Source organism: Gossypium hirsutum, chromosome D11, assembly GCF_007990345.1.
Source record: "Gossypium hirsutum isolate 1008001.06 chromosome D11, Gossypium_hirsutum_v2.1, whole genome shotgun sequence".
Taxonomy (NCBI): domain Eukaryota; kingdom Viridiplantae; phylum Streptophyta; class Magnoliopsida; order Malvales; family Malvaceae; genus Gossypium; species Gossypium hirsutum.
In genome coordinates this window covers 32,635,927-32,708,015 of record NC_053447.1, presented here as the reverse complement: position 1 = coordinate 32,708,015, position 72,089 = coordinate 32,635,927, and the positions used below count along the sequence as shown (strand labels likewise).

At 33.8% G+C, this 72,089-nt stretch overlaps 1 protein-coding gene and 2 non-coding genes across 3 annotated transcripts; 2 read left to right on the top strand and 1 right to left on the bottom strand.

Moving 5' to 3' along the window:
• Window positions 1-23,356: 23,356 nt before the first annotated feature.
• LOC107913378 (GLABRA2 expression modulator) lies at window positions 23,357-25,642 on the top strand. Its single transcript, XM_016841946.2, has 4 exons — window positions 23,357-23,931; window positions 24,018-24,119; window positions 24,605-24,876; window positions 25,200-25,642. Exons 1-4 carry the CDS (start codon window positions 23,592-23,594, stop codon window positions 25,386-25,388), a joined length of 903 nt encoding a protein of 300 aa, XP_016697435.1. The 5' UTR covers window positions 23,357-23,591; the 3' UTR covers window positions 25,389-25,642.
• A 15,314-nt stretch (window positions 25,643-40,956) lies between these two features.
• On the bottom strand, window positions 40,957-41,063 carry LOC121223843 (small nucleolar RNA R71). The gene has a single exon (XR_005921309.1). It is a non-coding gene; the product is annotated as a small nucleolar RNA R71 (small nucleolar RNA).
• Window positions 41,064-56,951: 15,888 nt separating this feature from the next.
• On the top strand, window positions 56,952-57,058 carry LOC121224032 (small nucleolar RNA R71). The gene has a single exon (XR_005921496.1). It is a non-coding gene; the product is annotated as a small nucleolar RNA R71 (small nucleolar RNA).
• The last annotated feature ends 15,031 nt before the right edge of the window (window positions 57,059-72,089 follow it).

Below are 72,089 nucleotides of genomic sequence, written 5' to 3'. Positions count from 1 at the left end.
CTTATAAACATGGTTCCCTTTAAGATGAAGGGTGCGGAAGTGAGGAAAAAAAAGAGAAGAAAGAAAGAAGAAAAGGTATGTATTATTTTAGTAAATGGATTTTTTTTAATTTAAAGGGTTTAGTTATATTTTTTATGTTGTGAAATTTTTTTTGTTATTAATTATTATAAATTGTTTGTGTTTAGTGTTTATGGTTTAATGTTTTTTATGAATGTAATTTTTTTTATAATTATTTTAAAATTGTTTTGTTAGTAATTTATGATTATGTTATAATTTGTTTGTTGTTTTAGTTTAGTGTTTTGTGAATTTTTATTAATGTAAATTTTTGTTTTTTTAAAATTATTTTATAGTTATTTTGTTAATAATTTTTTATTAGCTTATAAATGGTTGCGTTTGGTTTAGTGTTTTCTTGATTTTTGATTTTTGATTAATTTAAAATTATTTTATAGTTATTTTGTTAGTAATTTATGATTAGGTTATAAATTGTTAGTGTTTAGTTTAGTGCTTTGTGATTTTTTATTAATGTAAACTTTTTATAATGTAATATTATTTTATTTTTATTTATTTTACAATTTTTATTGATTTATTGAAATGTTGATTAAATTTTTTTATATAATTTTATAGGTTGTTTGAAAGAAACTAAACAGGTATGTTTCTAATTTTATTTTTTTATTCGTACTTTTTTATGTTTAGATTGTTTATATTTATTTTAATTATATTATTATTGTAAACTAATATAAATTTTTTATTGTAGGTAATGAGAGATTTTTTATTTTTTTACTGTATTTTTTGTTACCATGTATTTACCGTGTTTTTCTGTTTCTCAAATTCCAAATTATTTACTGTGTTTTTTGCAACAAATTAAATGAATTCATTTTTTTAATTGCAGATTTACAACAAATGGATTTTTTTATTAATAATGATAATCACATATCAAGTACTATTAATAAGATGGTAATGAAATTGTTATTTGTTACTCACGTCATTTGCAGAACTAAATTAGATTATATTAACTATTTTGCTAATTTAATAATGTCAGGGCTCGTACCGTGCATTGAGGGGTCGTGTTAATAGTGTAGGGTTTCTGTCAGATGAACACCTAATGCCATAATTGGAGTTAGCCGGATTCGAATCAACGACATTGGTTTGGACCTTTGGTTTGCGATACAACTTAATATTCGCTTTAGTCGAGTAATGGCGTCCGGAAACCCATATATTTCATTTTCCGTGCAGGGAGTGCACATCACTTTATAGGATATTGCACTGCAGCTCAGGCTCCCCATCGACGAGAATGCGATCACGAGCGTAAGTTCTATCTCTAAGCTGACCGCCCTTTGCTATGACTTACTTGGATGCTTGCCCAGTGAGGGAAAATTTACGGGTTTGAGGTTTACATGGCTAAAGGCCAATTTCGAGCATTTGTCGAGTACTGCCAGTGAATGGGAGGTGATGCACGTCGTTCAAGCTTACATTATGCACCTTATAGGGGGTGTACTCATGCTGGATGCAAATGGCAACAGGGTCTACTTGATGTACTTGCCCCTATAATCTAATTTGCATAACATCCGTTCGTACAGTTGGGGGTCTGCAGTGTTAGCCATGTTGTATCGCGAACTTTGTCAGACGACAGATCTTTCTATAGTGGACATAGACAGATGCCTCATATTGCTACAGTCATGGGCGCTTTACCGGATGCCATTCTTGGCATCAATTAGTCACCAATCACATGTATTTCTACTCGTTAATAGGTGATGAATTGTTACTCATTATCAATTAGTTGAATTTTTTTCAGATTATATTATTCTAACAATTTGTTTTCATAGATGAAGCACTAATCCGGGTATCGGGAGGTCATACACGATTTTGATATACCGTCTGATGATCAAGAATCATGCTGGAGAGGGGGTAAGTTTTTCCAATATTCATGACATTTTATTATTTTATCTCATTCAACCCGCATTAATATAACCATGTTATTAACTGTGTAGTTCATTTGGATGTTGTATTCTGTCCCAAAAATTATGACGGTTATTCCATCGTCTGCCCACGTCCACTCAAACCTATGGTGCATTAGCGCACCCGTTATCAATTCCAGACAATGGAGTGGTATCATGGTGATTGAGTACTCCGGCAGTTCGGTTGCATACAGTATATCCTAACACTGCCAGTATGGCTAGGGGACATCCATGGGATTAACAAAAGGGGGAAACATGGAAATGATTGGGCAAAAGTGCATAAAGAATATATTGTAATGTGGAAAAACTGATTAGGGCGGGTACCTCAGATGGATCATGCTTTGGATCTGTAGCCCTCGTTAGAGTACATATAGTAGTACTCTGAGATGGGGAAACTATTTTTGTTTGGAGGGTGGTCGATGGTAGTCCCCTCGCGCATGACACAACTTGGAAAACCCTCTCATCCCCTTCCACATCCGGAGCTACACTCTGGGGATAGTTTTTATCATCCAGACTTGGGGACGATGACTATTTCCCAGGCTCATCAGGCCATAGATATTATTCAGAGTTTGATATCTTCAGCCCACTACCACCGCAGTACTCCACTTCTCCCGGCCCATATCTACCTTAGTACTCTACTCTTCCCGGCCCATATCCACTGCAGTACTTCACTCCTCCCGGTCCGTATCCATCGTAGCACTCCACTTCTCTCGGCTCAAGTTCATCGATGGTGTTTGAGGCATATGATTTTTCATCTATGTTTCGCACACCTCTACATGCAGGTGAAGAGAACGTTGATCGCCACAATCACTCGCAACGTGAACATCGACCTCCACAAAAATATACCCCTAGGACCACACTATCAAACCATCAATTTTAGGGGTTTTCGTAATTTAAATAGTCAAGTTTGTATTTATTTAATGACCTTTTTTTCATTTTAGTTATTAATTTAAGGGGGTTTTTTGTATTATTTACGTAAAAACATATTATTTAATTCAATAAAATTTTAAATGCAACAATCTTTAGACTAACTTTGTAATTCAAATTAGATTAATTGTAACAAATTTTATACAAATTTTAGATCCAATCATCTCTACATGTAGTAAATGTAATTAATAGAGGTTGAACAACATCTCAATTCCTACTCGATCGCGACGATTGTCCAATATGGTAGTTTCGGTTTGGGCTTTTACTCCGATTATGACCCGCTAATCTGCATATGCCACACAGCTTCCCGTCAGATTTCTCCCTAATGTCCATTTCATTATGAAATCTAGATGTTTACGGACGACCTTTTAGATTCCTACGCAGCCCTTTGTCTGGGACAAGCTCGAAAGTCGTCGGAGACACCTCCATGTAGACAGGTCAGGCAGGACAGGGAACTCGATCTCCCATACACGCAATGTGTGCTCAAGGGTGTACACCTCATCAGTAAATTGTTCAACATTGAATGAGACTTTAGCACAAGCTGACATGACATGTGCATAGGGATAATAAAGAGTTTGGAATCTACTACAATCGCATCATCTATTTCGAAGATCAACTCCGTAGGACCTAGGTGGTATACCGGATCGATGACCAATGGTCTCTATAACTCGAAATGTTTCATTACGTCATGAATATACTTTGACATTCGTCGACCTCGCCATCCAACGATTTGTAACTATTGCATCTCTGACATCTTTGACAAACATGTGTCCCGCCTCCATCTAATTTACTTGTTGCTACCCCATTCTTGGCATCAAGGTAGCCAACCTATAGAATGTAGCCGAGAAGACAGATGAAATCAAAAGATGTCTTGTTTTCACTAATATGGAGTTAAAACCCCCGCCAGATTAGTGGTCATATGACCATAGCGAAAGCCCTTCGAAACTTTGAGCCCATTGCCACGGCTCTATAGTACCTAACCATTATCGGAAAGGTGTGTTCATGTGACCCTCCATGTCACTCCCAAGTTGAGTCATCCTTTGTTGGAAAATGTGTGGATCTAGCTCGTACGCTATGTATGTATTAAGAAAATATAAGTTACAGTCTCACCGTAAAACATTAGGTTATATATTGAAAAGATAAGATTATCCTTTACCCATTTTCACAACTTGTCTCCGCCAGCCTGCATTCTTATAATCTCAGTGGAAGTTAGCTGCAATGTGCCGGATGCAGTAAATGGATCTCCATGGCACACTGGAAAGCCTAATAGCGGCAATTAATCATTTCCCTCTATCGGATATGATGCAAATATTATCGTTACTAATAACATACCTCCACAAGTTCATAAGGAAGAATTCCCACGATTTCATGTTCTCTTTATCTATTATGGCAAATGTTATCGGGAGCACGTTCTTGTTCCCGTCTTGAGCAACCGTAGGAAGCAAGACCTATGTATATTTTTTGTATAATCATGTTTCATCAACTTGCAGTAAGGAAATGCACGCACGCATGGATCAAACATCCAGAACATTCGTTAGAAAATTCTTTTTCCTAATTGTAGTTGGTCATCCAGGTCGTAATAAGGTCGTGTCTGCAACTCAATAACAGTCCCCTGCACGTACTACCACATAGCGACTATATATCCCTATAGCGTATTGTACGATGCATCGAAATCTCTATACAATTGCTCAATTTCCATTTGTTCAACTATCCATGCCTTTTGGTATGAAACTCGATACTGGAATCGTGCTTGCATTTTGGCAATCAGTACCGAAACTTTAATGGTCGGCATATCTTTCGATGCACGTACAGATAGTTTTGGAATCAAGTTTTCGATAATCTTCTATTATACATGTTGAAGTGCATGTGTGAGGCCTAACAAATTTTTGTATCTCCCACATTTGTGACTTTTGGATAAATGTGTCTCGTACCCACCAATTGCAGCCTTCCGCCGACCTCCAACACTCCCCAATATATAATTTCGATTTAGACACAACGAATTTGTAGTCTACTGATATATTCATGCTATACCGTTTAATGGCAAATACGCACTCTTCCTTACTTTCAAATCTCTGGCCCACGAACAACTCCTTAGGATCAGAATCTACGGCCAGTCGGTGAACAGGTAGTATTTTAGGATACTCTGTGAACTCGGTTGCGTGTGTTGTATCGGGGTCTATCAACGACATGTGTGCCCGGGGATTATTGTGTATCACAATACGATGAATTTAGTTCCCGACTGAAGACGCGTTCACGTTTCCATTGTCATTCATGCCTTTGTCGTCAATATCATCTAGGACCTCGTACACATCGAGATCACTATCACTATCGACCTCGTTATTAGAAGGATCACTACTATTGTATACATCATCACCAACCACATTAGTCTCTAGCGCAGCATTAAGATCGATGTCAATCTCGCGTGCAGTTGGTTGACTATTAATGTACGATATTAAAAACACCATACATGGTGCTTGAGCTCCATGTTCTTCACCTAATGGTGTGGGATCTTCAATTGGCTCCACACCAGCTAACTCAGTAAATAACTAAATCAGTACATTTTGATTGCTCCGATTCCCACAATAAAGAGTGACCATTGTCTCCACGTTTTTATCGTCTACAAGTTCCATTTTGGTGAATTTTATTGGATCATTCGAAACTGGAAACTAGTAGAAAAGTTTCGAGATCCTTCTCCCACAACGTCTATCAATTTTTTCACTAATCCTTTCCTTCATATCATCAAATGAGATATTTCTATTAAATCTCATTATTATTTATTGGCGACATTCAAATATAAATCCCACAATTGTTGTCAAAACTACTCCATCAAAATAAACGCATACGAAAAACTGATTATCCATCTTCAATACTAAATCTATTAAAAAACAAATCAAAATTCTCAAAGCAATTTCGAACATAAAAAAATACTTACATAAAAATTTTAATGAATAAAAAGATACCAAAATTATAACAATATGCAAAATTTTTCATTCATAGCTAACAAAATTAATAACCTAACAAAATTACTTTCAAATAACAAAATAACAAAATTACTAACAAAACTCTCCATTCTATTTTAAAAAGAAATTAACAAAAGTACATTATCCTTCGTTTTTTGTTCTCATTTCTTTCTTTCTTCTCCATATCTTCTTCCTTCTCTTCTGCTAATTTTTTTAAAACTCTCCTATTCATCTCATCTTCACCTGCGATTAAATAGGCCAAAAATTGACCACTGATGCCGAGATAGGGGTCACCGGTGGAGCCTACTAGATAGGCACTGCCCCTCTTATACCATTCCAGTATTTGTATGCGGGCCATGTACCAAAACTGGAAAAATTGTACAAAGTGGTGTCGCCCATGTACATGACACCACTAATAAAATAATATATTAAAAAAATAAAAAAAAATTATTAAAAAAATGGTGGTGCCGCTTATGAGAAAGGCTCCGCCCGCCTAAAATACCAATTCCGTAAATAATCTTGCTAACAACCCATTTAAGAAAATAATTTTTTTATATTATTAGGGTAAATTAGCCTATTTTGAACAAAAAATAATCAAAAAGCCATCATGTGACTTTATGTAATTGATGGAATTTTTTTCTAATGTCTGTTAAGGGTGAGTAAAACTCGATTTTATTCAAAAATATCGAAAAAACTCAAAATTTGAGTTAGTTGAATTGAGTTATTTGAGTAAACTCAAATAATTAATTTGAGTTTCAAGTTCAAGTCAAGTTGAATTTTAAAATTTGAATAACTCGAATAATTCGAATAACAGATTGGTGGAAATACCCTTTTAATCTCTATAAATTTTAAAAATAAGTAAATTTGTCTCTCTCAACAAAAATTATAAAAAAGAATTCAAAATAATTTTCAAAAAATCAAAATAATTTTTAAAATTTAAATATTTATAAATTTTTCAAAAATTATATTTAAAAAAAATATAAATTTTTAAAAAAATTCTAAAAAATCTATAAAGAAAGTTAAAAATTTTAAAATTTTCAAAAATAATAATTTTGGGACCGAAATAAGTTAATTAATGATTCAAGTTTATAATACTAAAGTATCTATTTTTTTTTGAAAAAGTTTTGAAATATATATGGTTTCGAATTTATGTGCTCTAACATGGAATTAGGTTGATAACATTGCCATGGGTTTCGTTGACCTTGACAACATTCAAACCGATTCCTACCATATTACTCTATTAGATATTCCAAGTAACTTTGATGCTCAAGATGTTTATTGTGCTTTAACTCATTCTAGAAATCGACTTTATAATCTAAAGACCTCTAAGGACTTATTGGTGCATGAACCCGCTTTGAGATATATTCATGGATTTTTAGCTTTTAGTTTTTTAGGTCGAAATGATTCGTCATCTGTTTCAACTAAAACTGAATTTTCTTTGTGTGAATGTGGTGTATGCATTCTGGTTTTAAAGTTAATTTAGGATATTGGTTTGCACGAAACTTTTATGTTGATTTACGTTCTAATCGACCACTAATACTTGGGCCGTATATTACAAACTTAACCTCTCAAAATTTTCCCTCTGAAGTCGACTTCTAGCCCTTAACATGTGCATATACTATGGATAATCTAGATGAATATTATTTGGATTCTATGGGTTTGCTTGTCGGCACCCCTACTGCTGTAACAGCTTGATTTTGACCCTAATTGGAATAGTGATTTCGGGATCACAAATCTGAGTCTAAAAAATATTTTAATATTATTTTCTATGTTAATTATGTGTGAATTTACATGTGAAAGTTTCGTGAATTAATTTTATTGTTTGTGTGCTTAATTTGAGAAAAGGGCTTAATAGAGTAAAATGAAAATTTGATGGTTAAATAAAAAAGTGTCTAATTTTTGTTGTCTTTATAATTTGGAGGCTTTATGTTGTAAATTAACCATAAGTGAGAGTAGTGGACGGCATTATGTTAAATTATATAGCTTATTATATTAAGTATAATGGTTTAATAAATAATAATATAATATATTGTTAATATAATAAAACAAACATAAGTTAAAAAGCCATTATCATCTTTTTGTTTTTACCAACCGAATGTAATAGAAAAGAAAAAGAAAAGAACAAGCCTAGGGTTCGGCCATTTTTAAGTTTGATTAAGGCATGTAACTAGCTCGATTTTTTATAATTTTTACGTTTTTAAGATCGTTGCTAAGTTATCTTCAAAGCCCATGTCTTAATTTTTTATTTTGATGAAGATTTTGAAATGTGCCATTGATGAGTTTATGACTTTTATGGTGATAGTTGATGAATTATGAAATATATGTGTTAGATTAACATGTTTTGTCTTTGGATTTTTGGTGAATTTGAGTAATTAGGGCTAAATTGAAAAAATAATATTTTGAGGTATTAAAATGTGAAAAAATGAAATATGTGGACTTCTATGGAGCTTGTGACTATTCGGCCTACGCATGGTATATGTAAATTTTGTGTATTTTGTATTTTATGCAATAGGGACTAAATTGAAAAAAAGCGTGAAATATCAGGGGCAAAATGGTAATTTTTCTATTTATGTGTTTTTGGATTAAATTGAATGAATGTGTGTTTAATTTAGTTAAATTTGAATTTATTTAGATCAAGAACGGCAGAAAAGGGAATTTGATCGAGGGAAGTCGAAAGTAGTCGAATAGTCGATTATACAGTCCGTCGATATCCGAGGTAAGTCTATAAGCATTTAAATGTTGTTAAATTGAGAATATATAAATGTTATGTGATGAATTGAATTATTGAAATATATATATGTTTCTTTTGGCCAAATGTGATTATCAAATAGGGAACTATGTTTCGAGTTCAATTCGATCGAGATTTAACGTCTGAAAGTCCCGTACGAACCCTAGGAATAGATAGGATACATATGTCATGACATAGGATCTCCGATATGTGTTTTCGTGTAAGCCCACGTCTGGGATGTTGGCATTGAATTGTGTTTACGTGTAAGACCCTGTCTGGGACAGTGACATCGATATGTGATTACATGTAAGACCACATCTGGGACGTTGGCATTGTACGAGCTTTCTGATTATCCGCGTATCCTTTTTAATTCCGAACGGTTCAACAGGCAATGTTAAGTGAATATCGAATGTGAAATCGAATAAAAAGGTTCAGCTATGTGCTTATCCTAAGTTGTGAAAATAAGGTAAGTTGAATGTTTACTTGATTGCATAAATGTTTAAATTATAAATGTGAATTATGTTTATGCATATGTGATTGTGTATATTCGGCCAAATAAGGTATATGTGATATTAATAGTGAGATTTATATATGTTCATGTGTATTTATGCATTTAGCCAAATGATATATGTATGTATGATTAAAATGATAACTTTGTATTGGAGGATATGTATATTCTGCCTTATTAACTTAGTGTTAATATAAAATCGTTGATATATATATTTGCTTATGACTTACTAAGCTTAAATAGCTTACTGTATGTGTGTTCCTCTATATCTCTGTTTTATAGATTTTGGAGTCAAGTTACGAGCTTGGGGATCGTCAGCAAAGTATATCACACTATCGACTGTTTCTTTCGGTATTTTACTAAGTTGAATTTGGGCTTATGGCATGTATAGCATAGTTGAAATGTTTAATTTTGGAACAAGTATGTATATGTTTAAAGCCATGCGAAAATGGCTTATCTAGGATTAATATGGATAAGTACGGTTTTATATGTTTTTGAATGGGTGCTTGATGAATTTGACTATACTTGATCATGAATTGAGCTTGCATTCGAATGAGATATTCAAATCCCATGTATGTGATAAACTTGGTTTATGCTAGGTATTAGAGTCTCAAGATGTGAGTTGGATAAATTTAGGTGAAATGTTAATTATACTATAGATGGAATGATAGTTCATTTCGGTTATTCGTTATGAAATAATATATGTATATTAGGTCTTATGAGTTAGCACCAAAGTTGTTTATATTATTGATTAATGAATGGTAAACAATGGGTTTATGATGTATTTGATTGTATATTGGCTATATAGGTTCGGTTGCTATTGGTAAGTAATGAATATGTTTCATGATTGTTTTTGTACAAATCCAAATGGAAAATAAAATAGTATGGTTTAATTATGATATTTGATTCATTATGATATGCATATAATCTTGATAATGGTATGGCCCAATCAATGATTAGTTAATAGGATAAAATGTGAAGTTTAGGTAAACTAATATGCACATGCGAATTTGATGTACATAGAAATGTTATTTATGTGCAAATGTTAAATGTGACTTTTGTTTATTGGGCAAGTGCGCATTACAATTATATATCAACATCAATAGTATGTTCGGCCATGACGTAATGTTACTATGCTTGTATATACATTTGATTATTAAATGGTATAAAATGGTTCGATTGGTTTAATATGCACATGTATTGAAGTAATATGATTGATAATCAACTTATGTTATATTTGTTTTGATTTATGTTCGATATATACTATATAATGATATATGTTTAATAGGTTTTAAGTGTATAAATGCCATAAATGTTAAGTCATGTGGTTCGAATTTTATTTTATGTATTAAGTACTTGTAATATGATTTATTACACATTGTTAAATTGAATACGTGATTATTTAGATGATATTAATATGGTTAATTATTGAAGCATGATTTGTATGCGTGATATGACTAGAAAAAGTATAAATTGATTTTGGTTGACTATGTGATCCAAATATACATACGAGTTTGAATTGTAAGGAATTAATGTTTGTTCTGAATTGTGTTTTATTCGGTAATGCCTCATAACCCTAATCTGGTGACAGATACAGGTTAGCGGGTGTTACATTTGATTGGTATCAGAGCTACGATTAGTTGATTCTAGGACTAACGTAGTGCGTGTTAGTCTACCTATACATGCCATATTTTATGCTAAGATAATGTGATGACTTCTGACATCTGAAAATGTGTTTTTGTATAGTAATGGATCCCGATCGAGCATAGTTGATGATGTTGAGAGTATAGCGCCTACTCCCACGCAAAGGACAACGCCAGTAGATTCTAGATTGGCCTCGAGTAACCAGGAGGGAGAGGCTAAACAAGCCTTTTACCAATTGATGAACGACTTGTTTACTCAATATATCTGGACTAATCCGGCTGCATAACAACCTCCACCCCCAAAAAATCCATCTTCGATACATGTTATACCTTAAGTGAGTGATTCGTTAAGATTGCTTAAGCCTCCTGTTGATAAAATCAGAAAACATGGGGCTGAAGAGTTCAAAGCCACTGATGATGATGATGCTGAACGGGCTGAATTCTGGGTCGATAATACTATTTGAGTGTTTGACCAGTTATCTTCCACCCCTGACGAGTGCTTAAAATGTGCCATATCTTTGCTACGGGACACTGCATATCACTGGTGGAATACACTAGTATCGGTGGTTTCGAAAGAGCGAGTGACTTGGGAATTCTTTCAGATTGAGTTCCGTAAGAAATACATCAGCCATAGATTCATTGATCAGAAATGTAAGGAATTTCTTGAATTGAAACACGGTTGGATGAAAGTGACAGAGTATGAGCGAAAATTTGTGAGACTCGGTCGGTATGCCCGAGAGTGTATTTCGACCGAAGCTATAATGTGTAAAAGATTTGAAGATGGGCTGAACGAAGACATTAAATTGTTAGTTGGCATACTTGAGATAAAAGGTTTTCATAGTACTTGTTGAGCGAGCTTGCAAAGCTGAAGAGCTTGGGAAAGAAAAAATAAAAGCTGACTCTGAAGCTAGAGATTCACATAAGAGACCATTTAGTAAGTCATTCCAGTCGACATCAAAGAAGTTCCGAGATGATGCAAGCCGTTTAAAGGCTACTGCGGGGTATGTTAGACGTGATCGGGATAGACCACCTGTGAGTTTGAGAGCTACCTCAGTAGCTAGTGTGGGTAATGTTAGATCAAATCAACCCGATTGTAAATATTATGGTAAACAACATTCCAGTAGCTGTAGATTGCATGATCGGGCTTGCTTTAAATGTGGATCAATGGATCATTATGTTCGTGAGTGCCTAGAGTTGGCGGAGCAAAATTCGATATAGAATATGAGATTAGGTAACACTGTAGCTCAAGGTAAACCACCCAAAAATATGGGTAATGTGAGTGGCAGTTCGAGAGGGACCAAAGATACAATTAATAGATCCGAGGCTTCTGCACCTGCCAGAGCCTATACTATTCACATACGCAAGGAGGCCTCATCCCCAGATGTTATTACTGGTATTTTCACTCTCCATGACACTAGTGTTGTTGCATTGATTGATCCTAGTTCAACTCATTCTTATGTGTGTGAGACTTTAGTAACCAGTAAGACTTTGCCTGTAGAGTCTACTAAGTTTGTGATTAAAGTATCGAACCCCTTAGGCCGGTGTGTTTTGGTTGATAGAGTGTGAAAGAATTGTGCGTTGATGATTCGAGATTCATGTTTTTTGGCTGATTTGATGTTGTTGCCATTCAATGAGTTTGATATAATTCTAGGTATGGATTGGTTAACTCTGCATGATGCTATTGTGAACTACAAACGGAAGACTATTGATTTACGGTGCCAGAATGATGAGATTATTCAGATTGAATCTAATGATCTGAATGGTTTACCAACAGTGATACCTTCGATGTTAGCTCAAAAATACATAAGAAAAGGTTGCAAAGTTTACTTTGCATATGTGCTTGATAGTAAAGTAACCGAAAGAAAGATTGAACTAGTACCTGTTGTATGCGAGTATTTGGATGTGTTTCCTGAAGAATTACCGGGTTTGCCACCTATTCGAGAAGTTGAATTTGGTATTGAATTAGTGTTGGGGACGACTCTGATATCGATAGCTCTGTATAGAATGGCACCTACGGAATTAAAAAATTGAAAGCTTAACTGCAAGAGTTGATAGATAGAGGTTTTGTGCGACTAAGTTTCTCTCTCTAGGGCGCACCAGTTTTGTTTGTGAAAAAGAAAGACGGAACTATGAGAATGTGTATCGACTATAGACAGCTTAATAAAGTGACTATAAAGAATAAGTATCCTTTACCACAGATTGATGATTGGTCGATCAGTTGAAAGGGGCTACTGTGTTTTCGAAGATAGATCTGAGATTAGGCTACTATCAATTGTGAGTTAAAGACTCTGATGTGTCAAAGACTGCTTTCCGAACGAGGTACGGACACTATGAGTTTTTGGTTATTCTCTTTGGACTTACTAATGCACTTGTTGTTTTTATGAACTTAATGAATCAGATCTTTAGACAGTATTTGGATCGATTTGTGGTTGTGTTCATAGGTGACATTTTGATCTACTCTCGTGATGAAACCGAGCATGCCGAACATCTGGGACTTGTGTTACAGATTTTGTGAGATAAACAGTTGTATGCAAAGTTCAGTAAATGTGAGTTTTGATTACGTGAAGTTAGTTTTCTGGGTCATATTGTATCAGCATCGGGTATTCGAGTTGATCTGAATAAGATTTCAGCTATATTGGATTGGAAACCTCCAAAAAATGTATCTGAGGTTCGAAGCTTTCTGGGACTCGCTAGTTACTATAGACGGTTCATGAAATGATTCTCTATGATCGCAACACCGATGATGAAGTTGTTACAGAAAGATGTTAAGTTCGAGTGGTCAGAAAAGTGTCAGAAAAGTTTCGATCAGTTGAAAGCTCTTTTGACCGAAGCTCTAGTATTAGTTCAGCCAAAATCAAGTAAAGAATTTGTCATTTTTAGTGATGCGTCTCTGAGTGGTCTGGGTTGTGTTTCAATGCACAAAGGTAAAGTCATAGCTTATGCCTCGAGACAGTTAAAGCCGCAAGAAAAGAATTATCCGACGCACGATCTGGAATTGGCACTACCTGTTCAGTGAGAGATGTCATGTTTATTCTGATAAAAAAAAGCTTGAAATATCTGATGACTCAGAAAGATCTGAATTTGAGACAACGTCAATGGTTAGAGTTGTTAAAAGACTACGAGCTTGTAATTGACTATTATCCAGGAAAGGCTAATGTTGTTGCTGATGCTTTAAGTCGAAAATCATTGTTTGCTTTGCGAGCAATAAATATGCATATGGCTATGTCTAATGAGGGTTTGATAATAGCTGAATTAAAAGCAAGACAATTATTTGTTCAACAAAATTGTGATGCTCAAAAAGTTGATAATGATTTGTTAGCAAATCGAGCTCAATGTGAATCGAGTGTTGAAATAGAGTTTTGAGTTGATACCAATGATTGTTTGAGGTTTAGAAACTGAATATATGTTTCGAGGAATTCAGAGTTGATTCAAATGATTTTGAATGAATCTCATAGCAGTCGATTATTTGTTCACCCGGGTAGTACAAAAATGTATAATGATCTGAAATAGCTTTACTGGTGGCATGGTATGAAATGAGACATTTCTGACTTTGTTTTGAAATGTTTAGTCTGTCAACAAGTAAAAGCCGAGCATCAAGTACCTTCTGGGTTACTTCAGCTGATTATGATACTTGGGTGGAAGTGGGATAGAGTTACGATGGATTTTGTATCTGATTTACCGTTGACACCAAGCAAGAAAGGTGAAATCTGGGTTATTGTGGATAGATTGACTAAATCGGTACACTTTATTCTGGTCCGTACAGATTATTCGTTTGATAAGCTGGCTGAATTGTATGTTTCTCAGATTGTGAGGTTGCATGGTGTGCCTATTTCTATTATTTCGGACAGAGACCCGAGGTTCACATCGCGGTTTTGGAAGAAACTACAAGATGCTTTAGGTACAAAACTACACTTTAGCACAACTTTCCATCCGTAAACATATGGTCAATCTGAACGAATCATTCAGATACTTAAGGATATGTTGAGATGTTGCATTCTCGAGTTTGAAGGTACGTGGGAACGATACTTACCTTTGATTGAATTTGCATATAATAATAGCTTTCAATCTAGTATTAAAATGGCACCTTACGAGGCTTTTTACGATCGTAAATGTCATACACCATTGTATTGGACTTAGCTCAGTGAAAATAAGATACACGGGGTCGATTTGATCAAAGAGACCGAACAGAAAGTGAAAGTGATTTGTGATAGTCTGAAAATAGCATCGGATCGTCAGAAATCATATGCAGACTTGAAAAGAAAAGATATAGAGTTTCAAACTGGAGATAAAGTCTTTTTGAAAGTCTCATCGTAGGAGAAAATACTCAGATTCGGTCGTAAAGGCAAATTGAGTCTGAGATTTATTGGACCGTATGAGATTATAGAACTTATCGGGCCGGTTGCTTATAGACTATTGTTGCCACCTGAACTAGAAAAGATTCACAATATATTACATGTTTCAATGCTTCGTAGATACCGATCCAATCCTTCACATGTGATCAGTCCGACAGAGATTGAGATTAAGTCCGATATGACATATAAAGAAGAACCGATTTGTATTTTGGCTCGTGAGGTTAAAGAATTGCGAAATAAGAAAATTCCATTAGTTAAAATACTATAGCATAAACACGGAGTTGAGGAAGCAACTTGGGAACCAGAGGATACAATGAAAGAGTGTTATCCGAACCTATTCACCGGTAAGATTTTCGGGGACGAAAATCCTTAAGGGGGAGAGTTGTAACAGCCTAATTTTGACCCTAATCGGAATAGTGGTTTAGGACCACAAATTTGAGTCCAAAAAATATTTTAATATTATTTTTTATATTATTTTCTGTGTTAATTATGTGTGAATTTACATGTGTGAAATTTTCGTGAATTAATTTTTTGTGTGCTTAATTTGAGAAAAGGGCTTAATAACGTAAAATGAAAATTTGATGGTTAAATAAGAAAGTGCCTAATTTTTGTTGTCTTTATAATTTGGAGGCTTTATGTTGTAAATTAACCATAAGTGAGAGTAGTGGACGGCATTATGTTAAATTATATAGCTTATTATATTAAGTATAATGGTTTAATAAATAATAATATAATATATTGTTAATATAATAAAACAAACATAAGTTAAAAAGCCATTATCATCTTTTTGTTTTTACTAAACGAATGTAAAAGAAAAGAAAAAGAAAAGAACAAGCTTAGGGTTCGGCCATTTTTGAGTTTGATTAAGGTATGTAACTAGCTCGATTTTTGATAATTTTTACGTTTTTGATATCGTTCCTAAGTTATCTTCAAAGCCTATGTCTTAATTTTTTATTTTCATGAAGAGTTTGAAATGTGCCATTGATGAGTTTATGAGTTTTATGATGATAGTTGATGAATTATGAAATATATGTGTTAGATTAATATGTTTTGTCTTTGGATTTTTGGTGAATTTGAGTAATTAGGGCTAAATTGAAAAAAATAATATTTTGAGGGATTAAAATGTGAAAAAAATGAAATATGTGGACTTTTATGGAGCTTGTGAATATTCAGCCTACGCATGGTATATGCAAATTTTGTGTATTTTGTGTTCTATGCAATAGGGACTAAATTGAAAAAAGTGTGAAATATTAGGGGCAAAATGGTAATTTTCCCATTTATGTGTTGTTGGATTAAATTGAATGAATGTGTGTTTAAGTTAGTTAAATTTGAATTTATTTAGATCAAGAACGAAAGAAAATAGAATTAGATAGGGGGAACTCGAAAGTAGTCGCATAATCGATTAAACAGCCTGTCGATATCCGAGGTAAGTCTATAAGCATTTAAATGTTGTTAAATTGAGAATATATAAATGTTATGTGATGAATTGAATTATTCGAATATATATATGTTTCTTTTGGCCAAATGTGATTATCAAATAGGGAACTATGTTTCGAGTTCAATTCGATCGAGATTTAACGTCCGAAAGTCCCGTACGAACCCTAGGAATAGATAGGATACATATGTCATGATATAGGATCTCCGATATGTGTTTTCGTGTAAGACCACGTTTGGGACGTTGGCATTGAATTGTGTTTACGTGTAAGACCCTATCTGGGACAGTGACATCGATATGTGATTACATGTAAGACCACGTCTGGGACGTTGGCATTGTATCAGCTTTCTGATTATTAGCGTATCCTTTTTAATTCCGAATGGTTAAACAGGCAATGTTAAGTGAATATCGAATGTGAAATCGAATAAAAAGGTTTAGGTATGTGCTTATCCGAAGTTGTGAAAATAAGGTATGTTGGATGTTGAATTGAATGCATAAATGTTTAAATTATAAATGTGAATTATGTTTATGCATATGTGATTGTGTATATTCGGCCAAATGAGGTATATGTGATATTAAGAGTGAGATTTATATATGTTCATGTGTATTTATGCATTTAGCCATATGATATATGTATGTATGATTAAAATGATAACTTTGTATTGAAGGATATGTATATTCTGCCTTATTAACTTAGTGTTAATATAAAATCGTTGATATATATATTTGCTTATGACTTACTAAGCTTAAATAGCTTATTGTATGTGTGTTCCTCTATATCTCTGTTTTATAGATTTTGAAGTCAAGTTACGAGCTTAGGGATCGTCAGCAAAGTCTATCACACTATCGACTGTTTCTTTCGGTATTTTACTAAGTTGAATTTGGGCTTATGGCATGTATAGCATAGTTGAAATGTTTAATTTTGGAACAAGTATGTATATGTTTAAAGCCATGCGAAAATGGCTTGTCTATGATTAATATGGATAAGTACGGTTTTATATGTTTTTGAATGGGTGCTTGATGAATTTGACTATATATGAGCATGAGTTGAGCTTGCATTCGAATGAGATATTCAAATCCCATGTATGTGATAAACTTGTTTTATGCTAGGTATTAGAGTCTCAAGATGTGAGTTGGATAAATTTAGTTGAAATGTTAATTATACTATAGATGGAATGATAGTTCATTTCGGTTATTCGTTATGAAATAATATATGTATATTAGGTCTTATGAGTTAGCACCAAAGTTGTTTATATTATTGCTTAATGAATGGTAAACAATGGGTTTATGATGTATTTGATTGTATATTGGCTATATAGGTTCGGTTGCTATTGGTAAGTAATGAATATGTTTCATGATTGTTTTTGTACAAATCCAAATGGCAAATAAAATAGTATGGTTTGATTATGATATTTGATTCATTATGATATGCATATAATCTTGATAATGGTATGACCCAATCAATGATTAGTTAATAGGATAAAATGTGAAGTTTAGGTAAACTAATATGCACATGCGAATTTGATGTACATAGAAATGTTATTTATTTGCAAATGTTAGATGTGACTTTTGTTTCTAGGGCAAGTGCCCATTACAATTATATATCAACATCAATAGTATGTTCGGCCATGACGTTACTCTGCTTGTATATACATTTGATTATTAAATGGTATAAAATGGTTTGATTGGTTTAATATGCACATGTATTGAAGTAATGTGATTTATAATCAACTTATGTTATATTTGTTTTGATTTATGTTCGATATATACTATATAATGATATATGTTGAATAGGTTTTAAGTGTATAAATGCCATTAATGTTAAGTTATGTGGTTCGGACTTTTTTTTATGTATTAAGTACTTGTAATATGATTTATTACACATTGTTGAACTGAATACGTGATTATTTAGATGATATTAATATGGTTAATTATTGAAGCATGATTTGTATGTGTGATATGACTAGAAAAAGTATAAATTGATTTTGGTTGACTATGTGATCCAAATATATATACGAGTTTGAATCGTAAGGAATAAATGTCTGTTCTGAATTGTGTTTTGTTTGGTAATGCCTCATAACCCTAATCTGGCGACGGATACGGGTTAACGGGTGTTACAACTGCGTATTATTTTGTTCCTCCAAGTACACGAACTACTCGAGGAAATAAGGTCTTTCGCCAACGTCCACACTTCACTACTAGAGAGCAAGAAGAGTAGCCTCCTTCATCTGTAGAGGTACATTTAACTCGGATCGAAGCTCGACTTGAAACAGTGGAAACCCAAGTCTGCACAACCCTCGACATCCTGCAAAGTCATTACCCTCCAACACTGACAACATCGTTAAAAACACATGAGGAGTATTCTTAACCTTTCTCTTTACTTTTTATTTGGGTTACTGTACTTCGTTGCATATAAAACATGCTTGAGGACAAGCATAGATTAAGTGGGGGGTTTGAAATGGTAGTATGCATAATTGATCGAATTTTGCTACATGCTTCTCTTTTGCATATGTTGAATCTTATGCTAGATTTATTCGGTAGTTTATTTGACATTGAGCCTCTAATCTCATTACTTAGTTAATTTGGAAAAATGGGTAATTTTTGAATTAAAGTGTTCAAGTATCTAGATTAATCGACATGTGTGTTTTAAATTTGATATATGTAACTAGATTTTTCATAAAAAATTGATTGTTTGGAAAAAAATATTTGTTTGTACATAAATAAACAAAGGCTCAAGTTATGAGTGAAGGTTTTGAAAAAGTGACCGAAGTTATTAACTTGGATGAAGTGCTTGGTTTGTCATCTCATCTCGCGTAAAAAGGTTCGAGTGAAAAATCCAAAACTTACAAACATTCTGCTAACCAAGCCTTCCAAAAAAATGGAAGACTGTTTGAACTGAGTAACCCGGGTAGGGTGCTTGGGTTGTCATCCCAGTTCACGTAAAAAGGTTTGACTACGTCTGAAATAAAATAAAATAAATTAAATTATTACTACATGATTAATTGAGAATAAACATTGCAAATTTTGGTTCAAACTCAATTTAGTGAAATGATTTACTTCACATGTTTCAGTTTTATAACACTTGTTGATCAAACTAGGTATTTTAAGTATTTATTTATTTATTGCCTATATTGTTTACATTGATTATGAATGCGAAAAAGAGGCTTGATTTTTAATAAATTATTGAATAATTTCTTATGTATGAAAGTACAATATGCTTGAGGGTAAACATGAGCTAAGTAGGGGGATTTGATAACATGTTAAATTTGCATGATTTTTTGTGTTTAAATCGATTAATTCTTGAATTGATCCCTGCTAAATTAGTGATTTTATGTTTTAATCCTGTCAGGAATGCAATTGAGATGCTATGAGTTAAAAAACGAGCAGAAAATGACTAATTTGCAGCACAATTAATAAAGTGGGGCCGAACCAAAAACGTGAAAATAGTCAAAGACTCATCATATTTCTTTTGACTTTGTAAAAGCTAAAATTAAAAGAAAATCTAATTTTATTTTTATTTAATTTTAATTTTGTAGTCGGTAGTTAGACCAAATTTAGTAATTCATATGTATATAAATAGGGCCTTTATGGTAGCTTGAAAATACACTTGATTTCACTTGGAATTAAATAAGAATTATTTTATTTCCCTTCCAAATTCATGTGTAAGTAGTTTACTACTACCCCATTTCCATTTCCTTGTTTTTGCAAAATTTGTTTAAGTGCTTTCCAAGTCCCTTCCCTTTTCAACTTCCACCATTTTCATTCAAATCCACTCCATAGTCAACCAAAGCATGATTAAATCCATATTTCACTAAATACTAACTTAGCTTTAGGCCGATATTCTTTTTGGTTAAGAATCATGATATACGTATCCGTACTAAAAATCCTTCCAATCGGTATTCACTATTTTTCCTAAGTATCGAGATTGACAAATTCATCCCTTAAAGTTAACTCGATTTCAAATCAAAAAGCGCGTTGGGTTGGAGTTGTGTTTACGGACAGTTGGGGAAACGAGTCGGCCATGCTGTAATCGGATCTTTGAGAACAAATCAAGGGAGAAGTGATCGGGTTTATGTAAGAGTATGCCCAAAGATCAATCATGAGATGGTTGTAATAACATACTTGATTTAACATGTTTATTAATATAAGGCGTTGCCATTATTATTTCAGTTTCTTTTCTGTGTGTATAAATAAACTATTTTATAATAATGTCCTGAGAATAATATGATTATTCTTAAAAGATCCTTAGTCAAGTATTATTGTTGACTAGGTCAACAATAATGCATTAAGACTAACATGTAGTTGATTGATGATAAAGAGTTGTCATTGATATGGAGTGTCAAAATCAATGCATGAATATGTATGTTAGAGAACAACATATTGGACTGACCTGCTATGAGTATGTTTCTTGGATTATTATGTAATTGTCACAACATTAATCATAGTGATTAATATGTATATGATCCTTAAACTTGAGATCATCATATCCCAACATCGCGAGTTGTATATTTTGATACAGTCAAACGTACACCGTAACTGGTTGTTCTATAAAGGCTGATGTTGTATATACCACAACTTATGTAGAGGGATATGGTTGATCAATATAGGATAAGTCCTTCCTACATAATGGGAGTAATATCTTAGGCCACTTGATTGAGTGAGACAAGAAATGCATGGCCATGCTCAAATAAGTTGATATGAGATGTCATACTTATTTATATAACATAGTCTACTCAAGATATCAAGGAATATGGGATATACTATGCAAGTGTGACTATTCCATGACTTGTGTCCATTCTAGAGATAAAGAACTTAAGGATTAATCCATGAAAGGTTAACCAGAAAAAGTTTATGTCGAATCATGACTTTTTGTAACTTAGGTAGCAATGATTCATTGCTACATGCCACTCATTGTTTGTAACATTAGAATCGTTCTAGTATTACTACTAACGTTACAAGAACTTACAGGGTCACACCCTATGGTTGAAATGAATGGAATAAAACATAGTTGGTATTGTGTTTGGTTGTCACATGAATTAAATTAATTATAGAATTAATTTAATTGGGCAATCAAATATCGAACATATTATATGTACAAGGATTTTATACACATAATGAGAACATATTTCTATTAATATATGAATTTGGTTCGTATATAAATTTAAATAAATATAGTTTACCAAAATCCTTGTTATAATTAATTTAATTATAATTTTCGGTTAAAAAAATTATTATATTTATTTATGATTATTATGTTCAGATAAAAATTTTATGAATTATGATTCATTATATATATACCGATTATAAAAAGGGTGAGATAGAGAGAGTTTTAAAAAAAACCCTAATAATAATAATAATAATAATAATAATAATAAAAGAAACCCGAAAACTTTGCTTGTGAGGTCTAGCAGCCGTCAAGCAAAGAATTCTCCAAAAACAGTTTTGGAGATTTTTTTCGTTCATTGTCAAACTGGGTGGATTACGTAGAGGTCGAAATCGTAAAAGGTTGCGGCTTGGTTCGATAGTATATCATAATTTTCGTTGCCGAGGCGTCGCTGTCTACTCAAATTGAAGTTTCGGTAATTTCAAAACATTAATTCACCCCGATTCATTCATCGCACATGGATCCATGAGTTGGATCACCAGAATTATTATTTTTTATTAATTTTGCTGCGCCATGGGGATACTGGCATTCCAACAGTTTAAATGACCCGCGCGGTTGAGGCTTTTAATCCAAGTTGGGTTCTTCAGAACGCAAGGTTGCCGGATCTTGAATCGGGAATGCGTGTATCTCGGTTTGATAATCGGTAAGGGTTGGTTTGCAGGTCGTACTGGAACTAGCTACGAGAGGAAGAATTGGTGGTTAGGATGTTCTTAATTGCTATAACTAGCTTATTGTTTGGAGGAAAAAAATAATTTTCAAGGATCGATTCAAAATTCGGAATCCACCGAGTCTAGGGGTAAGACTTATTATCTCTGTTTACAAAATTTGAATTTATTTCCCAAATTAATTTTATATCCAATTTATTTAATTATTTATTTATGCTGTTTCAATTATTTAATTTCTAAACATTTCAAAACTCCCCTGATTTATTTGTTTATTTTTCAGCAGGTCTGTTTGGAGTCGTTGGCACAGCTATTGCCACGATTATTGACATGACAGAAATTCTGATCACAAGTTAAACACGAAATTTGATTATAATACCAATCCATGTGGACTCAACCCTACTACCACTCTTTACTACTATTTAGAGTTATTTTAATTGTAAGAATTATTTTTGGTGGTTTCGACGCCCATCATAGGTATATTGTAACAAGATTTTAATTTGACATGTTTTTTAATTCGAACAATTTTACTCGATTTGACTCGACTCGACTCGAATTTCATTTCACTCGACTTGATTCAAAAAGAAATTCAAATCGAATTAGGATGATAAAATATGACTCGTCAACTCAAAATTTTTTCACTCGACTCGATTGAACACTCACCCCTATCGTCCATTTAAGAATTAGATTAAAGAACATAACATAAAAATATTTTAGGTACCTAATTGGGTAAAAGAAATTAGATATCAAATAGGGTGAAAATTTGAATTAAGCCTAACATAAAATTAGCCACAATATATTTTAATATTAGTTTTATTGTATATTATAATAATTTATTATAATTATAATAAAGATTATTTATAACTTAAAAATACATTTAAAATTTATTCCCTCCATAAATCTTATGTTGTAAAAAGTAAATACATTTAAAAAAGAAAAGAAAAAGGAAAAGTTAAAAAGCAGGATAAGAATCAGATTGGCGCTAAAAAAGGTCATCAGGTTGGACGGTTCCGCTACCATCGCAGGACCGTACTTCCCGCCAAACTCATCTTTCCCGAACTCCCAAATATTTTCTTCAAAAATGGAAATAAATAGAAAGCAATTTTCTTAAAAAATAATAAAAATTAATTTTCAAATGAGATTAAATTCAAACCAAATCCCAAATAATAACAAAAGAAAGAAAAAGCAACAGTCAAAATCCTTCACGCGCCACTTCACGCGCAGCTGTTTTTTTTTTCCTCGGAACGTTCTAAAAAAATGGAAAAAATGAAGAAGGAAACCGAGCCAAAGTCCAGCTCAACGCAATCTATGGCTCAAGAACCAAATGCCAAAGTGGACCCGAAAAACTCGGATCCCGAAATGGACGCGGAGGGCTTTGTTATTGTGCCAACAACAGAGCCAGAGAAAGAGAAAGAGGGTCAGATTCAAAACGAGCAATCACCGAACCAGGCACAATCGGGATTGAGGAACTCGGTTCATCCATTGGATAGTGGATCGCCTGCTGCGGATCGCGACGCTAACATGTCCGCTCCTAACAGATACAATCCTAACCTTGCTCAGGCTCCCGCTATGGATTCTTCTTCGGCTTCTTTCAAAGGCAAGTCTTTATGCATTTATTTCTAACAATATCTTTTGTTTTAAATTTATAACTATTTGTATTTTTTTTCTTAAAATTGTAAACAGAGAAGATGGATATAGTGAGGGATGCCTTTTGGAGATGGAAGAGGATAGTGGGAGAAGCGACGAAGAAAGCCGAGGATCTTGCCGGAAACACGTGGCAACACTGTATGTTATTTATTATTTTTTATAAAAAAAATCAATTGCCTTTTGTCTTAGTATTTATGTTTAATTATTGGTAATTTTCCTGTTAATGAGAGATTAGATAGATTTGGTCGTATGTCATAGGTTTCCATGATTGGAATGGATATTACTGTATGCTTGGTAATTTGATTTTGGTTTAGTTTGCAATGACATCATAATTGATTAATAATCAATTTTCGTTATCATTTGTTTGTGATTGGGTTTAATAATCCACTTTCAAACATAATTTTAACATTTTTGATACGATGATTGGGCTTTCTTTTCTTCTTCTCCTCCAGAAGTAAGAAATCGTCCGAGTCATGCTTTAAGAAATGAGAGATATTAGTTAGAATCATATACTATTTCTGATTTCTTATAATGCATGAACCCAATCCTCCCTCTTTCTTCTCAAAGCAGGTTCACATACATAAAATCACTTTAAATAACGTTTCCCTCATTTCTTAAATCAGTAAAAACAAGCCCAAGTCTTGCTGAGGCTGCCATGGGAAGAATTGCTCAGGGAACAAAGGTTTTGGCAGAAGGTGGCTATGAGAAGATTTTTAGACAAACTTTTGAAACAGTTCCTGAAGAGAAACTTCAGGATTCTTTTGCATGTTACTTATCTACATCAGCAGGTCCTGTCATGGGAGTTCTATATGTATCTACAGAAAAGCTTGCATATTGCAGTGATAGTCCTCTTTCATATAAAAATGGTACCCAGACTGAATGGAGCTATTATAAGGTTTTTTTTCTTCAACCCTTACATGCTTGCATTTAGAAAATATTGGTTAGAGCGAGATCCTTTTAGCTCTCTGCTCCATGATGTTACTGTTTTACGGTATAGAAACTTAATGTTGAGGACTGGACAGATAGGTTGAACCGATTGAATTAGGATAAGTGATTTGTTTAGTCTTGTGTATATTAAACCAGAGATTCTAGAAAAACTGAAAGAAACCAGTTATGAATCCAGTTACTAGAGGTTTCACAGGTTTTACCACCGACATGATATTTTAAACCTTGGTTACCGAGTTACGAATCTTGACATTCTTCTGTTTGATAAAACAGGTAATAATCCCATTACATCAACTAAAAGCAATAAATCCATCAACAAGCAAAGTGAATGCTTCTGAAAAGTACATCCAAGTTACCTCTGTTGATGCCCATGAATTTTGGTTCATGGGATTCTTAAACTACGAGGCTGCTGTTCAATGCCTACAGGAAGTTTTGCAACTCAATAGTTTACAATCCGTCTGAATACCCTGTTCTATCTGATATAAGCATTTCACTTTGGTCGCATGATGTTTTGTCATAAAAAAGCATTTATATTTACTCCGCTGCCCGGAACCATTTGATGATTTACATGCTCTTTGGGAAGCCATTCAATATAATTCTATGGAAATCAACATTAGGTAAATTGTAGAGTTGTTCTCCATTAAAACCCATGTTGGTTGTAAACTTTGCTTGCTATAATGCATGAACTAAAAATCATATTGATTGTTTCAGTGAAACCTTTTGTATTCCTTCTCCCATTTGTTTTCCCCTTTTTCACCAGGGATTGGTATCAATATTTAAAATATTCTAGTATCAATTTTACTTAGTCACGAAGGTTTCAAAAATTTACCAACAACTATAAAATAATAATAGAAAAAAACTTACTCACCGAATAAATCTCATATTCGCACTTGTCCTATAAGTTTTAGAGCATCAGCTTCGGTTCAATCGTGCGTGCCTTATCAGGCACTTTGACGAAGCGCTCTCGCTTAGTAAATATGTCATTATTGTCTTTTCAGGTCGCTTCTTTAAGCATTCAACCTCTTAATAGATTATGGAAACAATTTTCATCAAAGACATTATTGATATGTTGAGGGCCCGTCGGATCCTAATAAAGCAAACGACGCTTCATAGATTTTTTTCCCTCTACAATATTATTTACAAAATGTACAAATACTAATATTTTAAAATACTTTAATTTTAAATTTCTTTAAATTTTAGAGTTCTCGCCCAAACGCATGGTTATAGCCACGGTTGTTTCAACTTATTTTATTTTTTGGCATGCAATTGCATTGTTGAATGAGCATGGAGATTTTATATCAAGAGTTGGATTGCATTTTATCTTTTCTATTGAAAAATTGACAAATTAGTCTCCTACATTAGACCAAAGAGTAAAATTGGTCCTTTTATTAAAAATTCTATCCGTTTATATTGTTAAGTGATGACATATTTGCCAGAGCAACTAGATAGCTACACATGGTGTGTTATGTGTACCTCACGCTGATGCATTTTACCATATAAGCAAATATTTAAAAATAAAAAAATAAAATAAAAAAATAAAAAATAAAACTTTTAATAATTATTAAAAAATATAAAAAATTATTAAAAATATTAAAAACAATGTCTGGACTAAACTTGGACAAATGGTTGTCTAGGCTTGAATGAGAACAATAAGTTGTCTATGTTCATTTTGTAGTGATTTCTTAAATAATTGTTAAATAATTATAAAACTTATACAATATTATAGAAAATTATTTAATAATTATCAAGAATTATAAAAAATTATTAACTTTTTAAAACTTAATAATAAAAATATTATAAAAGGTTACTATTATATACGTATATATATTTGAATCATAAGAAATTATAAAAAAAAATAGAACTCATCAACTTGATTAACTAATAATATTAACTCAATTAAGAAGATACATACGTGCATATTTGAAGTTTTTAAATATATTAGTTATTAAAAGGTAGAGAAATTTATAAGAAATGTATAGATATACGAGGAACACAATTTGCATAGTGGATAACTCCCTTCATGTATACAATGTTGGCGCAACGTACCAGCATCCGAGAGAAACTTGGAGACCGATGGTTTCACGAATTGAAAGACAAGAAGTTTCCTTTGTTTAAGAAACCTGCTCATTTCATCTGGAAACTAACCTTCAACGGAGAGTTCAACATGTTTAGTGTTTACAAATTTTATGGGATGAAACTTCTCATCAACAGGCTTGCATTAAACATACTGGATGCATTTACCATATTGATCGAGGTGTTATCATTGTCGCTAGGGATATAAATGTTTCTTGGAAAATAGTCGTTGGCATGTCCATGGATAGAACCAGTGGATCCTATGGCGTTGCAGCAATAGGTCTTGCTATCAATGAAGAGCAGATGGTATTGTGGCACACAAGGTAGTGCAACTCTAAGCTCCACTGTAGACTCTTGGGAATTGTGTGACAAGTCTCACAAATGTAGTAATATTCTTCTACAAAAAGTACTTGTTTATTAGAAGCTTAAACCTATTGCACAATATATTATTCATCTATTACAGGGTTTGAATTTTTAGAACCATGTTGCACCGGACCCCTGTTAACGACTTGCGGGCCGTATGGCACGAGTGGCTGCTCATTATATGATATTGTACCTTGCCTTAAGTATGCTTTGTTTACTTCGGTTGTTTGGTTGATTTGTTACAGTATAAAAAATAATTTTGTATAATTTTTTAATAATTATTTAAGAAATTTAAGTTCATTTGGATGTTATTTTTAATAATTTTAAATGATTTTTTTATAATTTTTTTATAATTCTTAATAATTCTTAAATCATGTCCATCATGAACCTGACGTGGTTTTTAAAAAACCACATGCAAGTTCATCTAGGTTATCATTTGTCTAGGTTCATCTTGATGTGGTTTTTAAAAAAATTATAGGAAAATTTTTTATTTTTTAAATTTTTAATTTTTTTTAAATATTACTATGTCAACATGAGACACACGTGGCATTTCACGTGTCACTACCTAGTTGTTCCATTAGCCACATCATCACATAATAGTAAGGATGAAAATTTTAACAAAAAGACCATTTTGCTCTTTAATCTAATATATAAGAATTAATTTACCAATTTTTTGAGTAGATGAGATAAAATACAATCTGATTTATAATACAAGAACTTCCATAGTACTTTTACCATTTAATTTACAAGGTGGAGACTAGAGTATTATAAATGGAATATTTTTGCTAACATGCTACACCGATTCAATTTAGGAAGAAAAAACTTGAACTTAGTAATTTACCCTATGTTTGGATTGAACAAAAGTAAGGGAAAGAAAAGAAAATAAGGGAAACACTTGTTTTGATAACTTTTTTCTTTTAAGCAAAGGAAGGTTGAGGGAGTTGAATATCCTTTACTTTCCATTGAATTATTATTATTTATTTACCTTAATTTGTAGGAAAAACTAAAGAAAGGAAAGGAAGTTTCTTTTATGATGTGAAATATCATTTTAATCTTATTAATCTTTTACATAAAATATCTATAAGAAGGATATAATTGGAAAAAAATCAGTATAAACAATTATTTTCTTAACTTTCACAGTTTAACCAAACAAAGGTCGTGAAAAATCCTTCACTCCCCTTTACTAATTTTAACTATCCAAACAAAATAAACATATATCATTTCCTTTCAGTAACCTTCATTTCTATTTCTTTTACTTTCATTTCCTTTATAATTACTAGATTTTATTACACTCACAATGTGGGTAAATAAAAATATTTTATATTAAAAAAATACCAAAAAATGATTATTAGTGGAATGGCAAGGGTTTTTTATATAGATTTATTGGTCTTATATTCAACTCCCAAATAATGTTTTTCAATTATTTTATTTGAAAAATATATAAAAGTATGTAAAGATGTAAATACACTTATAATAATATTAATTACCTTTTAAAAATAAAGGTATTTTAGTAATTTCACAATTGATTTGGTGTCAAGTTGACTAGTGACAATAACTCAATCAACCACTTTATATATAATACAGATTTACTCAGACATAGTGTAACACTCCATACCCAACTCGATCGCTGGGTCTAAGCTATGAGATGCCACATTTGTTTTTGAAGCAACTACAATCAGCTATAACAAAATTTATGTTGATTCAATACACCATAACCACTAACATGATTATTATATCATAATTTTATAATAAATTACCCTATCCAAGGTTTATACGAGCTTACAAAATCTCTTTCAATAACCCGAGACCAATGAAAGACCAAATTGTATGGTTTTAAGGCCTTTTAGGCCGGAGTTGCAACTCCCACTATACGGTGTCGCGACCTTGAGACAGTAGGCTAACTTCACACTTTTGAGGACTAAAATGTAAAGTTTGTAAAACTTCATCGAGTTGACATTACGGTGTCAAATAGGGGAAGCTGTTAAGATAATGACTGGTGTCATGACAACCATAGGGTAGTGTTGCGACTCCATAGGTAGAATACAATAATCCCATTTCCTTTTGGTTTCAACCTAACATATAACAACATATGTATTATACCAAGACTCAAATTGACAATTCAACACAACAAAAAAATTCATATACAACTTAAACTCAATAGCGACCTTTTCTATGCATGATATATTACCATTTTCATTCATTCACAACTCAAATACACAAATTGACCATTTGCAACTTAGTAACCATTTGAAATGTATACATATGCATATAAGTCACAAGCATTGCAACATCTCATGCACTTCAACTATGTGCCAACTTAATTATACAAACCAACCATTTGACCATTTCCAATTTACCATTTTTGGCTTCAAATATCAACATGTTCACACGTTATGACAAACCCGACTCAACCTAGGTACATGCCATATATTAAACAAAAAATGGCTATACAAACAATGTCGAGTTGAGGACCATAGATTGGATGTTGAAATCACCTCTCGAAACTTCAAATTCCACTATACTTACAAACAAAATAAACAAACTATACGCTGAGCGATAAAGCTCAATGGTACTTTCATGATTCAAGAAAATATAACTTTAGCATTAGTAAATTATCACAAGGAATTCATACTTAATGTCTAACCAATTTAAATTCTATCATGCCAAGTATTCCATTATCATATATATATGTGTGTGTGTGTTCATACATATGGCAAATGGAAAAAATAAAACCATTCAACATTTGCAATAGAATTGACCAATACATGCTATTTTTCAAGTGCCAAACTTTATGCCATTTAAATATTCAATACCATTCATGAATCAAACATATATAACTTTGAAATTAAGCCATCCAATTCCATGTTCAATCAACATCATTTAACCATTTGAGTTACCGTTTCAATTCAAATCATGCATTATAATAACTTACCACAATTTGGTTTATATCATTTTCAGATTTCCAGATTTGATTCCAATGTTTCGCCCAATGGAACCCTAGTAAAATAGACTCGGATACAAGGGCAAGCTACACCACACCAAGATAGCTTGTATGATCAAAACTACACCACACCAAAACACCAAAGTGCCAAGCCAGTAGGCATAAAATGCATATTCATATACAATACATCCTCCCTCAACCACACTAAGGTCTCCGAAGAGAAAATAATGCTCAATGATCCACAATAGATGCTGAATCTCTATATACCTGTCATAATCTCTATATCATCAAATGTGCTGTACAAGTGCACATATGACACTATTGGCATGCCAACTGTATCCTAGCCTTTTACTAAGTTCACATGGGCATCAATATTCATATTTGCATTGTCATACCATGTAATCATTCATATTCGCATATTCATGCCTTGTAATTATTTACATTTACCCGTCATACCCTATAATCTTATATTCATGCCCTGTAATCATTTACATTTACCTATCATACCCTGTAATAATTCATATTTGCATATTTATGCCCTATAATCATTTACATTTACTTTTCATACCCTATAATTATTCATATTCGCATATTCATGCCATGTAATCATTTACATATACCTGTCATACCTTATAATCAGTCACATTTGTATTTTCTTACACTATACATTGTACTATCATATAACAATCATTTATCTCATTTCATTTAATTTCAATCCAGTTCATAAATATATAATTTCACATTCAATTTCAAAATCACATTTCAATTCATCATCAACACACAATATCCCATATCATATAGCATGTTTCAATCCATTCTTACATTGCAAATTATGTCCCACTAAATCATACTACTTTCCATTTAATTCAATTCAGTCCACTCTCGATCTTCAATATCAATCATAGCAAATCAATTCATACGATCATTATTAACTTACCTCGATACTCAATCATGCAATATAACATGAATATGCACAGAAATAAGTTGATCTTGAATCATAAAAGCATAAATCGAGATCTCGTATCACTCGTCGATGACCTAGCATCATCTTTCGCTACAATAGATAATTCAATAAAAAAAATAATATCAAAATTCATTCAATCCACATCCAAATACAAAGCCACATATATTTTGCATTTTATTCAATTTAGTCCTTAAACTCGGGACAAGCATATCTTTTGATATTTAGCTTCGGATCAAAATATGATTTCACATTATTTCATTAGGGACCATATACTCTCTATTCCTAGAATAATTTCATAACATGTTTTCAATTTATTTAATTTGGTCCCTAATGTAACAAAGTTAACTACCAAGCTCATTAAGCTTTACAATTTAATCCTTTTCATAATCTAAGCTTCATATCTATCAATTTCAAGCATAATCAATCAATTTCTTAACAATGGAATCTTGCTAAAATTTCAAAAATTGAATAAATCAATACATGTGCTAGCTAAATCAAGCTCATATGATCATAAATCTAAAAAAACATGTAACATCTCACCTGACAAAGCCTTAATGTTCGAATACTGTTTGTAGAAGTAAGGTATATAGAGTAAGTTCTGAGTAGGTATGTATTAAATCTGACTAAGTATATGAGTCTATAGATGTGCCTTCGGGCGAAGTCTACATTAGGCGAGCTTGGTGGTTTGGCAAACTCTTCTGAAGAGTATACGCCACCCCAACCATTAGATGAAATGTTAAGCCCTTAGTGTTAAGACCTGAATTTGAAAAGAACCATATGCTTTATTATTATTTTAGTATCCTGGTTGAACAATCTAGTTAGATGAAGAAGAATTTGGTTATTTTTGTAACCTGTTAGACCCATATTTATGAAGAGAGATAAGTGCTTAATCATAAGGAACGAGGGTTTAGAGGGAAATCAGACTTATCTACTAAGTTTTTCCTTTCATGTATATTTGTATAAAGCAAGCTTTGGCTTCCTGAACAAGTTTTATGCTTTTTTTGGCAACCATATTTTCTTCTCAAGTTTTCTATGTAAATTTTCTCCTAGAAAACTCTAGACTTAAGACTTGTTTGAAGATTTGGGTTCACTGTACTCAACCAACTCCACCATCATTTGGTACTTGGTAAATATCGATGAAACTCAAGTTATTTTCATGATTATTTATGTGGCCCTAGGGTTTTATGCTTTAGGGTCAGTTTCAGGTGTAAGGGAGGACAAAAAAGAACCTTTTTTTTCTATTTTTATAGCATTTGTGGTCTTCGCCCATTCATTTGGAACATTATAACTAATCCTGTTACAACGTCTACCTCATCTTCTAATCAGACTAATTCTTCTATTAATGGTGCATGGTCTTCCTCACATTCACTTTCCTAGAACATGGACATTTCCTCTTTTCTTAAAGAAGCTCGAACCAATGGGAAGACTACTACTGCTTTATCAAGTAAGACAATAGCAAAGAAAAAAAGAAAAAGGTCCAGATTGGAGGAAAGTATTCAAGAGACTGAAAGTAGTGAATGCCCTCTTTAGTATGATGTAATTCTGGTAAGAAGCCTACTACCACTATTACCTCTACATCTCTAGTTCCCACCTTGCCTATAGTACCAGCCCCATCCAAAAAATTGATGCCTCCTATAGCCTCTCCAATTCATATCTTTGATCTGCCACTGGCAGAAGGTCCCACAAGAGAAGTATCTCTGATTTAGTTAGCTTTTCCTCCCAAAAATCTACCACTCAATGCTCTTTCTAATGATGTAAAAGGGCTTTTTCCTTAGTATGATCTCATAAAGTCAGGTGTGCCTTCTATTTCAGTGATTTCTATTATTCAACAACAACAAAATTCAATGCCCCAATAATTAAGGGAGGCTTTTCCCACTTACCTTGCTACCAATTTTGAAGGGTCTCCTCTTTCCCTCATGGCAAACATTTCCAAAGCTTTACCAATAGAACACAATATTTGGAGTGGGGCTCTCGAAGATACCAGTAAGTGTTATAATGACAAAATCACAGGGTTAAAAAAGGCTGTAAAAACTGGCGAGGACTCTTTAGCCCAATTATGCCAAAAATATCAAGAGTCTACTAATTTGATTGGGAGGCTTGATACATGTTTCATAACTTTGAAGGGTAAATACAAGGATGTACATACTGAGTGTAAGTAATTTAATAAGACCAGTCAGCTGAACGGTGAAAAATCTACCTTAGAGGAGAAACTCAAAGCTCAGGAAGAATGTTATAAAATGGTGTTAGAAAGTCTACGTCGGTCCCATGAAGAAACTTTAAGAAAATTTCAAAAGGACACAAGAAAAAAATCTTAATGATGCTCTGCCAGAGTGGAAACCTAATTTGATTCTACATGCCCAAGTGGCTGCAGGTTCTCTTAATTTTAGTCACGTAGACTTTAATTACCTGAAAGACATTTCTACTAATTTACTGAGTTTTAACATTTATCATCTTGAGGGCGAAGAATGGGAAGATTTTCAAAGAGAATGGAAATATTTAGATGAATTTATCAATCCTACTACGCCTAGAGCTGTAGGTGGTGTAGAGAGCTCAGTAGAGAAGGATCAACATCCTAAAGATCATCCTCCAACAGAAGAGGCCCCAACTGAACCCATCGACCAGCCCAATGAAGGAGAGGATTAAAAATTTTCTTTGTTAAATCCTGTACCTTCTTTTCCATAAATTCATTGATGTTTTCCCACTTCATTAATGAAACTGTATTTCGATTTTTCTTTGCCTCTTTATTACAACATTATGCTATACTAATATAACATACATATTTCACATAAAGAAGAAAGTTCATCATACTTGAGAAACTTAACCAGGTTCAGCGTATTATGCATATAATACTCTTTTTCACATAACTGTCTGAGAATCGACTAAACCGAGCATTCATACCAACTTGTAATGCCCTTAACCTGACTCGATTCATCGGGTTCAGATCTTGGGTGTTACCACACACAATACTTAACATTTTAATAAACAATTTACAAACTGACATTTTTTTTGTTATTTTAATTAACAATTGTACTGAAAACTCTAACATATGAAAAGAAAAGAAGTATCATACAATAACTTGTTACATTAAACTTGATATATATCTTTACAACATAGTAGATTTTTAATGACAGACTCGTAAAGCATATTTCTAAACGGCACCACAAATCCACTGTATGCATAATAGCCCACTTCGCCGTAATCTTGGTATACACCTAGCATCATCCCTCTTGAACCTGCAACAACACTACTTAGAAACAAAATTTCACTATTACAAATCTTATACATACAATTTACTTATCATCTCAATTGCTGTCAACTTATGCAAAACCTTGCATTTACAACTTACTGTTCAAATACCACATATAGACTTACTCATTTAGAACATAACATACATAGCTGAATTACTTACCTTGAGATGGAATAACTACTCATCGTTAAAGAACCATAGCTTCCAGATTATCAAGGAAGGGATACATTCTAATTTAAGGAAGGAACCAGTGAATACCACTAAAGGAAGAAGGAAAGGAAAAGAAAAACCTCATTTCGAACCCATCTTACACATATAAATATGACTTAACTTACTTAGTGGAATTCAATAAGTGTCATACATTTTGAAATTTGCCTTTTTAATGGCTTACAATTTCTGAGAGAAATTTAAATAAATACCTTGCATTCACCATTATCAACTAGGCTATCTAGTTGATTTCTAACCATGTTACTTAAAATCTAACTAGCATAGTATTCCATACAAACTAGACGTATTTTGCGCTTGGCGTGTAACATCCTCAATCCGATCTGATTATTTGGATTTGGATCTTAGGTATTACCACACAAAAATAGACACAAGCTTAATCTATGTATACAAATTATAGATAATTACAACTTACTTAATTGCAAATTTTAAACTAAAATATATAAGTAAGTACAATAAGTAAATATAAATACAACATGAGGTAATTAAACTACAATGATACCCAAATTGAAACTCTGATTTATTACAGATACCCAAAGTGAAATTCTATAGAGATTTATCTTCTTCCCTCTTTACTCTAAAAATATTAAGATTTAGGGCTAAAGGAAGGTAGAAACATTTCTATGAGCTGAGTCTGAAACCCTAAATTTTTCTATTGATTTTACTCACATCAAGAGGTGAGTGTAGCATCTTGCTGAATGATGGATCTGGAGTCCAAGCTATTGATTGCACAAGGAAAGACTAGATTGGGAGTTTGGAGCCACAGATGATGAAAGCCAACTCTTGGATGTATGCTATGTGTTCTAGAAAATTTTATGAAAAGAGATTGAAACTTGAAACAGAAGCTAGATGAGTATGGTATGAAGATTTAAATGTTAAATGAGTGTTTGATAGACCTTGTATGTATGGAGAGTATGAGATCTGACTAGTTTAAGTATGGGATATGAATCTTGAGGCTAAAGGATGATTGTTTATGAATAATTGAAATGCATGTTTGTATGTGTCTTGATAACATGCTATGGAATATGTCTGTTATGAATGAGTAAGTATGTGTGGTGAGTTTGTGTTTGTCTCTATAGAGTTGTTTAAAGGGGGTCCGTCGGGACCTTAAACATGAATCTCAGAAAGGAAAAGTCCATGGCACCATATCATGTAAGACCATAGCTAGGCTATAACATCACATGGAAAGAACTAAAGGAAGGTTATTACCTAACAGGGTTTCTGGGTGACCCAAACGATAAGTGGAAAATCTCATGTAGGATAAGTCTAGGCAAATCCCTATCGTGAACACACCAAAAAAAGGAAAGCCTTTGTGGCAAACCTATGGAAAGAAAGCCTTTGTGGTGAACCTGTGAAAGAAAAACCTACATGGAAAACCTATGAAAGGAAAGATTTTGTGGTGAATCTCTGAAAGGAAAGCTTTTGTGGCGAACCTTTGTAAAGGAAAAACCTTTGTGGTGAACCTCTATAAAGGAAAAGCCTTTGTGGCAAACCTATGCAAATGAAAGATTTTGTGGAGAACCTTTGAAAGGAAAGCCTTTGTGGTAACCTCTAACAAAAGAAGCTTTGTGGAAATCTTTGGAATGAAAAGCCTTTATGGTAATTCATGAAAGGAAAACCTTAATGGTTCAATCTAAATGAAAAGCCTCTTTGGTGATTCATGAAAGGAAATGCCCCCGTGGCGCAGTTTGGAAGAAAAGCCTTGGTGGGGATTCTGAAAAGAAATGCCTTTGTGGCATAATATGAAAGAAAAGATTCTGTGGCGTATCATAAAAAGAGAAGACTTTGTGGCGAAGTATGAAAGAAAAGCTTCTGTGGAAAACTTGGAAGAAATTGTATGTATGGCAAAGTCTTAAGGGTCGAATCTTGTAGTGAGCTATAAAATAAATGGATAGCACACAACTAGTATGACTTGTAAGAGTAATTAGTATAATTTACATGATTTAGAATCAATGCACTTCAGTAAAGTAAAATACTAGATTGTGTTCTGATAAGGATAACATATTGAAAATAGATATAAAAGATATAAGCTAGCTTATGGGCGCATATTTTAAACAAAGGATTTTAATCTTGTAATTTGAACGAGTATTGACTAACTATCGGTAACCATTAAAATGTTCCAATAAGACGACAACCAAGGGTTGATTAATGCTGAAATGGCAATGTTTTGGGCGAATAGATCTCTGAAAAGGAATCAATAGAGTAATTAGGTGAGTATTTTCCAGAGTATGTGGTAGATACAAAAGAATGAGTCATTTAAGCTTAAAGGACTAACTCTAGTAAGGGCTATGTCTGGAATGAAAGATCTATGAGTGTCTATGAACTTCATGAATAGTTAAGGAAACAATGTTTTAGAATAGGAACGTAAAAATAATTGTACTCCACCTTCTAAGTCCCATGACCACCACAGACCCCAGAAAGTTAATGGTCAGTGCTGAGAAGGTCTTGATGGTGATTGCCATCATGGTTATGCCCCTTGGACCATCGATAAGGCTCGTGCTCAACAAAGTTGATGTAATTTTTGCACCAAGAAATGTGGTTGTCCACTATGGAGATCTCATATGTTCTTTTGAAGAGTCCTTTCTGGTCATAAGGTGCTAATGGAAGTTCCTCGTAAGAGCTGATGGTAAGGATTTTTTAATAGCTCATTTATAGTGGTATTAGAAATAGTGGTTTCGGGACCACAATTTTGATTAGTGAGTCAATAAATATTATTTATTTAATATTTATGAGTTTATATTAGTGTCATTACTCCGTTCAAAGGTTTGTTCCAAACTCTTTTATGAACGAGGATTGTTTGACCTGCACTTATAAAGAACAAAGAGGATAAGAAAGATTGTAGCAAAATAAAGAGAAAAGAGAAGAAAATAGATTTTAAAGTTTAAGGGTTTTGAGAGGTTGTTGAGAGGTTTTAAGGTTAATGAATGGGTAAAACTATTTAAAATTATTTTTAGGTTTAATTTCTTTTTGTATTTTATCCTTAAAATTAGGTTAAAATAAGGGTTAAGTCGTCGGATTGCGTGACAGGTTGGGTCAACCCTGTAGAAAATTACAGTGATGTTGCAACATAAGGGTTCCGTGTCGCGACACCCATGGTAGGATACTGATGTCGCAACACACTTTGAAATTTTGAACTTAGGGGTACACTGATTACTTTTTTGCAACATAAAGGTGCTATTTTGTGACATTGAGCTAAATTAAGGTTCTGTGTTGCAACATCGACTCTATTTTCGCCCCTTTTCTCGAATTTCAAAGTGTGCAAAACAAATATAACCTAATTTGAAAAAAAATAAATCCTAATATAAATAAGTTCTAGTGTACTTCCCCCTACGCTTTAAAGCACACATTGCCCTTATTGTAAAATGATTAAGGTGCGAATAAGAAAACTTCCTTGAGAAGGTCGAATCGTAGTTGATGTATTACCATCGGGATTTGTTTGCTCCAAGTGGATAGGTAGTACCTATGAGAAAATACTATGACAATGAATATGAAATATGTAATATAATATAAAGGAAAAGAAATTAATAAATAAAATAAAATAAAACAAACACTATAGTAATACAATAAACGAAACAAAATTTACAACAAGAAATAAAATTTCTTTAAAAACTGGGATGATCCATGTCGCCACCATAGAAGAACTTCCAACTGGTTCTCGACACTTTGATTCGATGTTTGTTCATCTGTCGATGTATATGAATGTAAACTGAAAAATTTTTAGGATTTTTCGTATATAATTTATCTCATTTTTACTTAAATTTGTTGTTAAAACCAAGTAATTGTTTAATAAATTAATGAAATAGGCGAAAATATGCAATTAGGACATAGAAATGATATTATACTTTATTATATAGTTTTCATGCATAAAATGACTTATTTTATATTAATTTGAGCATATTATATTTTTAAGGTATAAAGTGGGCCATGCATGATTAAATTAAATAATAAAATATAAAGTTATATTTAATAATTAATTTTAAATATTTCATTAATAAATTGGGTTTTAATTAATTAACTAAATTGATTAATTAAAGTGGTTAAATTATATTATTTGGTCCTCTAAACTATCTACTACTTTTGGACAGGTCTGAGAGTTTTCTTCTAAATGCAAAACTGTCCAAACTGGGGACCAAGTAAACCCAATTTTCGACTGCACATGGCTGACCAAAAATTAATTTTAGGTTTAATTACACAAGGTCCTTGAAGAATTAAAGAAATCAGAGATTTTCCCGAAGATTTGCTGATGACCAAGTCTTAGTCCTGAGTTGTGGTGGCACTCAAATTGACCAAGAATCAAGCAGAATCAGCCACATTTCTCACTTCATGGCCGGCCATCCTTGGAAGAAGTTTCAAAAGATGGACACTCCTATTTTTAGCAAACTAGCTCCCTTGCCTCACCTATAAAGAAGAGCTCATTTCTCACTTTTTCAATCATCCCTCACTCTTTCATCATTCTCTCCTCTCTCAACTCTCTTAGCTATCTTTCCCCCTCACGCCTATCATCATACTTGAATAAGGATTTTTAGCAAAATTAGCCTCTTAAAGAACCCTTGGTTGGCCACCTTGGAGAACCATCAGCAAATAAGCAAAGCAAAGAAGCGAAGGAGCCTCGTCAGTCAGAGTCTTGGGTGACAGCCACTCTGAATTGGGTTTAATCTTTCTTTTCTTTAATTTAATCTAAAGATGTTTGCTATGTGTTCTTTGTTCTTGTTTACAACATTGTTAGCTTAATTTGATTTAAGCTAGGATGATTGCTTTGATTAAATAATATTTATTTGATTCATGCTTATAATGTTTGTGCTTCAATCGATCATGTTTTCAATTAAAATCAAGTTTGTATTTCATTCATACGTGATTGGAATGAACCTGAATTAGCTGAGCAATCCTGACCAGAGGATGACTAATGGACATATAATTGAAATGTGCATGCTCAATTTAGATCCTGACCCGATTAAATTGTAGGTTGTATAACAACTCTGACCAAGCTCTGTTATCTGCATAGTTTTTAGATTTGTGTGATTAAATTGTTTCAAACCTGACATGTCCTTGTTACTTCACACAAATACTAAGAAACCCTTAGTAAATAAGGATCAGTGAAATACATATTTACTAAGTAAAGGATTTCGAAAAGACCTAATGTGGTTTCCAAACTCATGAAAGATCGAGTTGCCATGGAATGTTTTTCCGAATGTTATTAAGCATGTTGGTAATAAATTGAGTTTAATTAAAGTAATTTTCCTAGTTTATTTATGTTATAATTGTTTCAAAATTGTGTTTAATTTTACTAAAATCTATTTCATTTAGTTTGCATACTTAGGATAATTTGCATTAGGGATCATCGCATTTAGTTTAATATATTTTAATCACGAGTTTTCAACTATATTTTGTTTTTATTTAGCAAATTTTTAATATAATTTTACAAGTTAAGTGACTTAGCACAAATACAATCCCTGTGGAGACGATTACTTGATACTTACTTATTACTTGATAACGACTGTGTACACTTGCACAAACCTATGTGTTACAAGTTTTTAGCACCGTTGCCGGGGATTGTCAACTGTTGCCATAGTCATTTTTTTCATGAAATTATTTATTTTCAATTTGATTTATTTCTAACATTACTAACTTATTCTTTTTAATTTTTGTGATTTTCTTTTCAGGTGTTTATGAGCATAGATCGAATTATTGATTTACTCCCTATAGACCCTAAAATTGAGTGAACTTTTAGACAAAGAAGACGTGAACGAACAAATAAAAGACAAGTTGAGATGGACCTTGGAAATCAAAATCAAAACCAAGGTAATGAAGCCGATTATGTACGAAATCCTATTCTCATTGCCGATGATAGAGATCGAGGCATCAGACAATATGTTGTGCCACTTTTTAGTGAGTTAAACCCAGAAATTAGAAGGCCAGATATTGAGGCAACCCAGTTTGAATTGAAACAATGATGTTTCAAATGCTACAAATGGTGGGCCAATTTAGTGGTATGCCCACAGAAGATCCACATCTCCACCTTCAATTGTTTATGGAGGTGAGTGGTTCATTCAAGATAGCCGGTGTGATTGAAGAAGCACTTAGGTTGAAGTTGTTTCAGTACTCATTGTGAGATTGAGCACGAGCATGGATCAATTCATTGCCACCAAGTTCCATATCTACATGGCAAGAATTAGTAGAGAGATTTTTGGTTAAGTATTTCCCACCAAGCAAAATCTCTAAGTTAAGGAACGAGATCACAACTTTCCAACAATTGGATGACGAGTTTTTGTATGAGGCTTGGGAACGATTCAAGGAGTTACTTCGTAAGTGTCCTCATCATGGGATTCCTCACTGTATCCAGTTGGAGACATTCTATAATGGTCTCAATGGACACACAAGATTGATGGTAGATGCTTCCGCGAATGGTGCAATTTTGTCTAAGTCTTATAATGGGGCTTATGAGATCATCGAGAGGATCGCGAGTAATAACTATCAATGGCCAACAAATCAAACAGCTTCAGGAAGACGTGTAGCTGGGGTTCATGAAGTTGACTATTTCACTTCGTTATCAGCTCAGGTATCGACTATTTCCTCTATGTTAAAACTGTTAACTGCTAATAGTACTAATAGTTTTGCAGCTTAGCCACCAAGTCCGTTTGAAATAGTTTCCTGTGTGTATTGTGGGGAAGGTCATTTGTAACACCCCAAACCCGATCTAGGACTTATGGTTGAATCTGGCGGTGTCACATTGAGGTGTTTAGCGTAAAAATTGTTGTCGTTGAAATCCTTAAAATCAGTTAATCATTTTGTTATTAAACGGTGATTCCAAAACGGGTTGTTCATTTCCAAGTGTGCATCATTAAAAGCTAATCCCTTTTAAAACGTTATAAATTTTCCAAAATCTCATTTATTGCGGAAGTTTTTTTTAGGAAATGTTGCGAAAACGTGGTGTCTTTGAAAACAATTACCTTTTGAAAACCCATGTTTTTCTACAACTAGCAGTTTATATCAAACTAAATAAATAAAAACCCCAATTTAAAGTTTATAACTTTAAAGAGGCCTTTTTAGAAAAAAATACCCAAATTTAGTTACTTATAAATCAAAAGCTAAAACGGAAGCTGATGCAGTTGTGTGGCCATCATCGAGTCCCTCGCAGCACCGGCCCGCCTACAATTTGGGATTACTTGTACAGTTAAACAGAGGGGTGAGTTTACAAAAACTTAGTGTGTAATCCCCTAACAAGCAAACAATCAATTAAACAGTAGATAAATGCAGTTTGGGCCTGAGCCCATTACAGTAACAATCCAGTTCAGTGTGGGCCTAAGCCCTTTCCCATAACAGTAAACGATTGGGCTTGAGGCCATCACAATGCTAGTAATCAGTAGGGCCTTTGCCCAATTTCAGTAATAGTATCAGTAGGGCCTTGGCCCAAAACAGTTATAGATATCAGTCATGCAGTGAACAGTATGTAATATCATTAATCGATGCAGTAATAATACAAAATCATTAATCAGTGTGGATATGCAGTTAGAAATCCTACCCAATCCAGCATCTACACACCACTCTGTCCCGCCAAACACACCATGTGAGGATAAAATCGACCCACTCAGCCAGACACACTAAGATTAGCACCGGTTGTGGTACTGAACAGTATTGTAGCAAAGCTGCCAGTAAAATAAATGGCATATAGCCATCAGTAGGTCCACAGTCGTCTTGGGCGACCCGTGCAACCTTATCAGTACGGTACACTTCCTCCAAATATAACAACCCATCCCCATGCAATATATTGTGACATAATATCAAATGTGTATGCAAAATGTCATGCTCAATCATAGTCATACATATCATAGAGCAAATCAGTCATACATAACATAAAGCTATAACAGTAATTTCATCTCCTAGGGGTATTTTGGTCATTTTACCCTATGGGGGTATTTCGGCCATTTACCCTATGGAGGTATTTCGGTCATTCTATCCTATGGGGGTATTTCGGTCATTTTATCCTATGGGGGTATTTCGGTCATTTTACCCTTTGGGGTATTTCGGTCATACATGGACCATTATGACCTAAGCCCATGAAAATGCTCATGGAGGCCTCTACAGTCTATCGCCCATGGTTCGTGGGTTTGGCTTACCACACGAGTGATCGCACACTCATGTGGTCTCAACGCCGTATTTCGGCTTTTGCCTTTCTACAGTTACAGTGGGGTGGTTACACACCTGTTGTGATTTGTAAATTCCCTTTGTTTCGGACACTCTTATTCCGAAAATCAATGATCATCACACCCTTGGTTCCCAGGCAATGTGCCAATCAACCTTGACCACCATTAGTTAGGAATGGAAGCAATGCAGGTTGGAGAAAGCGACGAAAAACTTGAAAACCTTGCCGATCTCCCATCGAGAACAAGGAATAAATGTGATGATATATATCTCTCCACAACAACAACCTCCCCAAATCCCAATATTCTCTCCTCAAATCTCTCCAAATATCCCTCCTCAATTCTCTCTATGACCAGTTCAAACTCCATATAGCAGCATTTCAATCCAACTCTACCACTCACACGAATTAGGCAGCAAAATAAATACTCCCTTTTTGATGCGCCACCACTCGAACCTTAGACCCCATGTACACTCCACTTGCCCCTTACAACTAGACCAACAACTCCTTTGTATAATATTTTAACCACAATAATTTAAGAACCTACTATCTAGATCCAAGGATTTTATTCACTTAAAATAAAAAATTTGGCATAAGCTAAGGCTTGAACCCCTGACTTCTCAGACATTCATTTATGTTACTTCCTTGAACAACTAAATATTTATGTGCAGTCTCCTAATTGTTCCCTTGTTCAAAACCTATTTCTTCTAGGCCCAAAATTTGGGGTGTTACATCATTTTTTTGAGAATTGCCCATCAAATCCCAAGTTAGTGTACTATGTGGGGAACAAGTACCAAAATAGGAGTGGACACATAATTGAAATGTGCATACTCAATTTAGATCCTGACCCGATTAAATTGTTGGTTGCATAACAACTCTGACCAAGCTTTGTTATCTGCATAGTTTTTAGATTTTTGTGATTAAATTGTTTCAAACCTGACACGTCCCTGTTACTTCACACGAATACTAAGAAACCCTTAGTAAATAAGGATCAGTAAAATGCGTATTTACTAAGTAAAGGATTCTGAAAGGACCTAATGTGGTTTCCAAACTCATGAAAGATCGAGTTGCCATGGAATTTTTTTCCGAATGTTATTAAGCATGTTGATAATAAATTGAGTTTAATTAAAGTAATTGTCCTAGTTTATTTATGTTATAATTGTTGCAAAATTGTGTTTAATTTTACTAAAATCTATTTCATTCATATAGTTTGCATACTTAGGATAATTTGCATTAAGGATCATTGCATTTAGTTTAATATATTTTAATCACCACTTCTCAACTATATTGTGTTTTTATTTACCAAATTGTTAATATAATATTACAAATTAAGTGACTTAGAACAAATACAATCCTTGTGGAGACGATAACTCGATACTTACTTATTACTTGATAACGACTATGTACACTTGCACAAACCTATGCGTTACAATGAACCAACCTCTCTGGTTGATTCCATTGATGGTGCCTTATTTTCGACTAGTGTGACATCCACAATGTGAGCCATTTAGTACCAAATTTGAGCCAATTCCAAATTGTTTTCTGAGGTATTTTTGCTTCAAGTTTCCTCCTCTCCCTATTGCATAAGGCTTTGGTTACTCGAGCCTTACTGTCGTTGTCAAATGAGAATGAATCAAACTCCTCGACCTTATCAGTTGAAATCTTCTCTGCTATAGCCAGAAAGTGTATTAACTCTTCTAAACTTTCATTCAATATCGATTTAGGCTACATGTTAGTGGTTAGTTCATCTTTCACTTCTACATTTATGGTTAGTTTTGCTGCTATGTCAATTCGATCAGAGACCGTTTAAAATATGTTCAACTTATCCACATGATCTTCAATTACAAGTTCCGATTGAATCTCACCATAAATCTCATCATGGTCATCAATAGTGCAAGGGTTCTCATGATCCGAGTTGTGAACATCAGACATGTCCTCTTTCCATGGAGGTAGTGCTTCAAATATTTCTTGCATCAGTTTCAACATTTATGCCATCATGTTTGAAATGTTTGATAATACCTCAGATTTGTTCAGACTGGTGGTTTGTCTTGTTCATTACTCCACTAGTACGGTGAGGCTTTATTTCCGCGTTGGTTAGCTCTATCATGAATAATTTTTGATTTTCCATGATCTCCCACTCTTCATATACTCCCTCATCGTATATTTCATCATCAAAGATCATCTCATCGTTAAACCACATTTAATCAGTTAATTTCATCCATGTTTAAATGATTTTACTAGGATAAAATCTATGGATCAGTGATTGACTTAAACAGGTGTTCCTCTCCTTTGAGGCATATAATGAGATTAAAAGATAAAAAAAATAGTAAACATGAATTAATAAAAATAAAATAAAACAAAATTGTTAAACGTAAAAATTAAAATTAATCTAGTAACGTTACCTCATCAGCAACAACGCCAATGACTTGACCGCCTCCGGATGTACTAACGTCCAGAGTGTGAATACTACAACTAAAGATATCGATTTCAGGTGGTGTCTACAAGTATACGGGACAGGTTGTAATATAGTTTTACAACAAAGTAGGTAACTTCCCCGAGGATCGTACCCAAGGGAGGAGAGTATTAAATTAAAGTTAACCTAACCGCAAATAGAATTAATTAGTAGTTTAAATAAATTATATTACGATAAAATATAAAGGAAAGATTTTTTGGGTTTTTATAAATAAAGAATTAAAAACTACATAAATAAAAGGGACTTCAGAAAACTAATTTCTAAACTCAATCAAATGAAGATATGGGTGATTAGCTTGCTTTGGTGATCATAACTAATTCCTATTTCAGATTTCTATTCAATCAACTAGTCGTTACCCTAGTAGGATCTCTCGATCTTCCACTAAACTAATGAGTTAGTGAGAACTACTTATTCCTCAACCTCAAAGTTTAGACCGATTTGGGGATAAGGTGCTCACAGATAGGTCATACCAATTTTTGGTTAATTCCTACCTAAATGACTTCTTAGGCTTGTCAAGCCTATGGTTTAAGTTTTTCCTCTCCTAAGCAGCTGATTCGCTAAGTAAACCCTACATAGCAATTAATCACTTGCTAATCTGCCATAAGAGGATTAATTCCTCAATAATAAACTTGATAAATATATGCATGAAAAATAAATCAAGAATAAAATTTAGAGAATCCTGATTATATTCAATTGATGAAGGGAAGGAATCCTCAAATGTTTGATTGCTTCTACAAATAAAGTTCTATGAAGAACACGATTGACAAGAACTGAAAAGAAATCTAAACCCTAAGAGAAAGAAAAAAACTAAAAACTAAAAACTAAATTACAAATAGAAACTTAGAGTATCAAGAGATGTACTTTAACAAGTGTTTAGGATCCTATTTATAGAGTTAGGGTTGCCGTCGTCCTCAACCCTAGGTTAGCTGACACTCTTGTGTTTAACTTTTGATTGTGTAGACCAAAATTCCCCTGGCTCGTATTTATCTCCCATACAGGGCCGGTGTTGTGACACCTTAGTTATTGTGTTGTGACATTGAGGGCAGTATTTGTAGTTTAGGGATAGCTTTAGGGGTGTGTCGCAACATCCTATGGCTATGTCGTGCCACCAAAGGTAGTATGACAATTCTTGCATTCTGCTCCATATTGCAACACAACAACAAGTATTAAGTTCCTATGCCCTTGCATGGCCTCTTGCACACTAACTAAGTACGTTGGCTCGCCTTTAGGCATCATTTGGCCCCTAAGGTCAATAAAAGATTCAAAACACACTTTTTTATTGAATGTAAATTAAACCATAAAAAATTGACTAAAATATAATAAAAGTGCTTGTATTCAATCTCATTAAGTGCAAAAACTATTTTAATCTGCTACACCGTATTAGGGAAGATCACCACTCTCTTCACTGAAAGAGACACTTGGACAAAACTTGCTCCGCTAATCATATTTCATTAGGACTACACGACAAACCTTGTATGTGCCAGAACCAGGGTGTTACAACTCTCCTCCGCTTAACAAAATATCGTCCTTGAAATTTTGATATCTCCTAGAATCCAGTTTAGCCTGCTAATCGAAGTTTCCTTCTCATTGACATACTCCTCAAAAGTCTTATTATGAAGATGTTATTAGACTGCTTCTTTGAACAAAATAAAAATTTTTACGATTAAACACTCGAGCGCAGGCATCACACTCATACCTTTTGACAGATGTCAAACCTGTATTAGAGAATTCAAATAGTTTCTCACTGAATAACTTCCTGAGCACGTTTATATCTATAAAATAGTGACTCCAACCCTTCCGTAAATTTTCCTTGAAACTAGACTCATATATTATCTTACCATAAAATTTTTAGAATTTTTGGTTTAGCCAATTAGTACAGTTTATGCATTAAAGTCTCCCCTGTTTCACTGCATAACGGTTTTGACCTTTATTCACTAAAAATCAATTTTCTCATCGAATAATTTTCATATGGTGTTCTCACTTGTTTATACAGAAAATAGACTAAATAAGGAATCTAGACATATAAATTATAACTCATAATTATTTTTATACAAGTTTTAATGATTTTCTAAAGTCAGAACAAAGGACTCCAAAAACCATTCTGACCCTGTCTAACCAAAATTCAAATATCTCAGAATATAAAATTCCTTTACCACACCGTTATTTTTATATGAAAATAGACTCAATAAGCTTTAATTATATATATCATTCGCTCTCTAATTCATTTTATACTATCCTTGGTGATTTTTCAAAGTCACATCACTGTTGCTGTCCCAAAACTGTTTGATTGCAAATTTTTTACTCTTTCATAATTTCTATGCATAAACTATCACCTAGGCATTCATAATAGAAAACATATTCTTACTTAGCCATTGTAATAGCTAAAAATTATCACATATTTACACATCATCCTTTAGCAATATCATAAGGACATACATTCAAAATGACTAAGCCCTTATACATGCCATAGCTCAAACATTGATCATCATAAAATACCGAGTTGTTGTTGATAGTGTGAGCGCTCTCCGACATCTTTAAGATTTCTGAATTTTCTTGTAATACTATAAAAGAAGGAAAAATAAAGGAAGTAAGCATAAAGCTTAGTAAGTTTACAAGCAAATAAATAACAACATTTAACACAAATAAACATACTCAAGTGTCATGATCTCTAATTTCCTCTTTACTTAATCTCTTACTCGTTCACTTACTTGTTTACTTAGATAACTCATGATTATAACTTACTCTTCTCTTTCTGAAATGTTGGCTCTCAATTGATAACATAATATGTTCTTAACTCTTATAACTCACCTGAATTTGCTATTTATGCTTTTACCTGAACTTTCATGGAACATAATTTGTTTACTAGCCCGTTGAGCCACATTGGAATAATAAAGATACTTGGGTCTCTTTTTTGATAATAACATGCCAAAGCCATGTCCCAGACATGGTCTTACATGGAATGTTTCTTGTATTGCCAATGCCATATCCCAGATATGGTCTTACATGGGAGTTCCAATATCAGTGCCCATGCCATGTCCCAGACATGGTCTTACAGGGGACCTCTCATCTCGGTGCCAACGCCATGTCCCAAACATGGTCTTACGTGGGACCTCCATAATCTCAATGATGCCAATGCCATGTCCTAGACATGGTCTTACGTGGGATCTCTTTACCCAAATGTCATGACATTTGTATCCAATACATTCCTAATGTTTCAACGAGACTTTTTAACACTAATTCTCTATCATCTCATACTTGAGTCAACATTAAATAATTTCTTAAAATAAATACATAATTTTTGGAAAATAGCAGTATTAATAATAATTATTGAAATATTGTATTTATTTACCGTAAACTTACCTCAGTACAAAATATGGCCAAATCTATCAACTTAGTCTTCAACATTTTTCTTTCCTCAGTCTAACCCTAGATTTCATTCTGCTTGATCTATAATAGAAAATTTAGTTTATTTAATACTCACATTTATCAAAACAGCCCTCGACTCTAAGTTTTCCAAAATTATGATTTTGCCCCTAAACTTTTACATATTTACACTTTTACCCCAAAGCTTGGAAATTAAACTTCATCCCATATTCTTATGTTTTATAACATGTTGAACATTTTTCCCTTCTATGGTAACATCAAATTCCCATTCTAGCACTTACTTATGAACATTAGGTATTTTTACCGATTATGTCGTTTTACTCGTTTTCACTTAAAATCGTTTAGCAAAATTTGTTTAACATAATTTCAAGCTTCATATTCTACCATAAAACTTTAAAATAAACACATTTCACCTATGGGTATTTTTCCAAATATAAACCCTAGGTTAAATTATTGCTGGAATAAGCTAAATCAAGTTACCGGGACTCTAAAAACGTAAAGAACATTAAAAACAAGGCTTGGAATCACTTACTCTGGAGCTTGGAAGCTTGAAAACCCTAAATATGGCTTCCCTCATTGCTAATTTTGGCCAAATGAAGAAGATGAGCACAATTTGCCATCTTTTTCCCTTTTAATTCATTTTAATTTCCAAATTACCAAAATTCCCCTAACTTAAAAATTTCCTATTTCACTTATCTCATGTCCATTTTTGTCCATAACTTAATCAATGGTCTATTACCATATAAAGACCTCCAATTTAAAATTTCATAACAATTGGACACCTCTAACATGTAGAACTCAACTTTTTCACTTTTTACAATTTAGTCCTTTTGACTAAATTGAGTGCCCAAACGTCGAAATTTTTGAACAAAATTTTCACTAAATCATTCCGTGAAATTGTAGGCCATAAAAATATAGTAAAATAAGATTTTTCCTCATCGGATTTGTGGTCCCGAAACCTCTGTTCCGACTAGGCCCAAAATCGAGATGTTACACCCCTTGGCCTGCCACACACATGGTAAAATTGAGAGTTTCAACTTTGCTAAAAATAGCTTGGGGCAAATCCATAAAGCCACATTTTTTGGAGGGGTTTGAATGCAAGGTTGAAAGTTCTTCAAGGGCTTCTTTGCAAGCTTATTTAGTCAACTAAAATGCTGATTTGGGTCAGCATATGGACGGTTCTGGGCAGTCCAATTGGTGGTTGGTTCGGTTCACTAGATTCAGTTCAACCAATGCTGTTCAACTGGACTTTTCTTTTACATAAATTAATTAATAATAATTTATTTAGCGCAAATTAAATTGGGAATAAGTTAAAATTAATTAACACACACTTTTGGACCATCTTAGGCTGGAAATAAATTTACCTCGATGCTTCAAATTACTTCTCGGTTTTATTCTTCGAGCATTGTCTACCGAGCCAATTTTCGCCCTTTGTGCGGATCTTTCGAAAATAGTCAAAATTAATCAAAATTAACTATAAAATTAATTAAAATTCATCATGTTCATATTTTTAACATAATTTAATTATTTTATAATATTTAATTATTTTTCAACAAGAATTTAACTGAAATAGCATGATTTTAAGTTAAAAATGGCATGTAAAAACACAAATTTTTGTGTTTCCACACCCCAAACTTAATTCATTTCTCGTCTCGAGTAATGCGTTGAAAAGAATTTTCTCGGAAACACTTTTTGAAAAACTCCTTTAGAACAACATTCTTCCCAAAATCATGAAATCAATATACTTATGCTCAAAAACAAGAAATTTGATAATTATGCTACTCAAGTATATATATCGTTCAAATTAATCTCAAAAATTACTACAATAGCAAAATTAGACTAAATGTTTATTAATAAAGACATGTTAATCCCTACCAATTTGATTTTAATCCCTTATTCAAAATTAAACTGTAATCATTAAGCTTAACTGATGTCTTCATATGTTGAACAGAGCAATTTCTCTCCACTAATGTAGGTAACTTTAGAACTTTGAATCAATAGGTCTTTAACAAGGTTGTAACGTGGTTGGTCTTAGGGGTAGGTAAAATATAGATAATTTTAGGTTGAAAAAACCTAGACTCAGCTTGTATCGGACCTTTCAAAATAATTACCTTCAATACATCAACTTTTCTTTCCTTTTCAAATGCTCTTTAGTGCAATTTACTTCAAGTACATATGCTTTTTTTTGAGTATTTTACTGCATGTACTACAATTTTTAGAGCATTTCATACTACTTTGCAACTGCCCCAAACTTATTTTCAAAGAATACTCTGAATAGTACTGAGTCTAGTGTTTGGGACATTTTTAAGATAATTAAGAAAAGTGATGGCTAACTTTGTAAGGGTTCAGATAAAATTAGGCCATAAAGTCTCAAAGTTGGGTTTCAAAGGATAAAAAATTCATCATGGTTGGCTTGAAAGCCTCAAACGGTCCAAACAACAGTTGCCTAAATCATTTTCAACGTTCCATGCTTCCTAGGATTTCGTCTCAAGAAACTACTAAGTCAATTCTAAAGACTTAAACTTTCATACATGCCTAACTTTCCTAAATAACTAAAATTTTATGGTATGATTTTCATGCTTTATTAGAAATACATTTCATGTCATTATTAAGCTAACATAACAATTTATTGAAATAATCAAAATTTATTCATACTTAAATTTAACATACTTAACAAAATTCAAATTTATTGAACAAAAATATATCATATTCATAATTAAAAGAAAAATTTTATTCTGAGTGGAAATAATTTCAATTTTCGGTCCCCCAACTTAAAATGAACAATGTCCTCATTGTTTAAAGTGAATAGATACTGTGCACCAGGTAGGATTCCAGAAAAGAGGAGGTTAGTCAATTTGACTCCTTAAGTACCAAGCTCTTCCTAGATCCAATCCTAGACATGTATATACCTATTGCCACACTTTAGACTTTACTATTTGTCCATATTTACTTTTGATTTCTATCTCTTATTTTATTGTGCAGAAATAAAAAAAATCCTAATTAATCCTAATTCTAAGCTAAGTTGATAAAAATTAATATTTAAATTATAAATAATATAATTATATATTAAATTTTATCAAATTATTAATAATATTAAAGATATTTATTCTAGATGCTTTTTGAAAATATTCACAAAGAAAGGCACTAGTTTTTTTATTTACGAAAAGAGCGACTAAATTTTAAAAATAATTCACTTAAGTCCCTAGACTTAATGAAATTTTAAAATTGAGTTGCAAAATAAAAATTGGATCAAAATGGATCCTTTTATTTGAAACTAAAAATTTAATTTTCCATTTAGGGGATAATTTCTTGGAAAATTATGTCAAAATAAATTCGCAGGAAAGATTGGAGGAGTCACAAACAGTCCTGCTTAAGTTCCAATCACCTAGACAGAATTTATTTAAACATACTTTACCCGAAAATATACCCTAAATCATTTATTCAAAAAGAAAAACAAAAAATTAACTATTTGATAAAATGAACGAGATTTTATCCTGTTCAATTTTATCTCCCTAATAATGTTTCAGGCGCTGAGCATTAACTCGAAAATTACCTCCCTTACGTTGGAGTTCAACAAATCCGTATGGATAGACTTGGTGAATCGTAAATGGACCGAACCAACATGATTTTAGCTTACCTGGAAAGAACTTCAATCTGGAATTGAACAACAAGACTTGCTGACTTGCTTCAAATTCTCGAACTCGAATGTGGTTGTCATGCCATTTCTTGAGTCTTTCTTTAAGTAAGTTGACATTTTCATATGAGAACATTCAGAAATTTTCTAACTTATTGAGTTGGAACATCGGTTTCTCTTTCACGAGCTTAGGATCCAAATTAAGCTGTTGAAGGGCCCAGTAAGCTTTGTGCTCTAACTCTAATGGTAGATGGTAGGGTTTCCCAAAGACCAACCTATAGGGTGACATCCCTAACGGTGTCTTGTATGCTGTTTTGTAAGCCTATAAAGAATCATCTAATCTTGTGGACCAATCTCGTCGGTTGGGGCAGACTACCTTCTCAAGTATGCATTTGATCTCTTTATTTGCCAGTTCAGCTTGCCCATTGTTTGCTGATGGTAAGCTGTTGCAACCTTGTGTTTCACTCCGTGCTTGTCTAATAACCATTTTAACTACTTGTTCACAAAGTGGGATCATTCATCACTGATGATAGCTCTTGGGGTTCCAAACCTTGTGAACACAGGCCTCTGTAGAAACTTCATCACAACCTTAGCATTGTTTGTCAAATACTGCTACTAGTATGTACTTGTGACCGCAAGACGGAGGAAAAGGACCAAGAAAGTCAATATCCCATACATTGAACAACTCTGCCTCAATGATGTTTGTTCGAGGCATCTCATTTCTGTTGGTGACATTTCCATCCCTTTGACATCGATCACAGCTCCTCACATAAGCATATGCATCCTTGAATAGTGTCGGTAAAAAGAATCTGGCTTGCAATACTTTGGCTGCTGTACGTGTACCTCCGAAGTGTCCCCAACTCTGAGTTGAGTGACAGTGGTATAAAATCTTCGGTATTTCATCTTCTGCGAAGAATCTCTTGATCATCTGATCTACACACTTTTTAAACACATATGGCTCTTCCCAGAAATAGTACTTCACATCGTGAAGAAACTTTTTCCTTTGTTGATACGTCTTATCAATTGGCACCAAACCACAAGCTAAATAGTTAGCAATATCAGCAAACCAAGGGGTATCATGGACATGATTTACCTTCAAGATATGTTCGTTTGGAAACGTCTCTTGAATTGGTATAAGAGGAGAGTTCCCTTCTTGTGGCTCCAATCTGGACAAGTGACCTACTACTTGATTTTTGACTCCCTTTCGATCTTGAATTTCTAGATTGAACTCTTGAAGTAGAAGTACCCATCGGATCAGCCTCAGCTTAGCGTTTTTTTTCGCAAGTAAATACTTAATTGCCGAGTGGTCCGTATAGATAGTCACTTTGGTACCTATTAGATAATATCGAAACTTGTTGAAAGCAAACACAAAAGCAAGTAACTCTTTTTCTTTTACTGTATAATTCAGTTGAGCTCCTGTTAGAGTTCGACTTGCATAGTAGATGGGATGAAAAACTTTGTTCCTTCGCTGACCCAAAGTAGCTCCAATTGCGAAGTCACTTGTGTCACACATCAATTCGAATGGAAAATCCCAGTCTGGTGTGACGATTATGGGTGTCGTGACTAATCAACTCTTCAAATCATTGAAGGCTTTTAAGCATTCCTCATCAAACTTGAATACAAAGTCCTTCTTTAATAATTTGGATAAGGGTCTAGCAACTTTGAAGAAGTCCTTGATAAATCTTCGATAAAAATCGGCGTGGCCCAAAAAGCTCCTAACACCCTTTACAGATGTTGGAGGTGGGAGTTTCTCAATAATGTCTACCTTTGCTTTGTCTACCTCGATCCCATGTCTCATTATCCGATGCCCTATAACAACTTCTTCTTGTACCATAAAATGACACTTTTCCCAGTTGAGTGCAAGATTCATTTCTTCACATCGCCTTAGTACCTTAGTTAGATTGGCTAAGCAATCATCGTAAGTATCTTCGAATACTGAAAAATCATCCATAAAAACTTCCAAATACTTCTCAACCATGTCAGTAAAAATAGACATCATACATATTTGAAATGTAGCAGGTGCATTACATAAACCAAATGGCATGCATCTAAATGCAAACGTACCGTACGGACAGGTGAATGTCGTTTTGTGTTGATCTTCTGGTGTTACTGTAATCTGATTATACCCTGAGTATCCATCGAGAAAACATTAGTAATCTCATCCTGAAAGTCTATCCAGCATCTAGTCCAAGAATGGCAAAGGAAAGTGATCTTTCCTAGTCGCCTTGTTCAGCTTTCGATAATCGATGTAGATTCTCCATCTTGTAATCATTCTAGTCGGCATCAGCTCATTGCTCTTGTTCTCTACAACCGTGATACCTCTTTTTTTTGGCACGAACTGAACCGGGCTTACCCATGAACTGTCTGAGATGGGATTGATGATACCCGTATCTAACCACTTGATGATCTCTTTTTTTATTACGTCCTTCATGATGGGGTTCAGTCTCCGTTGTCCATCGATCGTCCCTTTTTTGCCATCTTCTAGGACAATCTTGTGTATGCATACAAATGGACTAATACCGCGAATATCGGCTATGGTCCATTCGATGGCTTTCTTGAATTGTTTCAGAACTAAGATAAGTTTCTCTTCTTGCTTAGTGGTCAATTCTACTGAAATAATCACAGGCAGAGTAGAAGCGTTACCTAAATAATCGTATTTTAAATGAGAAGGTAATACCTTAAGTTCTAATTTAGGTGGCTCCTCAATCGACGCTTTTGGTTGGGAATAGTCCCTCTTTTCTAACTCCAAAGATTCAAAACGGGATTGCGGATTAAATCCCCTTTGATTAGCTTCTAGCAAAGCTAAGTATTCATCCTCCGCTTCATCATTTGGAGGACCCGATGTCAAAATTCTTTCCAGTGGGTCCTTAACACAGTTGAGTTCCTTCTCCACTATTAAATCCCCTAAACTGGACACTGCAGAGAAATCATCCATTGTGTCAAGAAATCACATAGACTTAAAGACGTTAAATGTTACCTGATCATCCTGAACACGCATAGTGAGCTCGCCCTTCTATACATCAATAAGGGTCCTTCCAGTTGCTAGGAATGGCCTTCCTAGGATGATTGGTACTTCTTTGTCTGCTCCAAAATCTAAAAGTACAAAGTCAACAGGAAAGATAAACTTATCTACACGTACCAATACGTCCTCGATTTTTCCTTCTGGATGTGTTAAAGATCGATCTGCTAGTTGAAGCGTAACTGTAGTTGGTCTAACTTCTCCTATCCCCAACTTCCAAAATATTGACATAGCCATCAAGTTGATACTTGCACCTAAGTCACATAATGCCTCACCACAATATGTTGCTCCAATGTTGCACGGTATGGTAAAACATCCAGGATCCTTCAATTTTGAGGTTAGTTTGTCTTGAAGATATGCACTGCATTCCTTCGCCAGAGCTACTGTCTCAAATTCTCCGAGTCTTCGTTTCTTAGACAAGATATCTTTCATAAACATGATGTAGTTCGACATTTGCTCAAATGCTTCAACCAACAGGATGTTGATGTGAAGTTGCTTGGGTACGTCAAGGAACTTCTTGAATTGAATCTCCTGTTTCTGTTTCTGAAGTCTTTGAAGGTAGGGTGGGGGTGGTTTCATTACTGGGACTGATTCTGGTTGATTCGTCTTTGGCGGCAATTCTGCATCTAATGACATTGTTAGTTGATCAGAATTAGCTGGTCTTGAGGTTACTTTGTCGGGTTTTGCAGATTTTGGTTCTGGTGAAACTGGAATTTCAACACTTGGTTAAACTTCTTTGAATCTTAAGCGTCAGCTGGCTCTTTTTCAACTTCGACAGTGTTGGGCTCTACTGTCTTTCTGCTTCAAAATGTCAACGCTTTACAATGTTCCTTACCCAGATTTCTTGGATTCTCCGTGTCAGTAGGTAGAGCACCTTGTGGTCGATTCTTGAGTTTAGTAGCAAACTGCCCCACTTGATTCTCCAAATTCCTTAGAGTGGCGTCGTTTTTTGCCATGTATGCCTTCAATAGATTCTCTAAGCTATTGGATGGTTCCGCTTGGGTTGGTTTCTGAACTTGTTGGGGGAAACTAGGCGGCTGAGTTGGTCTAGGTTGGGCGTAAGTGTTACTGGTTCCATCCCCTTGGTTACTATAGGAAAAATTCGGGTGATTTTGCCACGATGAGTTATAAAAGTTGGTTTGCAGTCCTTGCCTCCCTCGGTTTTGGTTACCCATGTAATAGACGGATTTGGGGTTTGATGGAATTTTTCAAACAAATGTCCTTCCCCACAATACACACAGGCTATATTCTTAAATTGGTTAGGTGGTTGGACTGCAAAACTGTTAGGCTCATTAGTGGTAAGATTCTTAAGCATTGAGGATATTATAGATACCTGAGATGCGAGTGAAGTGAGAGCATCCACTTCATGTATTCTAGTGACTCGTCTTCCTGACGCTGCTCGATTGGTTGGCCATTGATAATTGTTGCTGGCAATCCTTTCAATAATTTTGTAAGCCTCATTATAAGACTTAGAAATGAGAGCACCGTTAGCAGAGGCATCCACTTCCATCCTCGTGTGAGCATTGAGACAATTATAGAATGTCTCAAGTTGAATGCAATGTGGGATTCCATGATGAGGGCACTTTCGTAATAACTCTTTGTACCTTTCCCATGCTTCATACAGGGACTCATCATCCATTTGTTGGAAGACAGTGATCTCATTCCTCAACTTGGTATTCTAGCTCGGCGAGAAATTCTTCATGAGGAATCTCTCAGCTAACTCTTGCCAGGTAAAAATAGAGTTCGGTGGCAATGAGTTCAACCAGGCATGAGCTCTGTCCCTTAGAAAATATGGGAACTTCTTCAGCCGTAATGCATCTTCGTGTGCTCTGGCTAGCTTGAAAGAATCCCTCACTTCCATAAATAGTCTTAGGTGAAGATGAGGATCTTCAGTAGGCATTCCACTGAATTAGCCCACAGTCTGAAGCATCTGGAACATGACTGGCTTCAGCTCGAATTGTTGTGCCTCGATTTCAAGTCTTCTAATACCCGGATTAAGATCGTTAAATACTGGCATGACATACTGTCGTAAATCTCTATCCTATCATCAGCAATAAGGATAGGATTCTGAGTAAGGTTTGCTTCGTTTCCTTGATTCATATTCTCAAAGTTTATCTCTTCGGTCTTTCTCTGGTTTGCTTGTCTTCTTCACTATCGAAAGGTTCGTTCTATTTTAAGGTCTACAGGGAGTAACTCGATAATCTGGTCATTACTCATAAACACCTGAAATAATCAAAGAAAGATTAAGTAAGTAAATATTTAAACAGGAAAATAAATAAACCAAAATATAAAAACAAATTCACAAATAATGGCTTTTCTTTAAAACAGTCCCCGGCAAAGGCGCCAAAAACTTGGAACAACGAAAATGTGCAAGTGTACACAATTGCAACAAGTAATAAAGTGACAAGTAAATGTCGAGTTATAGTACCCACAGGGACTGTAAAAAGGAATATTTATGAAATTAATGTTAAAACACTTTGGTGATGGAAAATATTTTGGTTTAAAGATGATTAAAAACTAAGAGTTAAAAAATTAGTAAAAAAATTTAAAAATAAAAAGGTTCTAATGCACGATTTCAAATATATTTTAATTAAGATGCTATAATTGTGCTGGATTAATTACATTCCTTTAACTTAGAATTATTAAACTTGTTTATACTGCTACGAACAAATTCACGACAACTCAGTAATTTGCTAGCTACTGCTCATACATACTTATTAAATTAATCAATCTCTTGAACATTTTCCAATATCAATCCAAGCGATTAATCAATCTTCACAAGCATATAAAAGATCAAGTGAGGTAACATAGTATTTCTACCTTGAAACAGCTTAATTACAATAGTCTTGCAAGTTATGTAAGGCATATGTATCGCCAAATACAATGCTAAATTAACTTCAACTACCTTAGAAGAATAAACATGCACTGATTAAGTATTGTGTCGATTAGTTACAATTTTAATACGATTTAATAATTAATTCATTAGTTATCTAACAATTAATATTGCAAGAATAACTTAGGCATGATTTTACTTAATCAAGCATCTTACCGGGGCCTATAACAGCACAAACACAATTTTAATAATTTAAGTAGGCAAAATATAATCAACCCAACACGGATTAAATTCAAGCTAGATTGATTAAAATAACCATTTCAATAGCATAAATATTCATAAATATGTTTGTCAAAACATCAACGAAATTTAAAGAGATAGGGAACAAGAAGCAAATCCGGTGTTTCTCTATGGCTTTACTGATTTCTCCGTTCTTTGTTCTCCGTTGTCCTCGGCTATCAAGGTGGCTTATGAACACTTGAATTGATTCTCAACAATGGCTGATGATGACGTCTTTCCCAAGAGAAGAAATCAACACTTGAACAAAAGGGAAAATGTAAGGAAAAGTTGAGAGAAAGTGAGAGAGGAGAAGAGAGAATGAGAGTGTGAGGGATGAGTTGAATGATTAGCAAGGGGTGGATTTTATAGCTGATTCTGGCTGCTAAAAATAGAAAATTCCATCAGCCAAAGAGACCCCCTTGGACGGCCACACACATGGCAAAGTTGAGAGTTTCAACTTTGCTAAAAATAGCCTGGGGCAAATCCATAAAGCCACATTTTTTGGAGGGGTTTGAATGCAAGGTTGAAAGTTCTTCAAGGGCTTCTTTGCAAGCTTATTTAGTTAGATAAAATGCTGATTTGGGTCAGCATATGGACGGTTCTGGGCAGCCCAATTGGTGGCTGGTTCGGTTCACTAGATTCGGTTCAACCAATGCAGTTCAACTGAACCCTTTTTCCATAATTAATCAATAATAATTTATTTAGCGCAAATTAAATTGAGAATAAATTAAAATTAATTTACACACATTTTTGGACCATCTTAGGCTGGAAATAAATTTACCTCAATGCTTCAAATTGCTTCTCGATTTCATTCTTCGAGCATTGTTTGCCGAGCCAATTTTCGCCCTTTGTGCGAATCTGTCAAAAATAGTTAAAATTAATCAAAATTAACTATAAAATTAATTAAAATTCATCATGTTCATATTTTTAACATAATTTAAATATTTCATAATATTTAATTATTTTTCGACAAGAATTTAATCGAAATAGCATGATTTTAAGTTAAAAAAGGGCATGAAAAAACATAAAAATTTTTGTGTTTCCACTAAGCACTTCTCTCTTCATAAATGCGGTTCTAACAAGTTACAAAACCTGAGTCCTATACTAACCAAATTTTCGTTCGAGCAACCAAATTGTTCAACCAAGATAAATAAAATAATAATAAAGCACATTGTTTTTTCAAAATAAGGTTTTAACACTAAGGGCTTCATGTTTTGTTAACAACTAGGGTGGCGTATTGACCGCATCTGGACGTACCAACGTCCAGAGTAGAAATCCTACACAAAATATGTTAAAAGGAGGTGTCCACAAGTATATGTGTTAGGTTGTAATATAGTTACAACGAAGTAGGTGAGTACTCCGAGGATCGTACCCAAAAGAGGTGAACACTAAATTAATCTTAATCTAAACACAAATAGATCTAATTAGTACTTTAAATAAATTATATTACGAATGAACATAAATATAGGTTTTTAGGGGTTTTATAATAATAAAGACAATAATATAAAAAAGAAGCATTGGGGAAAATCAATAAGTAAACAGTCTCAAATCTGAGAATGGGTGATTAGCTTGCTTCAGTAATCATAACCAACTGTTGCTTTGGGGCTTGTTGTTCAATCAACTAGTCATTAACCTAGCAGGATTTTCCGATCTTCTACTAGAATAATAAGTCGTCAAGAACTACTTATCTCTTGACCTCACAGTTTAGACCAGTTTGGGGCTAAGGTGGTCACGGATAGGCCATACCAATTTTGAGTTACTTCCCACCTAAATTACTTCCTACGATCGTCAAGCGTAGGGTTTGTGTTCTTCCTCTCCCAAACAGCTCATCCATTAAGAGAACCATACAAAATAGTTAATTAATCATACCTCCATTCTCTAATCACCCATAAAAGGATTAGTTCCTCATGGATCTCATAAATATGCTAAACTCAATAAAGAAAATAAACAAGAATAATGAGTCAATAAAATAAAGTTTAGGAGAAGCCTGAATCGTATTGAAGATAATGTCGAATCAACATAGAATTGATTGAGTTCCACAGATTGGATCTACCAACAAAAGAAAATAACAAAATTGAAAATAATCCTAAAGCTTAAGAACAGAGAAAACTAAAGACTAAAACTAAGAAAAAAATTATACAATATGAAAAGCTGCCCATAACATGTGTTAAATGATCTTATTTATAGAATTAGAGTGGTCGTCGTCCTTAACTCTAGGTTAGTTGTCATTCTTGTGCTTAATATTTGATTGTGTAGACTAAAATGGCCCTGGCTCGTAATTATTTCCCGTATAGAGTTGATGTCGCGACACACCAAGTCCTGTACCGCAACATTGAAAGCATTATACTTATTCCTTACGGTATCTTCAGGGGTGTGTCGTGACATCCTCAGGCTGTGTTGCGACACAGAAGGCAGTCTTGGAATTCTTCTATTCTGCTCCTTATGTTGCAACACCTAACTTTCCATGTTGCAACACAGTGACCAATATCAAGTTAACACACCTTTTAATAGTCTCCTGGACACTCACAAAGCATATTAGCTCAGCCTTAGGCCTCGTTCGCTCCCTAAGGTCAATAAAAGACTCAAATTACACAATTTATTGGATTTAAATAAAGAAATGAAAACTTAACTAAAATCTAACTAAAGTGCTTGTATTCAAGCTCGTCAAATGCAAAAATTAGTTTAATTTGCTACACCAAATTACGACAGATCAAAATCCCTCACACTTAAATCATAGCTTGTCCTCAAGCAAGGCAAATAAAAACATCAAATGAAAAGTCGACCCTTGAGAAATTATGGTACAAATGTTAGCTTTAGAGCACATAACTAAGCATTTTATATTCACACAAAATCTTGGCATGATATATAGCTGACTTACCACTTTTAATATTAGGAAACCTTACCCACTCATCGCCTTATTTCTCCTTCTCTCACATTCCTTATTTCTTCGTAGGAAATCACATCATAATACAACAACTAGGGCTAGCTCACTAGTTTTTGTGCACTAATGAACGTGTCTTTCTATTTTTGGTGACTTTGTCACTTTTCTTTCTTTCCTTTTATTTACATTTCTCATTGACGAATGCTTTTACTATCAATAACTTTTTCTACTCATTTTTTATTTTCTTTTTGAATTTTTTTGCTACACATATTGCTAGCCTATAATTACTTTATCACACTAATCTTTCCTATTTCCCTTTAATTTTACAAAATTCTACTATAATGTATCTACGTAACCTTCTATACATATGGCCAGGCGTCTATAGTGCAGTTCAAGACCAAAGAAAAATGGTAAATAAAATTTAACATTTTTGGCTCAAATTTTGCATGAAGGTTCATCAAGAAGTGTTTTTTGGCTCAAATATCAGTACTAAGGATGAATAAACAAGGTTTGCTTTGTTTTTTTTTGCTCTAGGTGTTATCGGGTGTGAATATGATATGCGAATTGTGCAAGTATACACATCGGATCAAGTAATAAAATGATAAGTAAGATCGTCTCTACAAGGATCAGATTAGGTATAAAAGTGATCAAGTTATTATAATGAATTATGATTACTACTATGGCAAATAAAGATAAGTAAGCAATGGTAATTTAAAGGGATAATAATGTGTGCTAAATGTGTATTGCCTAATACTAGAAAATGCTTAGGCAAAGGAAGAGTAAAAATGGAATGACAATTATAAGAATAACTATATGAATAATATATAACGAACAACTAAACGACTAAATATGTTATGGCAAGACTCTACTATAAAGGATAGAGGATATACGATGGTGATTTGGTAGGTCGAGATTACTAATAATCTACCCTTCCGATCAATAATTCCTCGGTAAAATCATACTCAATCTACTACTCAAACTAAAGTAGTCTGCTTCTTTCGAGAGCAAACCTCAAGTTACCTTACCTCAAGTGATATATGTCTATACGCCTTTAGCCTGGTATCCTGCACTATTTTGTTTTCTTTCCATATGAACGTTGTTCTATGTCTAGAGTCTACTAAAAGTATTGGTCGAGTACTTGCTCATCATTCAATTTTAGTCCAACTAATCCAACCTATTCAGAATTAGAGTAATTTATGGGCATGCTGCACTGTCGTCTATGTCTAGGGATTGAACACATACAATTTTGAAATAAAATAGTTGAATGAAATAGTAAATTAATTAATATCTGTGCTTCAACAATTAAAGAAAGTAAAGGTTTCATCATATAATCCCAACCCTATGAGACTTAGTTCTTGGGTTGGCAAGTAAAATTCAAAACCAAAATATCATCCAACATCGTTTCAATCAAATTAATTCATAGGAGAACAAATTAAGAAATAATGGAAGAACTATGGGAAAATGGCTTCCACCAAACCAATCCATAATCCAGCAGCACTGTGTCCTGTGGTGGCTGAGAGGGATTGCCTTTGGTTTCCTCTTTCCGTCTCTACTCAGCCGCTACCCTTTATTTTTTCCTATAGATCTCCCTCCTTAGGGTTTCCTCATTTAGATTTCTATAAGCTTTTCTTCCTAGGGTAAATCCAACAACCCATGATATCTTCTCCTCTTTTTAGGCAGATTTCTCTGGTACAAGTAGAGTTGGGTTGAGACTGGTATGCGTTGAGTGTTGACTCGATAATATTTTTGGAATTGCCACAACATACAAGGTGGTGAATTGTCCAACCTTTTACCCCGACAAACCTTCATTCCTTTATTTCTTTTCCACATCCTGCACCTGCCAAACCACCAAACACAATCCAAACTCTTAATGCAACGATAAAAATGCTAATGAAATGTCCTAAAATGCCACTAAATTTACCTAAGTACAATCAATTTGTTAGGTCTAAAGTCATGAAATATAACTCTTTTCAAGAGTTATCACACCCCCAAACCTGAGCTATTGCTTGTCCTTAAGCAAAATATGCATGAGTGTATGTATGTAGCAATATTGCTAGTGCATATACCTATCTTGTACTCTCAATCTATTTGAAAATCAATATATACTCCAGTTCTTAGCCATCTTCTTTCTCTAAAAACTTGTTCGAGTTTCAAAGGTTTAGTTTAAAAGAAGTAGTGCAAAAACATGCTCCCTAAAAATAAAATTTTTTAAGTTCCATGTGTGTTCTGGCCATAGCAAATATCTCCTAATTTACTCAGTTCATTGGTTACCTAAACTCAAGTTACTCTTTCTCTAAGCATACGTGAAGTGTATAAACCATTTATATTGTTTTCCTTTTTTTAAATTGCTATTATTATTAGGGAATTTAGCATGTCACAGAATTATCTGACTTGACAATTATAATGGAGCATGCACTGAATTACTAAGTACTCAATCATGTCACAATTTAAATAAAAATCACTCTTGAAGCTAAGACTTCTGACTTAGAAGATGGATGGAGTAAACAACTACCTCCTTAGCTACTCAGCCTGTTACTACAATGGAGTGCCCCTAATTTATTTACTTTTTATTACACACTCTTAGTTAAACTCACCTTTCTAGTCAACAACATGATGGAGCAAACAAAGTGGTGCTAACTTACTCGAAAATTCTAAGCATTAGAGTGTCTATTGTTCTTTATTTAATAATGCCAAGGCAATATGACTGAATTTGGCTACCAAAAGTCCCTAAGTTCATTTGAAGATACTCACTATAATCCAAAAAAGAACTGAGTATAGGACATCTCATTTTTAGAAATTAATTTTCAAGCAAACAATCCTAAGCTAAATTCACCTAATCCACTATCACATGTTCTAGGTGTATTGAATAATCTAAGCTCATCATCGAACACCATAAGTTTAGATTGTACTCCTTATAGGAAAACAATACTTAATAGTTACATTATAGTGGAAAAATAGATTTAACTATACTAAAATGATCATACATACTAAATATAAATGAAACCTAAATGCACACACCCCCAAACCTAAGGGATGCATTATCCTCAATGCATGACCAAATAAGAATAGCCAAAAGAGAAAATTGTACAACAAACATCATGTAAAAAGAAATGAAATGCAAGATGCACGAAAGAAATAGAAAACTTAGCTGGCTTGGACTAGTATGTAGGTACTTCATTCTGCCTGATGAGTGGATTTATGGGTACTAACTTTATATCACCACTTTCTATTTTTGGGGTTCATTTCTTCCCCCTCCTTATTAGTTTCCGTGAGCTCATCAATCAGATGATCAATGTCACAGTCCTGTGCAGTTATAGAAGTAGGTGGCGAAGGTGGAATAGGGTCCTTACCTTTAGTGGTGGCAGTGTCATCATCATCATCATCATCTTCTTCTTCTTCATCTTTCTCAATATTTAATGATGTCGTCTTTTTCGAGCTCTTTAACAGCAATTTGAGTGGGCTCTTTGGAAGCATCAGAAAATGAGAGCAAAGTGGCGGGGAAAACAAGATATTCTGGCGTTGGCTTTGTAAAATTATTTTATAGGGATATCCTAAGATCCAAATCCCTACTCCTGACATAAGTCCAATATTGAGCTTACTATTGCTGGGCCTGGCCTGAACCATCTGTTCAGCCAAGTGAAACTACTGAATTTCAAAAAGGGGCATCCTCTACTCCAACTGCTTTAAGGAGTGCAACATTTATTTTTCAAGGGAGCTACGAGAAACTGAAGGTGTTGTTATGGGAGAATGCGTAGCAGTAGAAGTGGTGGCCTTACCATTCTGAGTCTTCTTGGCAGCACCAATGCCTTAGATCTTGGGAAAGATGGTCCTAGATTGTCCACTATTATTAATGGTGATATCCTCATCCACATTGAGAGGGACTCGAGCTGTTTGACATAGAGTAGTAATAAGGGAGGTGAAGTTTAAGCTAGCGGCATTCTTCTCGGCACACCGGTGTACCTCCTAAAAAATGATCCTACCGACATTAATTCTTCTCCCTTTTATGATGGAGTGCAGTGAAAGCATCCTTTCTACAATATCCTGAAAATTTCTACTATAATACCCTAAAAATTACTACAGTAAGAAAGTAGGTATCCTTGATAGTAAAATAAGGAAATAAAGTGACAAAAAGGGAAAATTTGAGTTATGGCAACATTAGGAATTATATTATGACATATTAATTCAAGAAATGATTAAATCGCAAAAGTGAGAAAAGTTTTGTTACCCAATAGTAAATACTTAAAATTTGAGGGGTTAAAGTGTAAATACGAAAAATTTGAAGGACCAATAGTGTAAATATTTTAAGGGTGGAATAATCTAGAAACTAAGGAAAATGGATGAATTAGACCAAATTGAAAAGGTGAAGAATTTTGAGGGACAAATCACAATTTTACCAAATTAAGTGATGACTCAAGGATGGAATTTTTAAAAATTATAAAGGGCAAAATGGTAAATTAGAAGAGAGAGAAATCTAGAAGACAATGATGATGTTGGTGATATTTTAGATTAATTAATTAAATAAATATTAGTTTATTAATATTTTAATTTGATTTTTAAATGATATTTTATTATTTTATTATTATTCTATTTAGTATATATATGGAAGGAAAGATGAAGAATCTTCATCTTCTTCCCATGCATCCAACATATGAAGAGAAAAGAAAGAAAGAAACTTTTTTTTTTTACAATTTGGTCATTTCACCAAAAATTCACCATTTTCACTTAGAAATCAAAAGGATTTTCATATCCATCAAGAGAGAAAGATAACAAGGAGACAATGGGGAGCTAGAATATCAAGTTAGATTCAAGAAATAGAAGCTGGAGGAGAGAGAAAATTAAGTTAAATATTGAAATCAATAGGACAAGATAAGAACATCAAGATTTCAATATATTTTTAAGTTTGTTATTATTGAAAAAGCATGGAAATGATGTTATATTAGAGTTTTCTTAAATAAATTCTTATGTTCTTGATATATTAGTGAAGGGAAATAAGAGAAAGTGATGGAAAATATTATAGAGAAAATGAATAAGGAAGTTATAAACTTAGTAATCAACATTTTACACTAAAACAGTTTTGGACAACAGCAGTAGGCTAACTTCGAAAAATCACCATAAATTATGGAAATCGAATTAGAGGATGAAAAAAATTGGAATTAAATTTTATTAAGTTTAGTTTCTCATAGAAGAAAAAGTGTAATTAATGGAATTGTAAATCATTAGATATAATAAATTATGTGAGACAAGGTCAGAATGAATTCGGGTTCCCCTATTCTGAGTTTGCAAAATTATAAAAATGTGGAGAAAAATTATTACGAGCTTAAATTTATATGTTTAAAATCTTGAATGAGTCTATTTTCAAGAGAAACAAACAAAAACATCATCTGAATCCTGTACGAGGAGATAATTAATTTGTAGTGAAGAAGGGTTAGAACTGTCAGATAGTAGAATAGAGATGACTTTAAAGAATAAACTGTACTTATTGGATAAAGAAAAAATTCTAAAAATCTGACTTTAAAGAATATATGTGAGTCTAGTTTTAAATAAAATTAACGGATCCCAATTCGGAGTTACATAGCTCAAGATATAAATAATTTTGTGACAATGACTCAAGTGGACAACTTCGAATGAACAAATAAATAAATAGTGAAATTATAGATAATGTTACATATAAGCATGTTATATACATTAAGGATGTGGAATGGAGAGGAGGAGGAGGAAAATATATGATTATTCAACTAGCATGAGTTTTCATTAAAAATGGCTAATTTGCATGTTTTAGGTTCATGGACTAAATTTAATAAAAGTAATATTTTAAGGGTAAATTTGTAAAAATGTCAAAAAGTGACCAAATTTCATGAAATGAATTGTTTTATTATTTAAATTAATAAATTGAATGAAATATTAATTTATATCAAGATTGGGTGGGAATTCGTGGAAAATAGAAAATTACCAAAATGTCCCTGAATTTTAGTATTTCTGCAATTTAGCCTAGTAAGTTCGTGTAACTTGAATTATATTCTTAGATGATTGAAATATATATATATATTGAATTGAGAAATTGATTTGAATTGTGAATATGAGAAATTGTGAATTGAATGAAATGGAAATGAAGCTTTGAATTACATGAGTAAATATCGGGTCTCGTAGGCCCTATTTGTTATGAATATAATATTTCGAGGATATGTTGTAAAGAATTATAAAAGCATGTTAATAATTTAAAAGTTTTAATTAGAATGAAATTTTGTAACTTGGTTTAATACGTATGCAAATGTATGTCTTCTAGTAATGCCTCGTACCTTATTCCGGTGTCGAATACGGGTAAGGGGTGTTACAATGTGACATCGCCAGATTTGGTCATAACGTGTAGACCGGGTTTGGGGTGCTACACTCTCCTTTGAAATAGTTGTAGTGTGCTTAGACGGCACAAGTTGACTCTTAAGATAATGATACCACACTTTCCTAATAGGCTTCAACAAAGCCATCCCAACAGTGTAACACTCTTGACTGGAAACAGTCCATCGTGTACCTTCAATACACAACTCATCCAATACCTGAGTTAAACCCTCAGCAGTGACATTGTCAACAAATGGTGTGTGTTTTCCTTGCACACCAGCGAGACCAAATTGTGCCTTAATATGATCTTCATCAAAAGGAACGGAAGTGCTCCTGACGTAGATAAAATGAGAATCTAGAGAATTGACATGGGCATAAAATTCTCAAACAATTTTCCCTAAAACGTCCTCATGGTGCAAACAAAAAATACTCCACCCATGCTTTTCTACTATTGATGATACAGATTCGTCATATCCCATGTATGATTTTTCCTTGAACAAGAACCCTTGCTAAAAAAAAAGGGCGTTTCATGATGTTGTTATTATATTTCATGGTTGCAACACTGTTAAAGAATGTCTTTGGTTGAGTAGCACTAGCCCTTGATGTTTCAGCACTTTTGGAGGCAGTTGAAGAATAATGAAAGAAATCTTGGAGAATGTAGTGGAAGAACAGATAGGAGGGATTAAAGAGAAAGAATAGTAAAAATGGAAACTTTAGGAGAAACTTAAGAAACGTGAGCAGTTGAGAAGGGGACAATAAGGGAGTTAGTGATGATAGTTAAGCAAAAAAGAAATGTGCTAAGGAAGCTGTGTGACTTGAAGGAGGAAAGAAAGAAATTAAGAAGATTTTTTTTTTGCACAGAGGGGGGAGGGAATTGACCTAGTCCTCAAACAAAAAGTTTAGCTTCTTTTCCATAGGCTTGCCAAGTAATAGAATTGGCCCAGCTATCCAAAAAAACAAATCTCTCCCTTGGAATTTTCTTCTCGGTCAACCCATATTACCTCGTACCACGTTATCCATTTACCCATTTTGTCGTAATGCTACGACAAACTTCTCTTAAAATCACAAATGGTAAGTTCAGATTCTTTATTTTGTCTCTGGAAATCATAGAAAACTTCTCAAAAATAAAAACAGAAATGGAAACAATATTAAATGAATACTAAAAATAAAATTAAAGTACATCAATTAAAGAAGAGAAAGATAAAAGAAATTGTTAGCTCAAACATCTCAGAGGTTAATGGAGTGCTTGTCTCGATCCACATGGGAACCCCAGTAGTGCTTTAAGTGTTGGCCATTAATTTTAAATGTGACCCTCGTTTTCAAGTCTTTGATATTAACAGCTCCATGAGGATATACCTGGAATACTTTAAAAGGACCTAACCAGCGGCGTTTTAATTTACGAGGGAACAATTTGAGCCTATATTTGAATAACAACACCTATTGTCATGATTCAAATTGCCTTGGCATTATTCTTTTACCGTGCCAACGGTTGGTCTTCTCCTTGTACAACTTAGCATTCTCGTATGCTTACGCTCAAAACTCCTCCATTTCATTAAATTCTAACAACCTTTTATGGTCAGCAACGACTCAATCCATGTTCAGCTTCTTAATAGCCCAAAATGTTTTGTGCTCAAGTTCAACAAGAAGGTGACATGGCTTGCCATAGACAAGCATAAAAGGTGACATCCCTAATGTTTTTTTGTATGCGGTATGATAGGCCCACAAAGCTTTATCCAATTTGGTAGACGAATCCTTACAAGTATGATTCACAACTTTTTCTATTTTTTTAATTTCTCTATTAGAAATTTCAACTCATCCATTTGTTTGGGGGGTAATATGTTGTGGCAATCTTATGTTTCACCCCATATCGATGCAAAGCATTAGCTACCAACTTACAATCAAAATGTGACCCCTCATCACTAATAATGGCTCTAGGTGTACCAAATCTTGTGAAAATGTTCTTGTGTAAAAACTTCATTACTCACCTTGCATCATTAATAGGAAGGGCAACGGCTTCGACCCACGTAGAGCATAGTCCATTGCTAACAGTATGTACAATTTGCCCCCTAATGGTGGAAATAGACCCATAAAGTCTATTCCCCATACATCAAACAACTCAATCTTTAGTATACTTTGCAATGACATTTCGTGTCTCCTAGATAGATTTCTTATTCTTTGACAATGATCACATGACTGATAGAATTCATGAGCATCCTTGAACAGACTTAACCAATAAAATTCTGACTGGAGTACTTTGGCAGCAGTTCTCATCCCTCCAAAATGTCCTCCGTACGAATCAGAATGACAATGCTATAGAATGCTATGTATTTCGTCATCAGGAACACACTTCCTAATTATCTGCTCAGGATAATGTTTAAAAAAGAAAGGTTCATCCCAATAATAGTGCTTGGCATCGTGAAATTTTTTTTGTCTTCTTTGACTGTTGAGATTAGGTGGCAATACACCACTCACTAAAACGTTCACTATATCGGCATACCAAGGTAATACAGTGGCAACTAACAGCTCTTCATCTAGAAATTCTTCTTTAATAAGTGTGTCATGACCATCTTCCTTTCCAGGTTCCAACCTCAACAAGTGATCAACCACTTGATTCTTAGTCCCTTTCCGATCTCTTATTTCCAAGTCAAACCCTTGCAACAAAAGTATCCACCTAATCAACCTTAACTTAGCATCTTTCTTGCTTATTAGATACTTAATAGCAGAGTGATCTATGTATACTATGACCTTTATACCAACTACATAAGAATGAAATTTATCGAACGTCAACACCACAACCAATAATTCCTTTTCCGTGGTGGTGTAATTAAGCCGCGCATTTGATAAAGTTCTACTAGCATAATATACTGCACATAGTATTTTGTCTTTCCTTTTCCCCAACATGGCTTCCACAACATAATCGATGGTGTCACACATAAGTTCAAAAGGCAGTGTCCATTCTGAAGCTACTGTAATTGGTGTTGCTATAAGTTTTTTCTGTAACTCTTCGAAGGCTACCAAACAATGTTCATCAAAATCAAAAGGCTTATTTTGCTCTAGCAAAGTGCACAAGGGTTTAGATATCAACGAAAAATCCTTAATGAATCTTATATAAAAACCTGCATGACCTAAAAAACTCCTAATACCCTTAACACTGGTGGGAGCTCGCAATTTTTCTATCACTTTGATTTTTTGTCTGTCCACTTCAATTCTTATTTGCGATATCCTATGCCCCAGAAAAATTTCTTCACGAACCATGAAATGGTATTTTTCCCAATTTAAGATAAGATTCATTTCTTTACAGTGACATAGAACCAATTCTAGATTTTTCAAACAATCCTCAAAATCATTGCCGAACACAGAAAAATCGTCCATGTAGACTTCAATAAAATTTTCCACCATGTTAGAGAATATGACCATTATACAATGTTGAAAAGTTATCGGGGCATTACATAACCCGAACGACATTTGTCGAAATGCAAAAGTACCATATGCACATGTGAAAGTTGTCTTATCTTGGTCATTGGGAGCTATGTCAATCTGTTTATATCCTGAATAACTATCCAAAGAATAGTAGAAAGTTTTCCCAGCTAATCTATCCAACATCTGATCAATGAATGGTTGGGGAAAATGGTCCTTTCTATTTTCCTTGTTAAGCTTGCGGTAATCCATACATACTCTCCATCTTGTGACAGTGCGAGTTGGTATGAGCTCATTGTTATCATTACTTACCACTATGACACCTCCTTTCTTGGGTACACATTGTAGAGCACTCATCCATGAGCTATCTGAAATCGGGTAAATGATGCCAGCATCAAGCCACTTAATAATCTCTTTCTTGACAACTTCTTTCATGATCGGATTTAGTCTTCGATGCTATTCAATGGAATTGCTAGGGCAATCCTCCAACAAAATTTTATGGATGTAGAATGTAGGGCTAATTCACTTTATATTAGCCAGGGTCTATCATAAATCTTTATTAAATCCCTAAAAAACTTCTAACAACCTTGCCTCTTGCTCGGGTGTCAGATCCGTAGAAATTAATACTAGTAAAGTACTATTGTCACCCAAATATGCATATTTCAAATGCTACGGCAAAGGTTTTAACTCTAGTGTAGGAGGTTCCTCTATAGAAGGTTTAGGAGGATTGAAAGATTAATTTGACAAATCCAAATATTTAAACTTCTTCAATCGTCTATCCACTATTTGCTCAGCTTCCATAAATTCATCGAGTTCCTCAAAACTTACTGTATCACTTGGCTCAAGTGATCTTCGGCACTGTAGGAATTGCTATGGAAAAATCTGGTGAACTCCCAATGGCATGGCATTCATCATTAACATTAGCATGTTTCAAAGCATTAAATACATTGAAGGTAACCT

What these genes read in the sequence shown, in the direction of transcription:
- LOC107913378 (XM_016841946.2), top strand. Translation starts at nt 23,592, where the DNA reads ATGGAAAAAATGAAGAAGGAAACCGAGCCAAAGTCCAGCTCAACGCAA. An exon ending in CGGAAACACGTGGCAACACT is followed by an intron (nt 24,120 to 24,604) that starts GTATGTTATTTA and finishes TTCTTAAATCAG; the next exon opens with TAAAAACAAGCCCAAGTCTT. An exon ending in CTGAATGGAGCTATTATAAG is followed by an intron (nt 24,877 to 25,199) that starts GTTTTTTTTCTT and finishes TTGATAAAACAG; the next exon opens with GTAATAATCCCATTACATCA.